This window comes from Sphaeramia orbicularis, chromosome 19 (assembly GCF_902148855.1).
Source record: "Sphaeramia orbicularis chromosome 19, fSphaOr1.1, whole genome shotgun sequence".
Taxonomy (NCBI): Eukaryota; Metazoa; Chordata; class Actinopteri; order Kurtiformes; family Apogonidae; genus Sphaeramia; species Sphaeramia orbicularis.
Genome location: NC_043975.1, coordinates 24,896,009 through 24,967,810, shown reverse-complemented (window position 1 = coordinate 24,967,810; position 71,802 = coordinate 24,896,009). Strand labels below are relative to the sequence as shown.

The window sequence follows — 71,802 nt, the reverse complement described above, 5'->3', positions numbered from 1 at the left end:
ACCCCTCAGTGTGCTCCGTGAGTCACTCTTTCACTCTGCAGGTGCACCTGCGTATTAATATATGAATCACCATTCACATTTTAAAGAATTACTTACCAAACCATTTTTATCTCAATACTTATACAATATAGAGTAACATCTTTTCCCAAAAGTCTACTCTCCCCAGCATAAAAACTCCCCCAACTTAATAATTTTTAATGGTTTGATGTAATAGTAGTGACAGCAACATTGGAAGAAGCACACTGTCATTACTTTTACATCAAGTAAAGTACACTGCTGCCCATAAAGTTTGAACAAAATATTTTTTATCTGGTCTCATTAAATGATAGCGACAAAGTGATTTATTCTTGATAGATAAAGTTAACTGGAACTGTATAATCATTAGGCCTGTAACGGTACACCAAATTTTCGGTTCAGTACGTTATCGGTTTTCAAAGCCATGGTTTGTTTTTTTTAGTTCAGTATGGAAAGAAAAAAAACCTCTCAAAATGTCTTTAATGCATTTATTATGAATTTTTGAACATTTTTCCCCCAATGTTTGGAGGCAATAGAATATAGAAAAACAGAAATAATATAATTCTGCTGCTATAAATCAAATAGAAAATAAAATAAATAAAATATTACTAAATTTATTTTAAATGTTAGTATTGCATTTTTCCGTGAAAAGTAGTTTTGGACAAACAAAAATCTAATCACAGTTCTGAGTTCACATTCTACATAAAAATAACCAAAAAAATTCCACGTGAAGTGCAACATTAACAAGAGGGCAAACTGGTATTCTGTTTAAACAAACTGAAGAGAAACACTGACAACAAAATTAACCACATTATTTATTTTAAGACAGGTGACAGTTTAGGCCACCTTTGTATTTGTGTGTGTGTGCAGGGTGCGGTCTGTCAAAAACACAGAGGGTTTTTTTTTTTTCTTTTTAATCGGAGCGGGGGGGGCAGTTATATACCCGGGGTTCTGTCTATAACTAACGAATCTAACGCTGGCGTGAAACAAAAGTGAAACTAAATACTTTCAACATCCATCTCCTAGGTTCTATTCCTCTATTATACAGCATGCGTATATAGTAATATCCTGTCATATTAACGTCTCTTTCCTCGTTGTTGTCTTTCACCTGAACCTGTAGTGATCCCAAACGGGACTGTAATGATGGTGGAGGGTCTTCAATCTCTTCCTTCCAGGTTCACATCATATTTGTTGTTTTTTTGTTGTTTTTTTTACCTTACATCAGCTGCTATTTCATATTTCGGGTCACTGTGCGCTCCTTCAATATGTCTGTGTGAAACTTGTGGGGATTTTAAGTTCTGCATCGAACGACGGCTTTCGTTCCTTTTTCTTTTTCTCAACGTACCGTGCTGTTTCGGTACAGCTGTGTACCGAACCGAACAGGTGCGTACCGAAACGGTTCAGTATGTGTACCGTTACAGGCCTAGTAATCATTGTACCTGGTTAATGATGATTATTGATGTGTATAAACAGGAATAAAAAGAGGAACATGTCTGAAAAAAAAAATTATTCCAACTTTATGAGCAACAGTGTATACAGCCTTCAAATTCCTACTGTTCTGCAGTTAAAATAGTTCATTACATACAACCCCAGTCAGAAATGGAAATGTTTTTGGCTGTTATTCAGTATATTTTAGCTTTGATTTTATATTTTTTGTGAGAGGAGGCAAACACAAACAATGACACTGTGGAACCATTTAGACCTACAGGGCTTTTATTATTTCTAATTAATGTTTTCATTTCAGACCACTACTCATCCCTATTTTTCATTTGGGAAGCTTGGCTCAACTTTTCATTTTACATTAAATCATCAGAGTTTGTAAGAGTTGACTCATCACTTGCTTGAACTGAACAAAGACATGACTGTCTTAGCTTTTAGCGGCAACTTCCCTTAATAGATTTTCACCACAGAAACTTAGGAATGAAGATCAGCCTGCTGGTTGCATTTGTGTGACTTTCTTTTAATTCTGCCCTACTTGTATCATACATAAATAGCACTGCATGATCAATGATGCATTCACTGTCATAATATCAATTTAATAAATAACAAAAATGTATGTATTCACATTCAGCATTCAAATATTCAAATGGAGGCTTGCATAGATGAGCCACTCATACAAATTATATATGACAGTAAAACAATATAGTAATATACTTAAAATAAAATTACTATAATGACAAGAAGGCACAGTACTACAAGGATTAATGTGCAATAAGCGTGGAGAGTAGGTTTTAGTTTTCAACATGTATTGTAACAGCTACATCTGAAGCACGTCTTGGACTCAGTCATGTACAACTGCCTTTCATGTTCCGTTTACAGCTGTAAGTGAATCTGTAAAAACCTCCTGCACGCGCTTCACAATAAATTTACTGACGCTCTTGTGACCTTCAGATTTCACCTACATTATGAAAGATTAAGCAAGAGTTTTTTCTGCAGTTTTTGTTGGAAGGTCATGACACCTGTTTTTTTTAAATATATATTATTGTAATTTTTTTCTAACAGGTGGGATGCTGTTTATATGTACACAACCAAGGTGTAATCACCGTGTCGTCCATTTGCTTTAGGCCTGCTGCTAGGCGGCGTCTCGCTTTGTTTGTTCTGCCACAATAAACCTCCTGAGTATCCTGACAACAGACAGTTATTACCACTACATTTTCCCATTACAATCTGTGGTCAACCATTAATAGACAAATGGGAGGGACTGCAGACACACTGACGCACAAACAGGTTGGAATAAATACAACCATAAATAAGAAAATGCTGACACAATATGTCAACAGCAAAAAAAAAAAAAAAAAAGCAGTGATATTACAATTAACCTAGATTGTACTACATTTTAGACAGTATGCATGCAACTTATCTTGTGTTTTGTCTGGTCAAGGTCATTTAATTTGCAAATACAGGGAACAGGGGGGATTCAGGGCTAATAATGAACTAAATAATCAAACACAATGTGATGTGCAAGAGTGATTATTATTTGGTACAAAAGCTGCAAAAAGTAAACCCTAGTCTTTTAGGAGCAAAAATGGGCTAATGATCCACTGTTGATCAATAAATGTATGAGAAAATGATGGAGAGGATGATTGGTGCATAAGTGAAATACAATAAATAATAAATAATGAATAAAGGAATTTGAATGTGTAAAGGGTAAGGGTGCAAGTCTGAGCTTAAAATAGTGATCTGTCTGTTCCTTCAGATAACATCACATCAAGAACTGTCATTTATCTAAAGCTGATATAACCACATAGACTCAGGGTTATACACTACATTAAAGAGTTACAGCTATAAACTTTATTGTACCAAAAAAGAAGCCCTATATAAACTGTGCCCAGTAGCATCATGGACTTCTCTGGGCTCGCAGGCATCTGGGTTGGACTATCACTCTGTGGGAACATGGACTATACTCAGATGGAGCAGTATTCCATGTGCTTCAGATCAAAGACAAAAAAAGCACCTTCTAGACTAGTGGTTCTCAACCTTTTTTCAGTGATGTACCCCCTGTGAAATATTTTTTCAGCCAAGTACCCCCTAACCAGCGCATAGCATTTTTGGTTGAAAAAAATGACTTAAAACAGAGTTCTGTGCCATCAGTGTCTGATTTATTAAACTTTGGAACTCCATTTGTAGTGGTCTCTCTTGAACTATTTGGAAATAAAAAGATATAACTAAAAAAAGAAAGAAAGAATTAACTTAATTATAATAAAGATTTGTGTACACAAAAATAATTATCAACATAAAGTATTCTCCTTTGGGATCATAGTGAAGATCTGTTCTCAAAAACATAACATAACATAATAATCTTCAAGATACAGCCGGAATTTTGCCAGCTCTGGTTTGGCCTTGTTTGCCATTTGTCCCTCCGTGTTTTCAAAAGAATTACGCTTCAACCATGACTCCATTGTTTGAGTTTTCAAGTGACTGACAGGTGATGCTAGGTGGCATATGACAGTTTGGGTGGAACCATTCTGGTATGGGGGAGACTCTGGGTTTTTAGGATGATGAAACTGAATAGCCTCCTGAATATAAAATTCATTTTATGAACTTATATATCTTCCTGAAATATTGAATTAATTTAATAATTATTTTTAAAGGACTTTTTTACATGGATGCTACTTTTTAAATGTATTTTAAAATCTCACGTACCCCCTGGAGTGCCTTCACGTACCCCCATTTGAGAACCACTGTTCTAGACTGTTACCAGCAACAAGTCCAGAAACCAGGGTCCATTAAGGTCTGGGGTTTATGTCAGTGCAAATGGCAAAGGTCATGTGCACTTCTAATATACACCATCATTGCTGAAATGCATATTTTGGAACAATACATGCTGCCTTTAAGACAAGAGCTATTCTAAGGACAAACATGTATATTTCAACAAAAGGCCTGAGGAGGAGGAGGGTGCAGGCATTAGACCGGTCTGATGAAGTCCCCACATGTCCTCAGTGGACAATTTGTGTAGCATCTCAAAGCAAAACTTGTTTGCAACAAAAATTAGACATTTTTTTTCACCTGTTGGTGTCTTAGCCACTAAACATCTGAGTTTTGATAAGATATGACAACAATACAAAGTAATACAAACACATGGCCTCCTTAGCAGTGGTCACAACAGGAAAAAATGCAGCTTCAAAGGTCAAAGTTTTTAACCTCTTCTACATCCATCGGGTCAACAGTTAGTCATTAAGAGTTAGAGTTAGAGCCACATTTTTAATCGATGTAGGTTAGATTGTGATTTAGCTACATGGTTAACACAGAAGTTTAAAAAGGTTCCCTTCAAAATGAAGTGAAAGGGCAAGATTTTTTCATAAAAATCAAGGAATTACAAACCTAATGATCAGACCAGACATTAAAAAAACAAAAGATTAAAGAAAAAAAAAGTCATCATAAAGATTTAACCTGGATATTCTTGTGCAAAATTTGCTATGACTAGTCACACTTAAAGCTTAATGTACATTGTGAATAATAATTAACACCCCCTGCAGTGCTGCAAATAGTGACTGTGTATAGAATAAAGATATTTAAAGGTCATTAAAGTTAGAAGACTTGTGAGCAAAAATGTGAGCAGTGCAGCTGAGACACTGATAAGCAGACAGGCAGGCTGTTTAAAGACTGGTTGTGGCATGTTAGTAATATTTAGTTATAAATGATAAAAAAAGAAAAAAAAAGTCTTAACATGTTCAGTCAGACTACCTGCAGAACTAGCCTGATTCTTCCACTACTGTGACCTCAGTTACTCAGTACTTTTAGATTACCTATACAACATTAGATATAGTTTAATATCATATAATACATCCTTCTACTTTGAGATATTACTTGCTGTTTCAGGCTGCTACATGTGCATATATGATGACACTTTGTATTTTATGGAGCCTTATCAGTAAAGGCTCTTTGGAAAAGTTAACAGTATTTGCTTTTAACTCTTGAGATCCGGGAGAGTAAAAGTTTTTGCTTCTATATATTAAATAATTGTCTTAATTGGAGACAGCATAATGCAACAGTTTTTTCAGACACATTTTTTTAATGAAATGTCATCAAATATGTAAATCATGTGCAGAAAAAGTCATTTAAAAAGCAGATACTCTTTTATATTTCACTCTTATCTGTTCTGCACTTTGCTTTCTGTATTTTTGCAGCTGTAAACATTGCATTTTCCCTACAATAGGATAATAATAATGTTATATTTTAATCCATTTTAATCTTAATTTGCAGTGGACATAGTTTTTTGCTTTTTAACTGTGAAACTCTTGCCCCCTACAGAGAACAAACATGCATTCCTGGGTGTTATACAGTTACATTTTAATACAAAGTCAACTTGTATTGTATTAAACCTAAGCACCATTTGCAAACCAAACTAAACCTGCACTTCTAATGTAATGTCATGTAAAATAGTTCGCTTGATATTTGATTAGTTTCCTGCAAAGGGGAAATAAAAGTTTTGGCAAACAGGAACTACACTCCATGAGGAAAATCCACACAGCCCCCCGTGTTAGTATTCCACAGTATCAACAAAAACAAACAGTAAATTCATGTGTTTAAGAGCAGAGGAGTTGTTTGGGGTTATAGTCCGCTTACCTGCTCTTCGTGGTCACCTGTGGCGGAAGAAGCCATGTTGGAGATTCACAGGTAAGGCTTAGTGCTGCGTTCACGGGTTAAGAAGCTGCCGGACAAAATCACTGCAGGATAGGAAATCTGGAAACTCATACGAGGGGGTGACATGGGCTTCCACAGCTTCACCCGCTGACCAAGTCACTGTTTTCCGCCTTAGAAATGTCCCAAACCTCCGGAATAGTGGAGAGTGTACCGATGGAAACTCCAGGTGAAGTGGAAGTATCCCGCAGCAGAGTGGAGCCCACGCAAAGCAAGAGTGAAACCAAGTGGGAAAGTCAACACAAGGTGGCAGCTTTGCAACTCTGCAGTGTGCATGTGTGAGACTGCAACTGCACATCCTCTACTTTTCATTTCATTTATTTATTCATTCCAATCTAAATGACTGGAAAGGAGCAGGATGAAGAAAACTTTTAATACCTGGTCCTTTCTTAACCCTTTCATCCATGAATTATGAGAACCTTATTCAAGATTTTTTTTTTTTTTTTCCTGAGTGTTTTTATTCCTCTTTAGACATGAAAAAAAAACATGCCTGAAGAAAATTTACTGATGAACTTATTTTTCATGGAGTTGGAAAAATATCCACTAAGATGAACACCGTGTCTTTAATTTTTGAAGCAAAGAAACATGTATTTACTGATATATTGTGTGAAAACTATTAAATAAAAACATTTTTAATGCAGCTAATCTGATGTTTTCTCGTATTTTAACATACTCTAGTACTAGTCATTACTCACTTCATGGAGATAATATGCAAAAAAAAACCTTTTGTTTAAAAAAAAACAACAACTGGTAATTACCATCTATTAATAATAACAAGCAATTGATTTACACTCAATCATGTTATTGCAGATCAGGTTTATCAAAAACAGCAAAGTTATAGTAATGGTATGAATTGCAGTGTATGAGATGATGTGTAAGTCAGTCCCTCCAGGATTTCGCAGGATTTTTTTTTTTTTTTTTTTTATTGCAGCCTAAAATGCTTGATTTTGCAGCAGCTTTTCCAAAAAATTGCTGTGAAAGTTGTGCTGATTTGAGGCTTCTTTTATTAAAGTCACAGAAACATGAGCATTTGCACCAAAAGCACCAGGAAACAATGATTTTAAACAAAACAGGCTTTTTTTTCATTCATTCATTTATTTGTTTTGAGCAGCCAATGAGAGTGGAGCGTCACACAACACCAGCCAATGAGAGCGTGTCCATGGTTTATATACTGTCTACGGTAACCTAGCAACGGTAGAATTCCAATGCAATGTTTTGTGTCCATAGTTTTCACATAAAAAAAAAAATAAAAAAATCTGTTAAAAATAAACTGTTAATGATGCATATTGTGTTATAACACTGGTCAACAACAAATTTATTGTTTAAGTTTTTTGAGTTGATTTAGGAGAATTTTGGTGTGCTGAATCCAAAAATTACATTAATTTTGCTCAGTCAGGTCAACTTTCTGAACCAAGCTACATAATGGCTTTTTAACATTTTTGCTTACATTTATGGGCATTTTCACATCATATGATACAAAACTCTTTCATATTTCTTGCAATAAACGAGTTCTGAAGATTTTACTTTTGCCAATTTACGATTGTTTTTTTTGTTTTGTTTTGTTTTTAATATTACAGGTGAATGAAATGGCTTCGACTAGAAGATCTTGCAAAAATAAGCCTGACGTATTCTGCTACATCTGTGGTGAATACACTATTGTACCTAACAGGAATCAAGTCACAAGTTTCATAAAGTGTGCTTACCAATCTTATTTTGGTATTAATTATTATATTTTGTGAGAAGATCAAATTTTTCAAAATCAAATTAGCAAAAAAAAACCTGACCTGATTGAGAAAAACAGATGTCATTTTTTTTTTTTTATTTAGCGGTGCAAAATGGTCCTAATTCAGTTGAAAAAACCTTGACAACTTGCAAAAAACATTTTTTTGTAACCCAGTGTAATACACCGCTCTTTAGCTGAAATGTTTCCTAAATGTTAATTTTTGTTTAAGGACAATAATTAATGTATTGATAATATGTGGAAATGAATAGACTCTATTCATGTCCATACTGGAGCCCAGCAGATCAAATGATTAATGAAAGAAACACTGAAATAATCCGACAGAGACAAATATCCAGATAACTGACAAACTTACTACATATATTAGATTTTATACCCAGTTGTGCCTGTAAAATGGTCAGGAATTGACTATTACACTATTATTTTGAATGTTTTGGATTCATTTTACAGCTGAAGTGAAGTACTTTAGATACTATTAGGTTTAATAGTTACTTTCCTCCATTAGACCACAACAACATATTTCAGAAAGAGCTCACTAAACTGTCACTACATTTTATTGTTTAATCACCACTGACCATGTATGCTGCATTCAGATATGTAATGCACTGATTAAAACAAAAAACACAGATTTGATTCATTCAAGAGAAACAAAATCTATTAAATCTATGTCTTTTCATCCACAACATTCAAATGGAAAATATCATTTGAACTCTAAAGAAGAACTAGACCCCTTTTTCTGTGGGAACTGAAAGTCCAAGTTAATCCACAAATGCAGGATTTCTTTACATGTGACCGATAAAAGTTAACATGACAGGTTCAGTTCTTCTTTTATATCAAGAGGCTTCACTGTGTTATGTGTATAAAATGCATGTAAGTGTAGCTCCACCTGTAGAAGGGAATAAAACTTTTCAATACAACAGAGACCAAGGGATACAACAGAGCCATGGGTAGCCTGGACATAGTGTTCAGTCATAACATATTCTATGTTTATAGCACATGTTACAGTCTGATGTTCAGAGATGTGAGTCTGGAGAAATCTACTGGTTTAACACGTCACAAGGCCTTTCATCATATACACAACATGTGCTACTCATCTTAAGTATTCTTAAGTGTCTTCTTAATCTAATTCTGTCATCATAACATCATCATCACCATTTATGCATTTATACACAATATATAAACTATATAATTTGTACTATAACATTTGTACCATAATTTAATAGATGGATGTTATTTTTTTAGTAAAGTGTGTGGCAAATATCAAGTCCACTATGTATGTAAATGTATAGTACACACACACTAGATAGATAGATAGATAGATAGATAGATAGATAGATAGATAGATAGATAGATAGATAGATAGATAGATAGATAGATAGATAGATAGATAGATAGATAGATAGATAGATAGATAGATAGATAGATAGATAGATAGATAGATAGATAGATAGATAGATCTAAGTAATAATAAATAAATTGAGTTTATAGACAGGTAACATTATATATCCCGTTACTGTGTATTTTTGTTGATGATTGTATTTTTTTGGGTCATTTGTTCATGTTCATCATTTTTGTAGCAGATCAGAGGAGAGAGACCCCAGGAAGAGGACCAGTCCAGATGTAGACCAGCTGCAGATCAGGACCTGATGACATGAACCATGTATTCAGTTGGATTTTGATTTATTTATTTATTTATTTTTAATATTGTCAAAGCTCAAGTACAATGTGATTTGATCTTCAACTTTCTTGCTGACCCAGGACAGACCAGATCTAAGCTGTGGAACCTCTGCAGTCAGACAGGTGATACATTTAATAGATTCATTTGGAGATTCCTGTTCATTTTATTGAGTATCTGTTATTTTTGTTGATCATTTTCTCTATGTTTTGTCTCATTTGTTCATAAAACTCTAACCCTAAATGCACAGAGCTGCTGTCATGTGACTGGTCAGTTAAATATTTGCATTAAAGTCAGTTTCTACAGGTGTACCTATAAAGGGGCCAGTGTGCTTCTCTATATGGAGTCAGATTTTTATTTTATTTGAGATAAAACTGCTTCTTTGGGTGTTAACAGATTTAGGAGGAAATAGTGTGTCATAATCATATCACCCAAATTTGCATAGTTATATATATTTTTTTGTGAACACAGAATATGTACATTTAAAAGGCACATTTATTAAAAGACAAAATTCTGTACAAGTTGAAATGCCCTTTCACCTCCTTAAAGCATACAGCAAATTAGTGCACCTTATTTGCCTTGCTGAAAATATTTGTAATTATTGCAATTTTATTATTTCTTCTGGCACTGGTTTGTATTTACCAGCTGTGTGGGAGTTACCAGTACCTGCTATAAACATATTACAACACTTGAGGGCAGTATTGATTCACTTAAAGGTCTTGATCTATTTGGATTTTGTCTATTCCTATCCATTTAGTAGATTCACTTAGTAAAAAACAAGTTTCTAATAACTAGTAAGCAATTAGCATGAACTCTGCTCCAACTTAACACTTTTGAGATCATAGATTCATGAGGTTACATTAACTGTTGTGATTCACTTTACCTTTAAGGCTTTACAGATATCTGGCTGCATCTCAGCGAGACTTCTAGAGCTGTGTGTGAAGAGGAGCTGATGTGTTTAAATGGGCATAGTGGTCTGTCTTCACAGCAAGAAGGTTCTGGTTTAGATTCCCAGGCAGACCATGGAATTACTGTCATTTGCTCTTGTTCACCAGGTGCAGGTTTACTTCAGTTTCCCTTACAATCACAAACATATACAGTTGCGGAAATAATTATCAGGCCATCAAAAACCATGGTTATGTAATCAAGTACTAACTCCTGCGAGTATCATGTGACTAATACACACAGAAAAGAAAACATGAAATGCCTAAAAGCACTGTTTTTGGCAGTACAATGCCATAGCAGTTGATGTAAGAACTGAAGTGATTTTGGATATCAAGAAAACCATGGAAAATGATTAGATGTCAGCTCTTAAATTGAACTCCTATGAGCTATTTTGTTATTATATTTGTCCAAACAAATGTACCAGGCATTAAAATGAACAAGAAACTGAAGAAAACAAGAAGTGGTCTAATAATTTTTTCCATGTCTGTATGCTAGATTAACTCTGCAGTGTCCTTGATCAAGGTGCTGGTTTAGATCGGTAGCCGATCCCCAGAGCCTTCTTCTGCAGTCTAAAGTGGATTAGACGGGTTAAATGCAGAGGCTGAACTTCCCAGCAGCAACATTAGAAGGAACTGTTCCTTACTGTAAATCTTTGAGACTAGGGTTGAATTCCCAGCCTTCACCCAAATGTTCAAGAGTGATTCACTCAAGTTGAATCCAAAAAGTGTGTCCAGCCAACCCCCAGACTGAATTTAATATCAGGTTAACAGGGAGATGAGTTTAGCAGAACCTTATTGTCTTTGGTGACTCATTCTAGCAGGATCGTTGCTTTGAGAACTAAGACATATGGCAAATGTAAAGCTTGTCTTTACGTGCATATAGGAAAGGCCCCAATAACTGATGTACTCCATACTTTAATGAGCATAGTTTAATTTATTGGATGTTGGCATATAATTTATCAATCTGTGGCTGAAATAAAGCCTTTAGTTCAGCCCTCTTTGCCTTGAGTGTTGGAGTCAGGAGTCCATTCTCAATGGTGAACTGCTCTGGGTGAAGGTACACATCTTTCACCTGTATCATATGAGAAAAGTATAGTTAGTTAGATCATATTCCTAATTTCAAATGCAGGTTGTGTCATGTTTTGGAAGGGAGAAGCAGCAAGATCAGAGAAATGAGTGTCAGACTCTGAATGTGTTTAGCATGAACAAGCTACTGCTACATGTAAGCACTAGAGGCTTAATAGAGGTCATGTTTAGTGAAATGTACACACTACTAAAAGTATGTTTGAAGGTTGATGACCTGCAAATGTTATGTTTAGATATACTGCAAGTCTGTCAATTAGAATTTTATTATAATCATTAAAATTATACAGAAAATGTTGAAATCCATGCCCAGATACCTGCTCAAAGGTTTTAAGCCCTGCTTCTTTTCCCAGTTTGATCATGTCTGAAAGAATGGCCTTCTTGATTTCCTGCAAAACACAATGTTATAGTTAAACACTCAAAAAGAAAACAAAAAAAAGACAAACATTTGATTTGCTGACATTCCTTATGATTTACAGCAGGCATGCAATGCCATTTATGGTTTTTGTGTTTTAAAAGTAAATATTTACTCAAGGTTTCTTAACTTGTGCAGATCATTTTTGGGGCATGTTTAATGTTTTATAGTGAAACACAAATTGTACCGTCTTTTTGCAGAGATTGTCAATAGAATCTTGTAATCCCAAATTCTTGGCAAAGCTCGGCAGGACTTCTGGGTCAGGGACTACAATGCCGACCAGGCAGGACTGCAGAAACAGAGCTCATTATTGTCAGAGGGATTCACTGAATATTCTACGTCCAGTGTGTACATATGCAGAGGTTGCTTCACTTACCTGCAGACTGTCTCCATGCACAAAGACTTGGGCCACTGGTGCACTACGTACATAGACATTTTCAATTTTCTCTGGTGCAATGTACTCCCCTTGGGCCAGCTTGAAGATGTTCTTCTTACGGTCGATGATCTTAAGAACTCCACTCTATCGCAACAGTTCATAACTTAAGATTTTGTTTATATGAGGGAAATGTTAAAGTAAGCAGTTTGTGGATTTGGTTCTTACTGGCAGCCATTTCCCAATGTCTCCAGTGTGGAGCCATCCGTCTTCATCCAAGGCCTCTGCAGTCTTCTCCGGGTCTTTCAAATACCCCTTGAAAACATTTCTACCCTTGATGCAGACCTGAGAAGAAACCAGAAACATGATTCAAGGTGAGAACAGTCAATCAAAACATCAAGTTTCAGCATTCCACATTTAAAAGTTTCAGCAGGCTGCATGTTTTTGTGCCAGTGGGGAAAAATACTGTTATGGCCTTTCAATATATTTTAAGTCAAGTGATTTGGAAGGAAATAAGACCTTAAAAACATCTTGACTTTTTTCTGTTGTCTGCCTAGTTTGTTTAAGTAGGAATTCAGAAGTTATTAGTTAAGCTCTGACATTTGTATACTCCTTCACAAAATGTACTTAAAACTTTTTCCACCCAACAAGTTTCTGTAGCTGCTTTTCCAATTCAGGAACTGTACCCAGGATATTGAAAGACCTTGGCACATTTCCACTGAGTTGGGAAAACAAAAAAACAGGTTTGAATGCATGTAATAGTGTTTGATTTTTAGCAATTTTCTTGAAAAACTGTAATCATGCATCATAATCTTTACTATACTTAGCTGAAACTAATAACCATCAGAGTCAGATAAAATATCACCCAGATCCCTTATATATTTTACAGGAATTATTTACATCAAGTAAAGTAACCAGAACTTACTTCCCCTTCACCATTTGATGCAAAGTAATTCATTTCTTCAACATCCACTAATTTCACAATGTTACAAGGCAGGGGCGCTCCCACATGTCCTGGAAAAGTAGTGAGACAGTATTTAAGAGAATGTGTCTAGTGATAACATTTAATCTTTATAGTACATATTGTTTGAAATAAGTTCTTTTGTTTTATTAGTAGCTAATGACACATTTCCTTATCAAGCTCCCTCTGAACTACATACCAGAGGTGGCATCTCCAGGTGTGGTGAAGGTGCAACCGGCTGTGCACTCTGTTTGGCCGTATGCCTCATAAATCTAAGGAAAAAAAACAAAACAAAAAAAAAAAAAAACACACACACAAAAAAAAGTTGAACCAGAGCCAATTAAGGAGTGCAACCAGGTCAACGTGACAAGCAATCGATACAACCCAACACCATTTTTGCAATCTTTACTCCCCAAACAAAAACATGACATGGTTACTGTGCCATTTTGCAGCCTACACCAAAGGTCATTAAAGTTCTACCACAGGGAGAAATCCCCTCCCACTGTCTCTTAAAGAGGAAAAGTAAGTTAGTAGTCTATTATATTTAGTGAGCATAACTTAGTTCCATTCCATCCCCACTTAGATCAAAACTTGTGGCTATGTGTTGCAAAGATATTGTACAGATATAGGACACAAGATACTTGTTATTACCTGACATCCCAGGGAGGCGCGAAGGAAGTTGAGAACAGAGGGGGAGATTGGAGCTGCTCCCGTCACCATGACCCGCACACGACCCCCGAGAGACTCCTACGGTCGACATAAAGCACTTCCATCAGTGAAGTTTATCCATGATATGTTAATGATGTAGCAAAAATGTTACAAAAATAACCCTTGTGGAGCTCTTCAACTACCCTGAAGCCAAAAATGTGCATGTACACAGGAAAAACAACTGCTATAAAATCATCTTAATATCTTTCCTATATACATCTCTTAACCCTCTTCAGCTCTGCTCAAAACTTTTAACCCTTTAAATGGTAATTTGAATATGTGATGCCATTTGTTTTAATAAAAAAAGTGAGATATTTTAATACACTGTGGAGGGATATGGCACTGATTAGAATCATAATCTTGGACATAAAGAAATGATAACATTGGTTTCATATAGGCTTTAATGTAAAATAACTGCTGAACCTCTACCTTTGTGCAGTCAGGTAAAGGAGGAAATTTGTCTCATTTGGATCTTCAGAAGCTCCATAGTGAGTGTGTATAATTCATAAAACGAGGTTAGTGTCATCATTTGCATTTGTTGAATTCATAATGTAACCTTTTGGGCACATGTGAATGATCAATTAATAAATACATGTACCTTGAAAAACAAGTACAATATTAGAATGAAAGGTTTTAAGACGCTTATGTGGGGAAAAAAAAAAAATTGGAAGCTGAAAATGCTGATCTTCTTGAGGTTCTGTCAGTTCACAGTAAAAGCATCTTTTTTTAATTTACTAAAATGATCAATTCTCAAAAATGTGGACTTAAAGAGCCAGATAAGACTTTGGGTTCACACCTGATGCAAAATTATAGAAAAACTTAATATACAAGAGAGGGGTCCATAATACTTCTCTGGACCTTTGAGAGTTAGTTTTGGAGCTCAGTTTAGAAGGCAACAACATCTTATATGAACCAACATAAATGACAATACAACAGTAAATAGAGCTGCAACCGATTAATCGACTCAAAGTGATCCAAAAAAAAAAATCATTCAACCACAATTCTTCACAATTTCCTTCATTTCTCTGCTGTTAAACATTGGTTCCACTGTTGTGTTTCACATGGACGCTTATTGTGATGCACAAAGAAGCTTCGATTCAGGAAAACTGCAATAGAATATTTCCCTTCAATCAATTCGAGTCGATTAATCGAATCGGGAATTTTTGCATTCACTTCAAGCTCCTAATCGATCAATCGGTTGCAGCTCTAAGTAAATATGTTCAAGAGCCAACTGAATTTCCATTGTAGTCCAGGATTCATGAAAAAAAAAAAAAAACATTTTATTTCATACAAACTGTTGTGGTGTGTTGGTGTATCATGTGACCACTTTGCAAGAATATCAACATTTGTTGCTCTAAGCTGCTTATGGTGTGAAAGTGCGGAACCGCAAGTTACTCATGATTTATTTGAGGCCGTAGACTGTAAACAGTCCAATTTCACCACAGTAGGAAAGTTGCTGAAGGACAGAATATGCAGCACAGGAGGTATGGAGAGGTGAGGGAGAGAAAGGCAAAGTGTGATTCATAAATGTGGTATTTTATGGCTGTTTCATAGTGCTTATGGTTGTAAAATGAATAAACACATCAGTACCTTAGTGCAACCTGCAACACATACCGATCACAGGTCAGCTCACACACTGTTTTTAATCTGTTGACTATTTCTCAGCTAATTTTACAGCCTTAGTTAAAACATATATTTCCAACTTGTACACAGAAAATGAGCTGTGTATGTCCGTTTGAAAGTAATACTAAATAAATGAAGCTATTCATGTCTGTTTTTGCCATTGATCCTAGTTTAACCATAATCCTAGAGCACCAGCAGACCATGGAGATGCTTATATAATCCCAGTCAGTTCTACATAGTCAGTTGAAATAGAACTTGTACCTGGACTTTGTGAAAGATGAGCTTGTCCCATATGCTGTTTTTCCTGATGATGCCCTCCCTCACTTCAGCGTATTTCCTGTCCACAGCGAAGTTCAGCAGCCATTTCTTGAAAGGCGTCTTTGCTCCACTTTGGACCTAAGAGGAAAAATATATTGTTGAATGTCAAAATAGTGTGGTTAATATTTAATTATGTACTTATTTAATATCAACATGGTCAAGCAAAATTTTTCTGCGCTCGAAAAGGAGTGGGAAGAAGTATAACTTATTGATTCCCACCCCTTTTCACAAATTAATAATTAAATTGGCTTTGTTTTGTTAACACACCTTTTCTTCTGTATATTTTTACAACACCACAATATATCCATACAAACCATTCACATGCACTTTTTTGGTCACCTCACACACAATCAGATTTGCATAATCAACTGTTTTTTAATATAAACTATAACATCTATATGCTCTTTAATTATTTACAACAAATACAATGATCAATAAATGTGATAATATATTCTTATGATAATTACAATAATGTCTTATTTTATGCGTACTTCTATTTTATAACAAGATGTTCACTTATTCAGAGTATTATTCATTAGTATTAGAGTATGTTAAAATATGAGAAAACATCAGATTAGCTGCATTAAAAATGTTTTTATTTTATAGTTTTCACACAGTATATCACTCTCTAATGATGGGTTTTAAATATATGTTTCTTCGCTTCAAAAATTAAACACATGGTTTTTGTAACTCCATAAAAAATAGGTTCATTAAAAAATTTTTCAATCACATTGGTTTTTTTTCCATGCCTAAAGAGGAACAAAAACAATCTGGAAAAAAATCTTGACAAAGGTTCTCATAATTCATGCATAAAAGGGTTAAACCAAAAATGGAATAGAGGGGGGTTTATGATTACTAACTTTGTCGTAGACTCTGTTTAGAAGCCGAGGCACTACAGGGAAAATGGTGGGCTGCAGGGTTTTCATGTCATCTGGCAGCAGTCTGATGTCACCCTGGAAGAATCCCACCTTACCCCCAGCACCATACAACACCGTCTGCAAGAAACCCCCAAGCAAAGCCAATGTCGCCATATAAATTTCAACAGATTCTCACATCTTTGTAAATACATGGACTGTAATAATCAGTTGAACTGGACCGTACCTGCACAACTCTTTCAAACATGTGCGCTAAAGGCAGGAACGAAATGCTGACGTCCTCTGGCGTTGGAATCACTGATGACTATGGAATGATGAAGATATCAGCAAATAGTATTCCAAAAATTAAGAGAAGTCACATGCTTTGAAATGGAAAATTTGCGTTTGCACAGACCTCGAAGCTTCTGATAACGCCAGCTGCATCAGAGACCACATTCTCATGGGTTAACATCGCTCCTTTTGGGTTTCCTGAGAAATCATTTATCCCATTAAGAAACATGCCTCCCCAGAAAGTTTCATTCTGGTTTAGAAATCATGAAATCTTTGCTTATCTATCCACTCTTACCACTTAATGAATAATCTATGCCATAAATCTTATTGTATGAGGCGATTACACACAAGTACTTTATTAGTTTCACTGCAAATTGACTTAATATCTATAAATTACCTGTTGTGCCACTGGTGAAACACACAATACTCAGGTCATCTGGTTTGGGTGGCTGTTGATCAGCAGAACCATGTTGACATGCAGCTTAATACATCTCATAACAACTTAAACTGATTACATGAATATAGTAGAAACAAACTTACAACTGGCTTTTGAAGATTATTTTTTCCCACAGCCTGGAGAGAAACAAAAACAAAACATGTTTTAATAATGTGGTTGCTTCTACTGATGGTTTTAGTTCTAAATACAGATTCCAATGATTTGTTCGATAATGAAACCAAATACACAAGCGGTGAGTCATTAGAAACTACCTCCACATCCTGCAAGGACACAACATCCACCCCAATCTTTTTTCCCCGCTCCACCAGCTCAGGATCAAAAGTGTCCATAATGATGATGGTTTTGAGAACTGGAGTCTGGCCTTTCTCCCGATTCTGCACCAGTGTTTCTGCTTTGTTTTGATTATCACAAAGCACTGTGGAAATCTCAGCTGGAAACAAATGCAGAGTAAACGTTAATGCTGCTGTTGGCATTATGAGCAGAGAAACTGCAGCGGGTCAAGTTAAAATGTACTTAGACTATATACTCTGCATCAGTAAAGCATTATTGAATTGTGTGTCAAGACAAGCACAAAAGGAAGAGTGAAACAGAATGCATGACATATGAGGAGCAGATGCCTGTGGGGATCAGTGAAGTTGAGGACCAAGGTCTGCTCTGTAATTAAAAGCGTTAAACTGCAGAGCGCTTCCTGTTACCTCGGTCGATAATGAACACAAGAGCCTCAGGTCCAAGGGTGTCATACAAGGGAACTGCTACCATGGAGTAGGTGTAACAGGCCAGCTCACCAATAATCCACTGTGAACAACCAATTAGGCATTAAACTACAAAGCTGTGGTTTGTAGGTCACACTGAAAATGGGCTCCTTTGGAAAAACTTCCAAACAGGAGGCCACACTTGACACATTTAAGACCATGTGGGTGTACTTACTTCTGGTCTATTCTGAGCAAATATACCGATGAAAGTGTCTGAGTTAGGCTTCAAACCCCTGTGAAGAAGCCCCGACCCCAAGTGCTCTGCCCTGTCCGACACCTTCACAGAGTAAATAAAAGTACATACATCAGCTGGGTAGCTCAAAAGTCTATTTTTACCATTTTAAATGAGTTCTGCTGCATTTTACCTGCTTGTACCTCAACCACTGGTACGGCCTTCCAGGTTTTCTGTAGCCCAAACATGGTCCATTGCCTGCAAATGAAACGTATAACCATGTTTGGCAGATTCACAGTGAAGCTCCAGTTCTACATTCAGATACAAGATGATTGAGTTTGACAAGAAAGGATATTGGAATTAAGCATTGCGGCAAAGTATGTAAAACCAAGCTCTAGTTCATGAACGAGGAAGAGAGCACTGGGCAAGCGAGCAATAGACTGAATAATGGAAAAAAAAACGTGAAATGGAGTAAAATATTATCAATTCTGTCACAGTGGTTATGTTCTTTAAATGGATAAGCACACTGACACCTTTGCAAAACTCTACAGGAATGCTTTAGAGCACAGATGTCAAACATGCGGCCCGGGGGCCAAATCCGGCCCACCAAAAGGTTCAGTCTGGCCCCTGGGATGAATTTGTGAAATGCAAAAAAAAAAACATAACACTGAAGATATTAACAGTCAAGGATGTTAAAATTATTTTAGGTCATTTCAACCTAAAAATGGCCAGACCAGTAAAATACTATCATAATAACCTATAAATTATGAAAACTGCTAATTTTTCTCTTTGTTTTAGTGTAAAAAATTTACATTACAAAAAAAAAAAAAAAAAAGTGAATATCTGAAATCTCTTCAGAGAAGTATGTGGAATTTTAATAATATTCTCCCTGTTAACTGTTTTGTGTATTTTTAGATCCACTGTGATCTCCAAGTTATGATTCACATGTATAAATGATAAACTAAAGTGTAATATTGTTAACATTGCACTTATTTTTCTTAATATTTACAGTTTGTTCATATTTGTTAATGTTATGTTGGAGTACAATTCGTAGATGTAAATTTTCATTATGGAATTTTACTTTTGTCACTCAAAAGTTATTATCCTATTATTTATATTATTTTACTGGTCCGGCCCACTTAATATTGTATTAAGCTGAATGTGGCCCCTGAACTAAAATGAGTTTGACACCCCTGCTTTAGAGGCACAAGCTTCCATTTGTGGTCACTTTGCCCAGAATTTTGTTTCTCAGGTTTTGCAGAAAGGAGAGAGCTGTGGAACTGGAAGGCTCCTCTTCATTCCCCATTTTTCCATCTCTATAATCATGACTCAGGAATTGATCTTGTGCATTTTTAGGGAATTGAGGCATATTTCAAAATGGTCATTAAAGGACTAGAGGCAAGATCGAGGAAATGCATTTATTCTCAGTCTTTGCTTTGTAGATTCAGTGACTGGACCCATGATGTGCAAATAGTAACATGACCTGCATCTGGATTATACAGCCCATGACAGGATCTGGGCTTTAATTGAAGTTTAACTTATTCTGAAGTTGTACAGTTAAAATGATCATATTTGCTTGTGTTAATTAAAAGGGAAAAAAAGTAATGCTACATCTCTTACTGACACATTATGGCATGTTGAGAATTGAATTAAAAGTTAACAAAAAAAATTCTACGTTTACATGAACACTCCTGACAGAGGACAAAGGATAGGGGGAAACATCGACAAAATAACAGATAAAAGATGCATCTGTTCCTCATGTCACAGCTGAGGATGTGACTTTGTAAAGTCCTGTTGCCTTGGCTGCTCGCCTTAACACCTCCCCTCACATTTCTGGTGGGAGGGACTAAGACAAGGCAAAGAACTACATCCAAGATATGAGAAAGGAAGGGGGGTTGACTTGTGTGTTTGTGTTGTACATCTACACATGTTGCAGGATGCAGTCATTGGCCGTAGATAGAAACTCACTGCCTGAAGTTCACAGGCCCAGAAATGTCCCAAGCACAGTAAAACAAAAATGAAAGCAAAGTACAGGAAGAGATCAGGGTTTCTGCAGGTAAATGTACCACGATTTGAGAAAGGGTCAGGAGTGATGACTGAGAAGGATTATTATCAATATAGTGTTTTCAAGAAAATGTTACATACTTTGCCTTTAAATAACAAAACGAGTGGGATTTTTCATTCACCTGAAACTTTGAGTCCCCTTTGAAAAACTTCATAGAGGGTTTTGGCATCATCATGGTAATACGCCATCAAGTTGTTGTTATCTTCTAGCAGTGCAGTTTTGCGTGCTCCATCCTAAACATGTCAAAAGAGGCGACAATCTGAGAACAGCAGTCTGATGAATAGTGGTTTGCGGTTATATTGTTTTTAGAGCGCACCAACCCTCTGTGAAAGCGCTCATCAGCAATTTCTGTCTGCCATATGATAGAGATAAATCACTCCGAAGACCAACTCAGCGCATTGTTAAACTGAAAGCACAGTCATGAACATTTGTAAAGCATTAAAAGCTCCCCTTACTTTTATACCCAGAGTTTGACAGTTGAGGTCGACGCAGGTCCGGAGGGGACTGGGCCGTGTGTTGAGGTAAAATAGGGTAGCAGCTGCCACCGCAAACAAGGAGATGATGGCAGGGGTTGGGAGGGGGGAGAACAGCAGCTGGAAAAGGAACTCCATGGTGCAAAGCCTGCTGGGAGAAAAGACAGTGCTATCAAAGTTTTAGTCAATCACCATCCTGCAAATCTCTGTCCCTTACTGCCTTGAGTAGCAACTTACTGACTTACTGGGATCAAACCCAATAAACCTTTTTTTGATCAAGGTCATTTTTATTAAGATTTTGAGAAGTGACCACCCCCTGTTCTGTTTTCTATAGTCAAAGATTGAACAACATATACAGAATTAACTAAGTTGGAATCTGAGTTTTTTTTTTTCTTTCTTTCTAAGTGAGTATATGAGCCCCATCTGGCTGGTGAAGTGCATCTCCTGGACTCAAAAAAAAATCACTGGATTGACATTTATTTATTTATTTTTTCTACCAATGTTGATATGCTGGGAATTTTCATGATCATTCCAAATAAAGATACAATTTAAACAAAAAAAGATTTTTAAAAGTATAAATACAATTACATTTACTATACAAGTATTTTTCCTTTTTTACCCTCCCAGAAATATTACAAATTCCAGAGGAAAAATGAAAACAAAAATGCACAAATACATATACACATATACTTGTACACTACACTGTACAAATTAATCTAATCTGCATTTATAGTTTCAACAAACCCAATAAACTTATTATGAATTTTAAATTCAGTTTCATTTATAGAACCCAATATCACAACAGTCGCCTCGCAGAGCTTCACAGAAATGGATGAATTGATTAAAAAAAACACGACAGTAAGCAAACAGTCAGTAACCATTGCAGGCATCTTCACTTGATGAACTATGCTTAGAGCAGAAAAGTAAGTATTAGTATTGATATTCATTTAGTTGAATATACAGTCAGTGAGTAGAAAAACTGTTCAGAGTTCAAGTGTTTGACCTTTGAAATGCGCTAATCAGCTGTGAACCATTAAAAAACTGGTAGTCTTTGCATCGGTCTAACTTTGCAGGCTACTTGGGGCAGCAGAAACAAGTTGTGAACATCGATGTATACAATCTGTATCGTAGTCTATATCATAACACTGGAAGGTCTCAGAGTGTCTGTGTGTGTGTGTGTGTGTGTGTGTGTGTGTGTGTGTATCTGCACAGTTCTGAGAAATTCAGATGTTTCCAACAGGCCAATTTGGTTCCTACAGTTGAGGGATAGTCCCATCTCCACATTAAACACCTTGGCAAGTTGATAGGATTAATATTCTGGGAGATAATAGTAATTTTGGAATACAATAGCCTTACAATCACATTGCTATGCCCATGATGGTTGACGGGAAGCACAGTACTACATTGCATTATAGGAATTGAAGTTAAAAACAGGAACGATGCATTTCGGGTCAAAACACAGTATTGTCCCATCAGAGAGCAAGCTTTAATTGATTGCCATTCCAACATTTATTTCAATATAAAGTGGTTCCTTGTTTTGGATAATCCCTTATGGTCCAACTAAAGCAAAAATGAATTTAAAAGTAAAAATTTGGGTCATTTAGCAACACTAATCTGTCTAATTGTCTCTAAAATGTCCCATCAGAGAGATTTCGAATACCGTGTGTTGACCCTTTACTAACTTCAGTCCCTAGATATCGGTATTAATATGACCTTTGGTTCCCTATGGGTCAATGTGCTAGTTGTAAATAAATGTATATAAATTAACATTTATATGGTAAACCACCTGATCTAGTGCAGTGCTATTCATTTCTAGGTGTATTTTTCCAGCGCTTACTCTCTTGTAGTTCTATGTCAGATCACTTTGAAAATCTCAATGACATTTTTGACCTCTCAGCAGCTAAGTGACGCAATATCTATTAGCTTGCTCTGTCACTTTGCTATTACCTCATTGATGGCAAGAAAGCTGAACAAGATGATTTGATGTTGAATTTGAGCGAAACAATGTAATCATTATAATACAATGTTTCCAGTCATTTGATTCATATACTGGAAAAAATTCACAACAGTGCTGACCTGAAAACCTGTTGCATTTCTAAAATCCAAGTGTGAGTTAATTCGTAACCAGTAGTTTTTCCTACACATCAGATTTTACTCTTTTTAAAATGATGTATGATGCAGCTTCTTACTCACATTAAACATGACTATTTATAATCAGTCAACAGAAACACAATGAATAAATGCATTTAAAAACAGCACACACTCTTGTTTCTCCTACCTGCCGTTGACCAAATGTCACTGTGGTCCTCTCAGGTGTTCTTCTCCTCTCCACTCCCACTCACAGACAGGTGTACACCAGAGAGCCTTCTCTGCTCTGGAGAGTGAAAATATAGAGTAAGAGAACTCATAAAAAAAAACATCCTGACAGAGTTAAACCTTTGAACCTTGGCCACTATCACTTCCACTGATAAAAAAAAAAAAAAAAAAGCACAGAATTCACAACTGTTTTGATCTTTTGCCATATTAGAGAGAATATCATCCAAGTGATCAAGAATTATAGGAATACATTTAACAATCTTATACATTACTTGAACATTTGATTTTAAAAACAGTATTTTACTTTTATCATTGACAGTTCAAGACAACGTCAAAAGTGGACCAAGATGCTACATATGATGAAAGGTCAGTGTTTTATCTCATCTCAATTATGTTCAAAGTCCTGAATGTGCAACTAAGCACCAGCACTGAAAATGAAGACATCCAATCACATTTTTGTACAGCAGGTAGATCACCTATAATGAATAAAGATATTTCTAGATATATATATTGCAGGCCTAAATTTAGATTTGTTGATTTGTATAACTAAAGATGCACCTTGTTTATTTGATTCAATTTTCTCATTTAAAAAGTATGCTAATGGCCCTGAGTGAACTACTTTATCTCAAATTCGTAGGTCTAAAAAAGTGTTATCAGATGAAGCAGGATGTGTTCAGCCTGTGTTAAGATAATCCCCAAGGATAAAATAAGATTGCACTTGTCATTTATTCTCACTGATAAAAGAGGATCTGATTTAACTGAAGGATAACTTGATGTTCCTGGAGTTTTGAAGCTAACACACAGTTTGTAATTTTAGGTTTTCTGAAATGCAATGGTAAAGTTGCGTGTATGATTCAGTTGTGTCGGACAGTGACACGATGAGCTGAAGGTAAAGGTTCATTAGGAAAAGCTTTGAAGGGTTACCTGGTGGGATTAGCAGAGGTTGTTAGGGACTGGGCCGAGCAGGGATCCCTAGGGAGAAAAGCCGCTGAAACCAGCAACACCACTAATGTACAATCTGCCCACCTGTGGTCATTAGCACCTTAAACTGCACACAGGTGTGAGAGGTTGGTTCACACACAGCAGGGCTCGACCTGCCTCGTGTGGTTTTTGCACCCCTGCAACAATAGGTTATCTCTCAAGGGATAAACACCACAGTTTTCATCTTTATGTATTGAATTCTGCAAAATCAATATTCATTTTCCACTATTCATTGATACATTCTGTGTCTGTCTTTGTGTGTTTTCTTTCCCTGTTACAGAAAAATAGTGTTGAACTTTGACACTAGATTTATGATGTGCAGTAACAGCTGATAGGGGGAGTTGGTTGTAGTGACTTTGGATGGGAGTGTAGATAGAAACAGCATTTTCATCCCTATATTACCCTGGTTTATATTGCAGTTATGTATATTGTGTGAGGATTGAACAGGGGAGTACATTTATAATCCATGTAGGTGTTTTATGGTTTGTGGATGGGGTGGGGTTGTCATGATGTTGATCTGTTTGACCAGATAATCCTTATTGTATTTAATGCGCTGGATCTTTGTTTTAAATTTACTGTTGATTTACTCTACATTTAGTTTTTGTTTTGTTTTTTTCATAGTCCTTGAGAAATAAATATATAAATTAACCTGCCTATTAAATCAATCTAATCAGGAACTTTTCTTGCCAAATCAGCCACAATATACACTACAAACAAAAAGTTAAGGATATTTTTAATTTTTGGGCTATTTTTTTCAGTTGGGATTCTTGCACAGTGCTTTTTACTTTTTTTTGTGTGAGTTGAAACACATTTTTTAATGACCAGACATAGTTTTATTTACAAATGGCAAAATTTACCAAAAAATACAAAAAAAAAAAAAAAAGAAAAGAAAAGAAATATGCTTAACTCTTTGTTTGTAGTGTAGATCAAAAAACAAAATCAGAACACTAGTGTTGTTTCTATATTAGAGATTATTTCAGCAAATAGGCCATTTTAAATACCCAAAATCGAACAAAATGTCTTACAAGTATATGCATCATGTACTGGGAAAAAAATAATACGGAAAAAAAGAAAGAACATTTACATGATGTGCCAAATGCACATTTTAGGAAATCCAAACCCATACCAATACAGATAATAATACTAATTAAAGAAAAGAGATTACTCAAAAGTCCAATAGAAAAATAATTTACACACGGAGCTAGTGATACTTACATAAATTAAATAGTAAAACAAACTTTTTTTTTGTAGCTATGTTGTTATTTTCCCACATGCTCTGCTCTTCTATGCTATGATGGCAAAAAAAAAGACAAAATAAAAATCCTCCTTTGCATTTATACAGCAATATTCTATATTTAAGGCAATATATTGAATAAAACATCTCAGATATTATGTGAGATGCACATCAAATTTCATTATAGACTAAAACATGACTTATGTTAAGTTGTATATGATGACATTACTTCAAACCTGCAGGACACACTCATGAGAGGAAAAAATCTGCACCTTGTAGAATGATATTCAGTAAATAATGCCTCTTTGCCCCTCCCACTTACCTCCGTATTTTTTTTTAATTTTCTCCTCCCTTACCAACTGTCTGGTATCACTGGGGATTCTGGGTATTTAAGCCAGGTTATGAGCGCAAACCTCTTGCATCAAACACCCACAGGAATAGAGCGATGCTGAGTGTGTTACCTGCTTCTAGTATGAGCCCGATATTGGTGTTTCACTTCACACTTGTGCTCACTGCTACTGCTCTTATAAATAATGGCACCAATGGCTCTCATGCTTACAAGCTGCTGATTGGCTTCCAGGCTCCGTGGAACATGTCGTACCCCTTCAGCGCTCTACGGCTGGGTTCTGCAATACAGATAGCCGTGGAAAAGGTAAACAAAAATCCTTCCTTTTTGGGGAACTACACTCTGGATTTTGTCTTCACAGATACAGACTGCAATCCCAAAGCTTCCCTGGGAGGGTTCATACAGCAGGTGTGGAAAGAAAATGTCTCTGCACTTTTCGGTCCAGCTTGTCCTGAGGAAGCTGAGGTAGGCATCCTTTGTAAATATCAGATGTAATGTAATGGATGTAACTACAGAAATTGCATACACATCATCAAAATTTTGAGCTTTTAAATGTCAGAATCAAAATAAAACTCAGTATTTTTGGCACACTTTTTTTTGGTACTTTTTAACACCCTCCCTCTTCATGGAACTTTAACCCACTTAGAGTTAGGGCAGGGGTCTGCAACCCACAGCTCCAACAGCTACCTGTGGCTTTGTCAGGAAGGTATAGACATATGGAAATTAACCCTTTCATGCATACTGGTCACTACAGTGGACAGCTACTCTACAGCTGTTCTCTTGTATATTCACAGGTTTTATTGTTTTAGTTCCATATCAGTGGACACATATGCATCATCCCATACACTGCAATTCATACCATTACTGTAACTTTGCTTTTCTTGATAAACCAGATCTGCCATAATATGTTTTAGTGTAAATCAATTGCTAATTGTTATTAGACAGTAATTAGCAGTTTTCTTAATCAAAAAGTTTTTGGTTTTTTTTTGCATATTATCTCCATGACATGAGTAATAAGTGTGTTAAAATGTGAGACAACATCAAATTAGCTGCATGAAAAATGTTTTAATTTCATAGTTTTCACACAGTATATCACTTTCTGAGGATGGGTTTTAAATATGTTTCTTTGCTTCAAAAATTAATGCATGGTGTCCAGCTGATTGGACATTTTTGTAACTCCATGAAAAATAGGTTCATAAAAAAAATTTCAATCCAATAGTTTTTTTTTTCATGCCTTAAGATAAATAAAAACACTCAGGAAAAAATCCCGACAAAGATTCTCATAATTCATGCATGAAAAATCTAATACAATTAATCAATACTATAATTTTCAGGACATTTTACCCTGGCTTGTTGGTCTAGGGGTATATGATTCTCACTTGGGGTGTGGGAGGTCTTGGGTTCAAATCTCAGATGAGCCTGTTATCACTACTGGGGTGGGCAGCCATGGTCTAGAAGGTAGGAGAAGCAGCTTATGGCCATAAGCTTGTTGATTCAAATCCCCAGACCAGCAGAGAAATTGTTGGCTGATGTGTCCTTGAGCAAGGCTTTTTACCCCCTACCCCCCATTTAGATTAGATTAGATTTAATTTATTGGTCCCCGTGGGGAAATTCGTCTTCATTGACTGAAAACATTACAGGACAAAAAAATAAATAAAAAATTTCTCCCTGAGGTCCTAACACGACTGCCCACTGCTCCTAGTCTGCAGTGTGTGGTGTGTTCCTGCATGTTCAGCTAGTTATGGGTTAAAAGCAGAGGGTCAGTTTCAGTGTGTTGCATGTAAAATATACATAGACAAATAAAGATTCTTCTTCTTGAAAATTTTACTAGTTCTACTCCTAAGGCTCTTCTCATATTGTCTAACTTAAAAAAAAGCCCCATCTATACACAGAAGACGTTTTTTTAGAGCTGGAATAACTGAGAGAAACTTTAAACCTCTACTAGCCTCTACTTTAAACACTTGAGACTGTTTTAACTAGTAACACTGTGTGTATGTGTGTGTAATTGTTGCCCTGTCTGATTGAATAATGCTATAAATATTTGTGTAAATGTGTGTATACATTCATAAATACACCAAACATTTCATTATTGTAATGGAAATGCAAAGTTAAAGAACCAAATAATCATAAATAGGCTACCATATTAGAGTAGCCACCTTCAGGTAAAACATAGAAGAGTCAAATATTTTTTCCTGGCTCCAGACAGATTTTTTTTTTTTTTTTTTTAATTCAGGTGAAAAATGTCTCTTGTGATTGTAAATTCTATCTCTTTATGATCTCTGTAGGATTCTGGTCTCTGTAGGTCTCTGCATTTTACCCATTCTAATCCACATGCTCATACATTACCTAGCATAAGCATTAGCACATAGCACACACACATTGAGAGCATACACAGGGGACCAACTCCAGATCTTCATCAGTACCGCGGTCAAAGGCCCCGACAGGAGAATAAACCAATAAGTACCCGTTAAGCATCATCTAACCCTGAACTTTAAAAGGGTTATCAGTAACTTGATGGCTTCAAAAGAGTTTTACCATCTAAATTATCTATAAATATCACAATAAATATCCATTTTTTGCATAAGTTACAACAATTTTTACTTCCTTACAGGTCACTGGTCTCATTGCATCAACATGGAACATCCCTATGTTTGCTTTTGTCGGGCAATCCTCCAAAATGGACAACAATTATATATATGATTCCTATGTCAAAATTGTTCCCCCTCTTAAAAGAAGTGCAGAGGTCCTGGTGAAAACTTTGGAGTTTTTCAGATGGAGGCACGTTGCCATGATTGGAGGTGGATTAGAGTCAAATACTTGGGACAAAGTTGACGCTCTGTGGAAAACAATTGAGGAACCACTGAGAAGCAGATTTAAATTGACTGCAGCTGTCAAGTTTGACACCAGTGATCCTCGACTTGTTTACCGAAACATAAAATACATAGCAACGGTGGCCAGAGGTAAGAAAAGTGTGTTTATGCGCAGCTTTTGGAAACTGCTTTGTCTGGCACGAATAAAGCACACAACCCAGACGTTACCTCTTATGTGTTAATTCTTTTGTCATCTCTTTGAAATGTATTTTGCTGATCTCCAGTCATTGTGGTGCTGACAAACAGTGATGACTCAATGGGTCTGCTGATGGAGGCCGAGCGACAGGGTCTGATGAACGGAGAATTCGTCTTCTTCTTGGTGCAGCATTTTGAGGTCAGTTACAGCGTGGTGAGTAATAAACATCTACAGTTGCATATATGTTCATGCCCTGTCCACACTAACACAGATATTTCCTAAACAGATATTTTCTTTCCCCATTAACCCATAGAGACCCAAACAGCCACCAGTGACACAAACCATCTACAGATATAAAATGTTTCAGACTTGTTCATCCACTAATCCTATCAATCCATACAAATAATTGATGTAAAATACAGTTTGTCGTCTTTTCATGATCAATAGATATGACCCATTTGGACTTTCAGAGGCTCCATAGTTACCATGGAAACACCATCATCTTCTACAACATTGATTCACCTGTAAATCCACGGAGCTGGATCAATGACAGTGCAATTCAGTGCAGTCAGTTAGTAATATTTTTGCTGAAAAAGTAACTTTTTCTTCAGTTTTCTCTGTTTTGATATAATACACTTTGAATTTACTCTGAGTTTTCATGAACATCTACATGATCTGTGGATTAAATACAGGAAAATACATGAGTTACACCAAAAAAAAAAAAAAAAAGCAAAATACAGAGGATAATATACTGACAGTCAATAGAAACTTTGAGGTAGAAATGTATGCATATTTCTACTTGTAGGGGGGTTGTAATTATACATTGTGGGTTTATTGATGACTTAGTGTTCGGGTAGTTGAGATAATGATGAGTTGTCATGGTGTCACAGTTCATTGCACATGGGTTGGTCTCTTTGCAAAAGTGGACCAAATACACATTGAGCAATACTCAGTGGGTATCTGCACAATTTGAGGATTGGTTTTGAAGGCGTATATAAAGGCCTAAAAAAGGCCACCATTGTTAGTCCAGTGAACGGCATCATGCCACGTCTATCACATGAACAACATCTCTGGGCACTGGGTATGGTGGAGGCCGGTTTGAGCTACAGTGATATAGCCAGGTCTATGTATGGGCTGTTCCCAACCCACAATCAGAAACCTGGTTGAACACCACAACACCACAGGCTCTGTTGATGATAGACCGCATCCAGGGTGAGAGAGAGAGTGACAACTCCCAACCAGAACCGCTACTGTTGTGACTTTGTGTTTGGCAGGTGCCATTTTCTTTTGCTAAGTTTTGTGTTTTGAAATTATTCTTGAAACTTTAGATTTTTGTTTCTGTATGCCAATATCCTAAACGAATGATTCATATGAAAAAATTCCAGTTTAGGGTTTCAAAATAAAAATTGTGTCGAAAAATATGGTCTCCAAGTTTTCATTGACTGTGAGTGTATTAAAAAAAAGGCGATAAATCAGTTAAGAAAGGTTGAAATAGCGAAAAATTCATTTGTGAACTGCCACAAAAGTAGCAATGGGTCTTTATGGGTTAAAAAAAAAATTCTGTCCATATGACTTTCATCTTACAAAGTATCTCCGTCCACATGACAACGTAAAAACAAGTGCAAATCAGTACAAATGCTTGGACGAACCATTGTTTATGTTGGACTCTGTTGGACACCGTAGATAACATTGGACTTAATGTGTCAGAAGATGAACAGGAACTACAATTAAAGTTGTAAAGTTATTTGAGTTATTGGTTCTGGTTGTTGAAATGAATTCTTTACATTTTGCCTGAATGCTGGTCTGGTTTGTGTGCTGTCTGTGCTGGCCTCGATCATACACAGATTTACACAACTGGATTTGATGTTTCATGTGCAGTTTCATTACACAAAGCAATAACAGACATGCAGAAAATGGAGTGTCGTGTCATCAGTTTCCAATCTCTCAAGTTTCCCTGTCCATACGAATACATCCAAACTGGAGTTATTAAAAATCTCAGTCTTTGCGACCTAAAATGCCCTTTGCATGTGGAGAAAAAGCCCAAATGTTGAGAAAAAATTGCATTACGCCAAATATCCTCATTAGTGAAGACAGGGCATCAGTTTTTGTTGTACATTTAGAGCCTCAAAAAAGTTTGAAGGTAAAGAAACATAAAAGGAGGGTGATAATTTTGATTTAACCATGTTTTATAATGCATGTCATGATTTATGGTTTTCTTTTTCTCATGTGCATCCACTTAATTTTTCTTCCTGAGCAGGATAACTTGTGGAAATATGCCCTTAACAGCAGGATTAACCAGGCTGCTATAAGAGCCTTTGACATGGCCTTTATAATCGGCCAGAAATCCTACGACGGCTACGATTATTACGATTTCTTTGAACAAGTTTTTGAAAGACTCAAAGGCCGCCCATTTAGAAGCAACCTGACATCAGAAAGAGAGGTAAGAATGCAAAGAACACACACTGAATTCCAATTTGGAGGAAGCCTTACACATTACTTTGTTTTTTCAGGTTAGCCCTTATGCTGCCTACCTCCATGATGCGGTGCTTCTTTACGCTATGGGATTAAAAGAAGTCCTCAAAGATGGCAAAGATCCTCATGATGGACAGCAGCTTCTACGGAGACTGAAAAACAAGAACAGCATTCGATTTTATGGTAGTGGTTTTCATGACTCTGCTTTACTGATACCTTATTCTTAGTGGTTCCATGTATACAGCAAAGTTACAGTTAAAATGCTTTAATGATTTAACATGTTTTAAAGCAGGGGTGTCAAACTCATTTTAGTTCAGGGGCCACATTTAGCCAAATATGATCTGAAGTGGGCCAGACCAGTAAAATAATAAAAAAAATGTATAAACAGTGCCAACTCCAAACTTTCCTCAATGTTTCAGGGTGAAAAAAGTAAAATTAGTTTATGAAAATGTTTACATCTACAAACTATACTTTAAAACAATGTGAATAACAGAAACAAATTGAAATTTCTTGAGAAAAATAAGTGCAATTTTATCAATATTATGCTTAAGTTTATCATTTATACAAGTGCGTTACAATTTACAGATTACAGTGGCTCTACAAATACACAAAAACTTTAATAACAGACAGAATATTGGTGCAGTTATACTTCTTGTTTGAGGTTGTTCATATTTGTACAGGTTATTCTTTTTTTTTTGAGGAATGGTAGTTTGTTTTAGTATAAATACAGTAAAATTACATGAAAATGTTTACATTTACAGAGAGAAAAATTTGGAGTTGTCATTATTTATAAGTTAGTGTAATCGTATTTTACTGGTCTGACCTACTTTAGATTGAATTGGTCTGAATGTGGAACCTGAGCTAAAATGACTGTTAATATCTTCAGTGTAATTTTTGTATTTCACAAATTCATCCCACGGGCCGGAATGGACCCTTCGGTGGGCAGGATTTGGACCCTAGGCCACATGTTTGACACCCTTGTTTTAAAGTCATAAACCTTTTCAGGCTTCTTCACATGCAAGTTTTGAAAAGCACTTCTAGTCTTATTTTTATTTTGAGGAATTGATCTGTTTAGATTTTAGAAAGCAGTAACAGGAGATACGTCTAGGAGGTGAAGACACTTATTGGCATCATCAGGCAGTTGGATTCAGTCATGGTTTATCATTTCAGGTGCTTCTGGTTTAGTCCACTTTGATGACGATGGGGAGAGAAACCAAGACTATTCCATATATGACCTGCAGCATATGGGTGACACCACCAAGTTTGTTCCAATTCTCCACTTTGAAAGTCACACCAAAAGTGTCAGGTAATAATCAGCCATGCAATTAAAACAAAAATTCAAATACATGTTTTTCCATCAAATAAATGAACTCAAACATTATTATTTCAGGCCAACATCTATGTTTTCCTCTGTGATCTGGCCTAAAGGAAAACCACCTTCTGACAAGCCAGAATGTGGTTTCAACAATGAACTTTGTGAATGGCTAATCAATGGTAATGTCATACTTTACTTTATAAATACATAAATATTTTTTTTCGTAATACTACTGTTGTATAAAATGTGGTTGTATCTTATATTCAATCTATTTTCTGTCTTGACTGGACATAGACATCGCCCTGCTGGGTCTTTTGGTAACCCTCCCTGTCATCGGGGTACTTGCGGTCTTGTGCATCGGAATCCTCTTTCTGCAGAAGCTACGACTCCAAACCAAACTTGATGACTCCTGCTGGTGGTTGATCAGCTACAGTGATATCATGATTATCAGAGAGCCTGCGGTATGACCAAAAAACACACGCACTTGGATGTATCTGCCAACCCATACATTGTTCACATGCTGATTTGGTATGTTTCTTCACCTCCAGGGATTGCAGGGGTTATCTTTAAGTACCACAGCCAGTCAGACTGGGAGTGGGGGCTCCCAGTCCAACTTCTCCAACAATAGCTATAGCCTGAGGGACAAGGCAGGCAAAGAACATATCTACACCACAATAGGTCTCTATCAGGTACTAAGAATTATGAGTTTTATTTAACAGTTTTTGCATCAACAATCATTACAATATAGGTGACAGCATGTCAACATCCACACTGTTCATATAAGAAATACCGTAACATATAGACTAGCGCATTGACCCGTGGGGATCCACGGGTTCAAGATGAGGTAGTTTTATGCTGTTGTGTATTTGTGTATGCTGTACCGCATTTGTCCAGCAGTCACTGCCAAAGTGTTCTGGCCATAGCAATGTGATTGCTGTAAGGCTACTGTATTCCAAAATTACTAGTATCTCCCAAAATATTGGTCCTATCAACTTGCCTTTTTCGCTACTGTCTTCCTTGACCAAAAATACATGAGTATGCCAAACAGCAGCAGTCAGCTCTTTCCAGATTTTGTGTGAATCCCCGGACACACACATATGCATGCACACACACACACAGAGGCCACTTGCCTTTTATAATGTGGGTCACAGCAATTCTAGGTAATAAATCTTTTTACATGAAGCAAAAGGAAACCAAGAGAAAGCAACAGCCACTTTTTCCACTCTACCAAATACATTATCTATTTTGTCATTTTGCCATATAAAATCATTTCTCAATCTTAACATCTGTTGAATATTTGTAAAAATTTCAAGCAAGTATCCACTGTAAGTGGTTGCTTTTTTGGTACCATGGTATCTATCATGATGACCCACATTCAGTTTTGTTTGCAGTAGTCACTGAAACGGGCTCACACTCAAAACCATGCATAAGCCAATTTTTATTTATGTATTTCTTTAAAAATGCTCTCATTAATTAAAATCCCTGCGATCATCTTTCTTACTTAAACATTTGTGACAAAATACATGGCTAATTTTTTGTTTTCTTCTAATTTGTTTAGGGAAATCAAGTGGCCATCAAGTACATTAAGAATCACAGTGGCACGAACTTACAGAAACCGTCCATTGTTGCAGAGTTCAGCTTGGTAAAGATCATTTTTATTGTTTCTAACCATGAAATCCTTTACATGTTTGCTGTTGCAGTGTCTACTTAATGGATAATGTACAGCATTGTGAAATAAACCCTGGCAGGATGGTGCAGGACCATGACGTGAAGTGGGCAGATGGACATTATTCCATTTATTACATGGCTACTTCCTAATGAAATAAAAGTAGATTTTACAGTTGGAACTGCAAATACCATAGCAACAGCTGTTTCAGTTATTTCTAACAATGGTCTGCTACAGGAATACCAGACTGTAGGATGCTACCCAAGAATGGAGTTTTTAACAAAACCCTGTAATAATAAAGTCATGTAACGATTAAACCAGTGAAGAAAGTGTGACAATATGGAAAATGAATTATTTGATTTCACAGTTCTGCTTCAGCATGTATACTGTGTCCTTACAAGTATTACAGCCAACAGACATTTTCTATATCTGTGTAGAAATATACTATGTGCCTAATCATCGCACTCTCTTCAAAACAGATGAAAGAAATGAAACATGAAAACTTGGTGCAGTTTTTTGGGGTATGCATTGAACCACCTAACATATGTTTAGTCATACAGTACTGTAAAAAAGGAAGCCTGAAGGTGTGTATTTCAGCCTTTATCACACATTATAAAACATCAGGTCATTCATAGGCAGTTACCAGCTTTGTTGTTTAACTTTTTTTTTTTTTCCTGCAGGATGTTCTGAAGGCTTCAGATAATGAGCTGGATACGATGTTTAAGCTTTCTTTTGCTTATGACATTGTCAATGTGAGTGTGTTTTTATGCATATTTGCTTCAGTTAGTGTGTAGAGAATGTCTTTAACAAATGGGTACCCAAAAGGAAGACATTAAATTTAATTTTTTTGAGACATACATATGTTGTACTACAGATCTGTTGTCAATATATATCCATTTGTGTTTCAGGGAATGGAGTTCATTCACAAGAGTAACATGAAATTTCACGGCAACCTGAAGCCAAGTACATGTCTGGTGGATAGCAGACTCCAGATTAAACTCTCTGGCTTTGGACTGTGGGAGTTCAAATATGGAAGTAAAAATAAGACTGTTTCGCTGGAAAATCCAAACTATGAAGGTCAGTGGAATGATTCAGCTGGTAATATAGCAGCATGTGGAACTGGTATCTGTGTTTCTGTCATGTTATATGTATTCATGATTACAAAACACAGAGATTCTCAGTCACTGTGTTGTATGGATAACTTTGTTACAGAGATGTACTGGACAGCACCTGAGCTTCTGAGACAAGCTGGTCGTTCATTTAATGGAACGCCCAAGGGTGATGTGTTCAGCTTTGCCATGATCATGTGGGAACTAATGTACAATTCAAGGGCTGGTCCTTACGCTGACTTCAACCTGGAGCCAAAAGGTTGGCATGAAAAGACTGTTTTTTAGAAAGAGCAGTTACTTCAAATGAATTAAAAAAGAAAATCTAGCAGCTTTTAACTACAAAAATAATTACAAGGCTAACAACAAATATCTAATACACAGGAGTCAAACATGCGGCCCGGGGGCCAAATCTGGCCCGCCAAAGGGTCCAATCCGGCCTGTGGGACGAATTTGTGAAATACAAAAATTATATTGACGATATTAACAATCAATGGTGTCAAAATCATTTTAATTCAGGTTCCACATACAGACACATACAGTCCAATTAGATTTCAAGTGGGTCAGATCAGTAAAATATTATCATAATAACCTATAAATAATGACAACCCCAAATTTTCTCTTTGTTTTTTTCGTGTAAAAAAGTAAAATGACATGAAAATGTTTACATTACCAAACTATACTTGTACAAAAAACGTGAATAACCTGAACAAATATGAACAAACGAAAATGTCTTTAGAAAAGTAAATGCAATTTTACCAATATTCTGCCTGTTACTAAATGTTTTGTGCGATTGTAATGCACATGTGTTAATGATAAACTGATAAAACGAGGCAGAATATTGTTAAAATGTTAAAATTGCATTTGTTTTTCTTACAACAGTTCAAGTTGTTCATATTATTCAGATTTTTAAGGAAACTTTGGAGATGCAAACCTGATCATAATATAATTTTACTTTTTTCACTGTTGTTATTTTACTGGTCCGGCCCACTGGAGATCAAATTGGGCTGAATGTGGCCCCTGAAAGGAAATGAGTTTGACACCCCTGATCTAATAAGTCTGACAGATTTTTCTCAGAATCACACCCTCATCAAAAATACATTTGAGACTCACAGAAAACTGATCCAAAAAAAAAAAAAAAAATAATAATAATAATAATACATTTTATTTATAGGCACCTTTCTTGGCACTCAAGGACACCGTACGGTAAAACAGTAAAACAGGATAGTATAAAACAAGCAATAAAGCAGAGTAAAAAATAAAAAGCAGGTTAAAAAATTGGACAATGCAATTGTGTTCACAAAGAGAAAGAGGTCCTAAACAGATGCGTTTTGAGTCTGGATTTGAAGAGAGGGAGTGAAGGGGTGTTTCTGAGATCCGGTGGCATGGAGTTCCAGAGTACAATGTAGAAATGGAGCACAAATACAACTGCACTAAACTCAAACACTGCCAATACTCTAAGAATTCTGTTTCCTGCAGAGATTATCATGCAGTTGCGAACACCTTTCCAAGGAGAGCCTCTTCGACCAGCATTATCCGAACAACTATGTGATGAAAATGTCAACTCGCTGATGAGAGTCTGCTGGAGTGAAAACCCCGACCACAGACCACCGTTTGGGTCTATACGGAGACAGCTGAGGGAGACGTGCCCAGACAGGTTAGAATTTGAGATTTGTTATTTGCCCCAGACAAAATAAGATGAAGGTGAAGGTGTTCTCCTTGTCTCCACTTGAACAATACAGAAAATACTCTGGATCTGTACCCAAAAGCTTTTCAAGATAGCAGAGGCATCTAATAAATTTCTTTACTGTAGTCATGCAAATTTTCTGGACAATATGGTGGAAAAGTTGGAGAAATATGCAAATCATTTGGAGGAGGTGGTGGAAGAGAGGACCAATCAGCTCACAGCAGAGAAGGCCCGTGCAGACAAGCTACTCTCAAGTATGTTACCAAGGTAACGGATGCGACAGCATTAATATAATCATTTTAGTTTTGTGGTATTTTATGTATTAACCTTTATTTAACCAGGAAAAGACTCTTTGAGACAAAAAATCTTGTTTGTGATAGTGTCCTGGCCAAAACAGCAGATATAAAACACTGATGGATTAGTGATAGAGTACAATACTTAATTCATGTTCAATCTGAGGCCAAATTATACGAATGTACAACTAGTTCAATGGACTCAAGAGCTAGTTAAATAACATACAGTGGGCCTTATTTTGTCTTCTCTGTTGTTTCATTGGTTGTAGGTACATAGCAGATCAACTCATGTCAGGGAAGTCAGTGGAACCACGTAGCTACGACATGGTGACTATCTTCTTTTCCGACATTGTTGGCTTCACCTCCATGTGCTCTGTAAGCTCTGCGATGGAGGTGGTAACGTTCCTTAATGACCTCTACAGCCTCTTTGATGATATTATCAAGATGTATGACGTCTATAAAGTATGTACCACACACCTGTGTGACACTTTTTACCTTGCTTGCGAAAAAATGCTATTTTTTTAGATTAAAAAAAAAAATCAATTAATTGCTCATTCTGCTGTTGAGGGAAAATATTTCACCTTTTGAGATCCGTCTGCTTATATTTCAACAGGTAGAGACTATAGGTGATGCATACATGGTGGCGAGCGGTTTACCTATCAGTAATGACAATCAGCACGCACTGGAGATATGCACCATGGCTCTGCACTTCCTGAGTGCTATTAAGGTCTTCAAAATCCGTCATATGCCGATGGAGTGTTTGGCAATTCGGATTGGGATTCACTCAGGTAATAAACCCATTCACTGTTCTGTGGAGATCATTAAAGTATAGATGAGAATGTTTTATTTGTTTCTGATATAAACTCTGTAGGTCCAGTGGTTGCTGGAGTGGTAGGCACCACCATGCCTCGCTACTGCCTCTTTGGTGACACAGTGAACATGGCCTCCCGCATGGAAAGTAACAGCTTACGTGAGTGATGGGACCTAATTATAGATGTGCAGATTTGTTTTGTACTTGAAAACATAAGTATTTTGCCTTCATTGTTGGATCTACGTGATAAGACACAACACATACAATACTGTGCAAAATCCAAGCCAACATTCGTTTTGGTTCAGTAACGTTCTAATGTCCACACATATGCATTTCTCTGTCTCCATAATATAATACAATCCGGATATATGGGAAATATAGTAAAAACAAAAGTTTCAAGAAAAAACTGCTTCTACAAACCAAAGCATAGTATTTAGTGTGACCTCCCTTTGCACTTAACTGACTAAATCAACAGTCACTTTAAACCCATTCAATTCAGTTTTTTGTCTCTTTTAAAGTTGTGCACATATTCCCTGTATTTTCTTGTTGTATTTGAACTGGAAAAAAACAAAAAATTCCCAGGCAGTCTCGAAAGATATTAAAATGACTCTAACAACTATAATCCAGTGTGTTTTAGCATCAAGCCTTCATCAGGAAGTTAAAACAGCCAAACAAAAGTTTTGACTATAATACTACTAGACTATAACATGATATTTTTCAGACAAAGTGCCTCGGAAATCTCACACCAGTCAGTCATAACATTATGAAATGCCTTGGAATCCTGTGGTTTCCTGAGTACATATATGTTCCAATCCAAAGAGCACCTCACACAAAACACCATTTTTGAGTCCCAGAAACACTGCTTTAACAACAGTTTTTGTCAAAAAGCTTATTATTTTAACTGCTCTTTTCTGTAAATTCTGTCCAGTTCTTATGAATGAGATAGCATTAAGAACCTCACCTATGGGCCATTCTCCTTTTTCTGTCGTAAAACATACACTTGTGTATCACCATTATTACCCGGTGCGCAGACAAATGCCCACAAGACAAATGCCCAGAAGACAAATGCCCACAACCTTAATGAAAAAAGAGACAAATGCCCACAATTTGTAGTATGGCATTATTCCAATGGGGGAACTATATGAAGCATGCAAATATTGCAGATATTTTAAGTACATATGTACTGCAGATATCTACGTATGTAATCAGTATTCAGTTGTTAAGCAACAGTAGTCTAAATAGTTGTGTCATTGTAACATTATTGATACAGGATCTGAATAAAGCCTTTATTAGATAATAAGCCCTGCAATGAACTGGCGAAATGTCCAAGGTGTACCCCACCTTTGCCCATAAGTAGCTGGGATAGGCTCCAAGTGACCCCCATGACCCTAGTGAGGATAAAGTGGGTTCAGAAAATGAATGAATGAATGAATGAATGAATAGATAATAAATCAAAGAGAAAATTGTTTGTAGGATTTTGTTTTACAGACATTTTTTTAAGAAACCTCCAAGAATTACGTAAATACTGAGATCAGTCACCCATCACATTTGAAAAACTTGTTTAGTGTTTTATTAGTATTGATTAATTAAAATTAAAGTAACAATGTATACATACTACAGTTTTTCTGTCTACAAAGACTCAGCTTTGAGAAGTTGAAGTAGCTTATTTACAAATAAGTAGATTAATTTACCTACTTACAGTCATGCACTATTTAGTGTTAAAATTCCTTTGTAGTTGATTGATGTTTCTTAATTAGGTAATTAACTTTGCAGAGTGATAGTCATACAGCATGTACTGTATATCACACTTTGTGTACTGTTTGGGCTTGTAGTCAGTGTTTGTATTCAATGAAGGCTCACTGCCTTTTACCTGCATCACATAAAGGGTTGTGTTATCCACACCTTGATTTCTATAATCACTGCTGTATGCGGGGTACACCCTGGACATTTCGCCAGTTCATTGCAGGGCTTATTATCTAATAAAGGCTTAATTCAGATCCTGTATCAATAATGTTACAGTGACATAACTATTTGGACTATTGTTGCTTAACAACTGAATACTGATTACATATGTAGATATCTGCAGTACATATGTACTTAAAATATCTGCAATATTTGCATGCTTCATATAGTTCCCCCATTGGAATAATGCCATTCTACAAATTGTGGGCATTTATTGTTTTCATTAAGGTTGTGGGCATTTGTCTTGTGGACATTTGTCTTGTGGACATTTGTCTTGTATACATTTGTCTTGTGGACATTTGTCTTGTGGACATTTGTCTTGTATACATTTGTCTTGTGGACATTTGTCTTGTGGACATTTGTCTTGTATACATTTGTCTTGTGGACATTTGTCTTGTGGGCATTTGTTTTGTGGTCATTTGTCATGGAATCTTATTACCCCGCCCTCCAAAGGGGAGGCAAGGGGTATTGTTTTTGGTTCAGTTTGTTTGTTTTTTGTTTGTTTGTTTGTTTGTTAACACTCTAGCAGCAAAACTATTGGTTGAACTCATACCAAATTGGGTTATAGATTGTCAGTGACCCAGAATAGATGTTATTACATTTTGGGAAAAGTAGGTCAAAGTTCAAATATTTTTATGAATTTTTAAAATCTTTTTTTTCCCCATTTACTTACCATGGACAAAATTTCAAATGTCTGTAGCAGCAAAACTATTGGTTGAATTCATACCAAATTGGGTTTATAGGTTGCCAGTAACCCAGAATAGATGTGGTGACATTCTGGGAAAAGTAGGTCAAAGTTGAAATTTTTTATGAATTTATTATTATTATTTTCTCCCATTTACTTATAATGGACAAAATTTCAAATGTCTATAAAACAGACATTTTGTTTCTATTTACTTTAAATTTGGTACATACATAGGGGCAACTGATGTACTGACTGATGTCATCATTCATAGACATGATGACATCAGCTGGATCGATGCCAAAATAAGCTACAATACATGCGAGGGGAGGAGTCTGTTGTGCCTGGCACCAAATATCATTATAAATATTATACAAGACTAATTATGTGACTTTATGTTAATGCAAATGATACATAGCAGTTCAAACAGTGAACATTTATCTGACCTTTGTGAATGCTTCCTTCAGGGTAGATACTGTATATGTCTTCTCTGTATAATTCATTCATTCTATTTTATTCAGCCTTGAAGATTCACATATCTCAGTCCACTGCTGACATTCTAGTCCAGGCTGGATCTTTTTCGATGGAGGAAAGAGGAGAAATTGAAATGAAGGTGACTTGACATATTAACCCATAAAGACCCAGTGCTGCTTTTGTGGCAGTTTCCAAATAAATTTTTCTCAGTTTTTATCCTTTCTTAAGGGATTTATCATCATTTCCTCGAATATTATGTTCTATATTTTGCATTTTTAAGTGAAAACCAGGTATTTTCCTATATTTAATGTACTGATTGTGTAGATTTAAGTTGAGGGTTTTTATGTCCAAAACAGAGCAAACTGAAGAAAAAGATATATTTTTGTGCAAAATACGTATATTATTAACTGTATATAAAATTATCGTCTCCAACCACTGTCATTTATCAAACTACATGTGTTTTATTGGTGGATCAATGTTTTAGAAGATGGTGGTGTTTCCATGGTAACTACAGAGCCTCTGAACGTCCAAATGGGTCATATCTGATGACCATGAAAAGATGACGAACTGCCTTTTACCTCAATTATTTACATGTATTGATAGGATTAGTGGATCAACAGGTATTAAACATTTTATATCATCGAATGATTTTGGTCGATATATGCTAAAACTAGTAAAATAAGAAATAAGAAACTGGTCGCTGGTGGATGTTTGGGTCTTTATGGGTTAAGATGCTTTTGTCCAGCAGTTTTTGACACATGTAACCACTGCATGATTTCTCTCCCTGACAGGGTAAAGGGTGTCATAAGACCTACTGGCTACAGAGCAAACATGGATTTAATCCTCTTGTAATTGCTCACAGCTCTCCACCAGCTGACAGTCTCAAATCACAGACAGAGGTACAGTCAGAGATCACACTCCCTGTTGGGTGGCTGCTTTATTACCATATTGCTCTTAATGAGCTGAACTACTATGGTGTTTGGTGTGATAACCTGTATTTTTAACTCAGCTGTAATGTTTCTGCCCCAGAAACCAGGAATGGCCAAAGCTGCTGAGAAAAAAACACAGAAAATCCTGATTAAAGCTCAGGCAACAGAAGCGTTGATTCCTGCAGTGAGCATCTAACAACCAATGGAGGTTCTGATCATACTCAACATCGACTTTTTTCTGGCAAAAATTAGAAATAACTGGAAATAACATGTTGGTGTATCATACAAAAGGTGTTGTGAAGTAGACAAATCAGGCCAGACTTCTGTCTTTGGATGCTGGTTAAGAGGGCTAAAAATCTTTACAGAGTTGCAAAAACATTGATTAATTTATGTTTTTACTGTGATATGACTATGATATACTTCTGTTATGAAATAGAACCTGTAATGATTAAATAAACTGAGCTGTAAAAGAGTCCAAAGGTCAGTTTTGGAAATAAACCAATAAAAACCCCATCCTAGCACAGCTGAGAACTTATGGAAGAGACAGCTATTACATAAAACTACGGTTGAGAGTGTTTTTGCAAAAATTTTGTTATTGACTGATACTGCTAAGCAAAAAATACATAAATAAATCTGATTATCACAAACCTTTTGCAAACCCCCCCCCCCCCCCCAAAAAAAAAAACAACCAATCAATTCATCATTGCTTGTAATACTGTCAATGTTACATAAAAATAATAATAGTAGTAATAAGTAGTAATAGTAGTTTCAACAATGCATAATGCAAATATAATTTTGAATAATAACTGAAAATACAGTACATTAAAACTGTTAGTGTTTTATAATTAGAATGATTCTTGCTAATGAGTTTTTAAATGAAATAAAATGAAAATGTAATTAGAATTCTACATATATTTAATAATCTGCTATTTTGTTAATATAACTATAAATAATTATTACATTAAAGCTGCATGAGCCCAAATGATTGAAAAAAAGGAAATCCCATAGTTGAAAATATTAAAAATATATAATACTTTTAGTCAAAATCAGAAAGTGAAGCTACTTTACAAAGCATCTGAGTGAAGTACACTGAATCTTAACAGAAACTAGCAATAGCAGTGTCAATCATATATTAAACGCTCCTACGTGTCTGAAAAAACTTATAAATTGACAAAAACTCCCAACATGATATAAAGTATGTACAGGCTGAAAATAACATCCTCATTTGGGGATAGAATTCCTGTTTCCCCTCAGACCACTTGAATTAAAATCTGCTGAAATGTAATTATGGAATTTTTGGACATTATCAGAAACTATCAAGCCCTGCAGCTTTGATATACAAAATATTCATCATTTCATTGTCAATAGTTGATTCATTTATCTATTTTTTACACATCCAACTTTTTTGTGCATCATTTCAATTAAGGTAGACAAAGAACAATTGCAAACTGTATTTATTTTAGTTTTTATTGGAGAAAGATGTGAAGAAATGTATGTAATGTTAATAATATTATTACCTATAAACAAATCCATCCACAAAGCCTCATTATGAGCTAAATACAACGTGAGATAATATTTCATAATTGTAATATTTCTATGTGTGGGGGAGAAATGCATTCACACACTCCCTGAGTCCGGGGTGAAGCTCCCCTCTGTGTGTGTGTGTGTGTATGTGTGTGTGTGTGTGTGTATATTATATAAAGAATGATGTATGAATGCGACCGAATAAACATGTAATATTTTGTTACATTCTCGCTCCATTTATTAAACCACAACATGTGTTTATCAGGACCACCAGCAGGATGAATAGTGATGTGCCTGTAGTGGAAAGTGCAAAAAAAAAAAAAGATTAAGTGAATCAAATTCCAAAGAAAGTTGAAGACATTTTCAGCAGACACAAATTTAACTGCATCATATATGTTTACCTAATATGTGTCCATTATTGGAGGACCCATAACCTGTAATGGTATTAAAGAAAAAACACATAAATTTATAATTCAATTGAGATATTTTTATTTAACTTCATGTAACTTATCAGTATTCTGAAAAGGGGAGTTTCATGCGACATTACGTAACTGCTTTTCATTTACAAATAAAATGTAAAAGTCCATTTTGTCATAGATGCTTCAAATGTACAGGTAGCTTAAGGAACTGTACCTTTAAGGTGAAACTCGGTTGTAAGGACTCCTCCATTTGGATCTGTCTGAGCTGTCAGACTTCTGACAGAGCAGGGGCTCTAAAGGACAAAAGGACACAAGTGTCTTCAGGGACACTATAAAAATGCCAATTACGGTGAAACTGATACGACAGAATCACTGATAAAGAAAAATGCATGCAGTATTTAAAGCATCACAGGGAATGAGATGAAAATCAAATAAATACTTCACTGGTGTTCGTACTCACTGGCAGACATATGAGCCGCTCTCCATCACATATCTGAACCTCACAGTGAAGCCAGACTGTAGAAACTTTCTCCAGTCGTTGGAAGCGGAACGAGTTAAACTTGAACATGGATCGGCTGTCTTTGGCGTTCTCAAATATAGTCACAGTATTGTCAGATGAGCAGCTACAAAAAGAGAAGTTATTTCTTAGACATTAGGTTTAATAATCCACACACACAGACAAATAATAGTAACATCATTATAAGTTACAATTAAAAAATCTGCAGAACATGAAGCCCTGCCTGTTAATGATGAGACTCCACCGCTTCTTGTCCGTTGAATAAGGAGTAGGAGTAGCCCAGCAGTTGTTTATGACAACTTTGAATCTGTGTAATAAATGATAAAATAGATCAGAAACCTGTAGGTCACCTGTAGGCCTTTAGAACTGTGAATATAATTCAGAAATATAAAAGCATTATAAGCATAAATGTAACAAACAAACAAAAAAATTGAAATCAGTACACCTGTTACTAAGTCCTTTTGCCTCAATTCCGATGAAGACTTCAGATCCAATTTCAGATGTATCGATCACATACGGGGCATCCTTTGCATAAAGGAATTTAGAATTCTGCAAAATATATGCATTTCATTTAGGTTTTGTTGTCTTTTATCAGCTGATTGTGACTTTTTTTTATCCCAGGACAGCCACACACAAAAAAATAACTCGTAATGCTTTTAAGTGCCCACAGACTCATACTGTACACACACAGTGTATTATAAGATGCATCTAACAATAGCATAATGTTGCATTTAAGATGGTTACAGGCATCCACTGGAGAGAGTGTATCTATGAGCAGGTACTCACCGTGAACACATTCATAGACAACTGTGACCTAAAAGTGCCTAAACTCCCGTTGTTGACATAAACTGTAGCCACTCTGGAAAAAGCAGAGGGTTTAGTAAAAACGCTGCAAGTCATTGGGTTAGAATGCACATGTCCTCCATACAGTAACTGTGGTCGCCTCGTGTCCTGGATTGATGCTTACCTTTGGCTAAACACTGCGTTATTTACCAGGTAGGCTGCTCGGTATATGCAGCTGAAGGTGTAGTTGACCGGCTGGTTTCTGACGGTGAGTGAAGTATCGTTGGACACAATGGAGTTATAGAAGACGTACTTTGGGTCTTTGCCGGGCATGTACTGTAAGAAGATGTGGTACCCAGATTAAAAGAACAGGGAGTTTTGGTCGTAGGGGCCAAAGTTTTAGTCTTGTCATTCAATCTTCTTCTAACTATTGGCAGAAAAATATATGGATTTTGTGTTAACTGCCTTTTAAGGTTTTAAAGGATTTTTTAATTTATTAGAATAAGTTCAGTTGCATAAATAAAGAAACTGTTTATTCTTTATTCTTTACCTCTGTCCTTGTGAGTTAAAAATCCAGCTGACTGTCTGTGCCAAAATGTATTAACAGCCTAATATGAGGTTTCATGATTTACTTAATGAAAACCAGTGAATACCCTGCAGTTTGAGCTGCAGGGGATGGGAAATAACAGAAAGGGAGATTTTTTTTTTCTTTTTTTCTAAAAAAAAAAGTCTTTAACTTTACAAATTTCACCAGTTGCTTTAGCCTGAAAGGAATTCCAGTGGCATTCATAGACTCAGATCTGATTTGGTGTCATATGTAAGAGCTAACACATAGACAGATCACAGCAGACATGCTGCTCCTGGTGTCTCACCTCAGACTGGGTGCCACAGTACGAGTGGTTTTTGGGTGTTAGGTCTGGGATGATGAAGCGGTAGTAGCCAGAGCTGTGGATCCCATTGTAACAAACCCCACCTAAAGACAGCTGTTCAATCTCCCAACCATAAGGACACTCGGGGACATTGGCAATAATGGCATTGGGAAAACACGACACCATAACGTAATCTAAAAGATGAGCAAAGCATTGACACAGGCATTAGAAGTAGTCTACAGTAAAAGCTTAAAAAAGGGGGTTATGTTTTATTTTTATTTTACCTGCTTTTTGAGGTGGGCAAGTCCATGCAACAGGCAACAGCATTAACAGTGCACTGACAAAAGCCATAATGTGATGCTGCAGACAGATGTAAAAATGTGAGACTTATTCCAACTGTATAAATGACTGTAAATAAACTGAAAAATAAAAAAAACAAAACAAAAAAAAAAACACTCACCTGTTGTAGAAAACACGCAGGGCTAATTTGATGTCAGAGGGTCTTCATGACTCTGCGACAGGTTTCAGAAACTCTACAACTCACATCTTGAAAACTTGTTGAGACCTTTTATACTTTCACAGGTAAGACCAATTGACTTTCCCCCATTCTTCTTTCTCTACTTTCCCCTTTTGGCAGGATTAGTTTGAGAGCTCCATTGTGGAGCAGCTCACAAAAGCTTTCTGTGCTGGTGGGACATTGACTTTCAAATGACCGCTATCTCATGGGATTAGCACTCAGCATGCTTGATTCACCTTTACCGGAGATGTGCATTCATGAAATGTGTTGAGAGAAAACAGAAAGAAACGTGGGGGTTATTGTGTTTACTAATAATAATCATTCTAATCAAGGTTGTAGTAAAGGACAGAAAGTTACATGACTTAGAAGGTCAAAATCTAAATCATACTCACACTTAAACTATCTTGACAAAACTACAAAAATACTGTCATAGTCAAACACTCTTCTTATCGTCTCACAGTTCATGTCAAATATTATGAGTAGCTGATGTCTGATTCAATATTTTCTATTTTTCTGACAAGTTTTAGTTCTTTCAGCTGACCAGAGAAAAGTAAGAGGTGATCTGCTTTGGTCTTCAAAAACACCATCTGTCAATGTATCTAAAAAGTGCTGAAGTAAAGTTGTCATGGACTAGTTTTTCTTGTCATTCAACTTTGAAGAAAGAAAAGGAGTAAGAGAAAAAGACAGCCTTGTTTGCTCTCTTTGTTCCCTTGTCCGTTCTTTAAGAACATGACACCATTTAAGAAGCTAAATAGTGCAAACAGACATGTATAGATACCTTCAAAATGTGATGGTAGCGTTGATAAAAGTAGGCATACACTGGTACATAGTGTTCCTAAGTGGAGATGATAGGCCTCTGTTTTTCAGCTTTCAGCTATATAAAGTTTCACACAGTCTTGTGCTATTAGATAGCGCTTTTGTTTCTTGATTCTGTGTGGGTGAAATGTGTGCTTTCATACGAGTTTAAAGCATGTTGTCTAACACTAACTTCAGTAATAATGTTGATATAACTTTCTTTCCCTTTACTTGAGTCAGCGGGGGCTCTGAATTTGCTCTGTCCTGAAGACAGGTGATGATGCAGGTTTCAGTAGTTTCACAGACAGTTTCACAGCAACCTTGTTTATAGTCATTAAATCTGCAATGTGGCAACTATCAAATAAGTCTGAAATCTGTCTTGTTTGTAACAGGTAGCTCCTTTTACAGATTCAAATAGCTCCTGGCAAAGTCTTGATGATAAAAGACAGCTGTAAGACGATACCTAAGAAGTTAGACACTAATGTCCTTCACCCAGCAATTTAAGGGGCAGACTGCAGACGATTAGCATGTGAATAGAGCAACGAGGGAATTTGTAAGGAGTAGTCCACAGAAGATATCGATCTAAGGATGGGTCAAGGGACAGCTAGACTTACAGCTTCTAGTGGCGGTGACAATTAAGAGCTGCAAGATTCCACCATGTTATATAACTGCTGCCTGCAATCCCAGAAATGTGCACAGTGTGTTCAGAGGGTGACAGGGTTCATTTGCATATAAATTAATAGTCTACGTGAAGCCTTAAAACAGTACTGAACTTGACAAGCTACACTTTTTTTTGTAATACTGACAAATGTTTTGTTAGTTTTCACAGAAAGGAGGCTGTAGTCAGTTCAGTTTCAGTGCAGATACAAAGGATTGTGATCATATTTCATCTTTCTGAACTTTCTCTTGTTTCTCTGTTTTTAAAGCTTTGTGAATGATTCAAGGAGGTTTATGGAGAAGTGACAGCAGTTAATCTAAAAAAGATAGTAGCACAATGGCCTTTAGAAACATTTTCTTTTAATTCTTTAAATGGAAGAAGAATAGACATTTCAAGACCAAAAAAAACTAAATGCATTGGGATGTTAGTGTAAGACACACCATGACCTATATGAGGCCAGCTAGAAACAGTAGTGCTTGTGTTAAAATAAAAAAAGAGAAAATACATACATTTCTTTATACAGTTATAAACATATTTACACATAAATAAGTTTAATATTGATGCTTGCATCAGGGTTTTGGCACTTGGCATGTCCAACTCGTGTGGTCCAGCTGGTAAATGAAATCCCTCCTGAAACACAAATGAGGTCAACTTACATCCTGTAGTTTATCTTTAAAAAACAAACAAACAAACAAAAAAAACAATTGTACAGTGCATGGTATTTTAATGGTTTAAAATGGAAAATCTGTGAATGCTAATGCAATTATATAGAGATTGTCTTAGAGTCTGTGTTCTGCAGGGAGCTGGTAGTTTGGTTATGTTTCACAATGTTACCACTGTAGAGGAGCACAATAGGAACACTGAGGTGCTCATGAATGAACATAAGTATTTATGCAGAAAAAAATTATATAGACTGTCATCATGGATGGATTAGTTTGCCAATACCCACAAAGGATCAGCTTCAAGCAGAACACAGACCCCAGCATGAAAGCCTCCTAATGGGAAAGCATGCAAAAATCTTACACACAGAACTTTTAAAGCAAATTAAGAATATATAGCAGTTAACTGAATCTACACTGGGATGACAAGACATTTTGGATTCCGCACCTATCGATGACTTCAGTGAGTCATTTTGATAAATTTTTTGCAAATTTCAGAAGCTGAGCAGATACAGAAGCAGCTGTGTTTTCGGTGTTATACGTACTCTCTCCAGTAAGGTGCACTATTTTCACGGCACAGCAGTCCTTCATCACATGGGCAAATCTGGTTGATGCTGAATGCCAGGCCGCCATCGGGAACGTAGCAGCTTTCCCCGCGAATCAGCCGTCTCTTGCACACAAGTTCACCGTGGTGTCGGGCACAGCACATGGATGTCCCACAGTCCCTGTCCACTTTACACCTGGCACCTAAATGATCAGAACATGATGCCTCAGGTTACATTGTTAATATACAAACAGATAAAGACTCTAAATGACCCCCCTTGCATGTAGAGTTTTCACATTAAACATTTCATGCCACATTAATTTTAAGTCGTTAAACCTTACCCTCTTGTCCATTGGGGATGCTGCGATGGCACTTCCCAAACATACAGCTGAGTCCACGGACACACTGAGTGTCTCTCCGACAGTACTGACCCTCTCCTCTCAGAGGTACGCACAGACCAAAGTGACGATCACAGGAGAAACCCCGACCACAGGCCCTGTCATGGTCGCATACAGCCTGTACAAACATAAACATCTACGTTTTAACACTCTTGAAATAAGAGTAGACCCCGTTGAAGAGGTGATATTTTAACAGTACAGGATGCAGTTTTATAAATCTTACCGTGATGGGTTTGGCTACAGGAACAGTGTCCATAAGTGCCTTTGCGCCTTCTTTGGGAGGGCTGTGAGGCATGTTGAGCATCCAAGCCCATATGCGAGCTTCAGTGTAGGTGAAGCAGAGAAGCAGGCAGATAAACCACAGGTTTCCCAACATTTCCAGGACACAAAAAAAATAATAATAAAAAAAAAAAATCTAGTTGTGTAGCAAGAAGGACTGAAAACTTAGCCCGACTGGTCAAAAAAATAGAGGTACCTCAAGACGGATTTATTAAAAAAAATGAAAGATGAATTGGATGTCCTATCAGGGTGGAAAATCCAAAGATAAAGGTCGGATTTGGTGGAGAGAGGCAGTGCTAAGCAGAGTAGGGAATGACTGGTTCTCCTTCTACTATGACTTTTTATAGGTCAACAAGGCTTGACTCCCCCCCACCATCACAACTACCAGGCTGTTTGTCTAAGCAACAGGGTAGGAGGAGACAATTAGTTGTTAATGGATTAACTAAATTGCCCAGGTCACCCCCCACAGCCAGAAAATAGTGGCAAAATGACCAGTCACGGAGCTGGAAAGTGGGGAGATGGGGCCGGGAGGGGAGGGACGGACGTGATGGGCTGACAACGGCTTCACACAATGGAGTCAGGACAAGCACCTCTGTGTGGTTATCTCCCCCAGACAAACAACACAGAGGACAAAAGCAGACAAATGTATGACATGTTTCGCTGCTCTCTGAGTGACAGCTTAGACACCGTGGGTCCTGACCCCTAAACTCTAGGCAAACAGTCATAGCCACAACCTCGATTACCCCCCGTCCCCTACCCTACTCCACTTCAGGCATCATGCTGAGAGCAATTTGCAGAAGAGCACCCCACAGACGACCCCATGATCTCATTAAATGTAATTACCATCAGCATTTAGTTTTCTGGGGGAGAAGGGGAGCAAGTTGGGAAAACAAGTTGCTCTGGAGAAACAAACAGCTTTGTGTGTACCCATTTTTCAGTGAGCAGCCCCTACATCATACTACTGCAGGCCCATAATACGGAACCAGTTAACTTACAGTCCACTGACTTTGAATGCAGCAGTGAGTTTTAAATACCTTGTACCAAGCTCATTTAACTATGTATTATGTAAGAATTGTTCATGCTGGAGTCTGTTTTGCATCATTTGTTGACATTAGCACGCCCCATTTATAAGCCAACAGCTATCTCAATTCCTAACACCCATGGTTACACCACTCTTGTATGAAAAGAATTCATGTTGGTTTTGTTTGTTTATGCTTATGCTTTCTCCTGTTTCCTTCTGTTTCTCTCCTCTGCTGCACTAGCAGACTTTAGCTTAAAAATTGAGTTAGCACAAAAAAAAAACTCCAACACTGTCTTCACATACAGGGTGGGGAAGCAAAATTTACAATATTTTGAGGCAGGGATTGAAAGACAGTGTATGACCAATTAGTTTATTGAAAGTCATGAGAATTTATTTGCCACAAGAAAATTTACATAATAGTAAATGTTTTTATTCTGTGTGTCCTCCTTCCTTCTCAATAACTGCCTTCACACGCTTCCTGAAACTTGCGCAAGTGTTCTGCAAATATTCGGGTGACAACTTCTCCCATTCTTCTTTAATAGTATCTTCCAGACTTTCTCGTAATAGTTTTGCTCATAGTCATTCTCTTCTTTCCATTATAAACAGTCTTTATGGACACTCCAACTATTTTTGAATTCTCCTTTGGTGTGACGAGTGCATTCAGCAAATCACACACTCTTTGACGTTTACTTTCCTGATTACTCATATGGGCAAAAGTTTCTGAAAAGGTATGGATAATAGTGTTAGGTATGATTATGACATCAATATATGTTTGGTTTCAAAACAATTGACGTAGTGCCTGCTGAGAAAAAACAACTAAATGTTCATTGTAAATTTTGCTTCCCCACCCTGTTAGCACACAAACTTATACAAATAGACAGAGACAGGGAGATAGTTTTACTCAATGTATTTGAAAACACCATCTATTAGCTAGTACTAAACCTCTTGTTTCCTCAATGAAGTCTCTGGGCAAAGCAAATGTCATATCCCTGTAGTTATCAGTCCAGTTCTTCTCTACGGTATGCACATGTCATATGTCTGGATTTCTTTTTCTGCAGTTCTGCCTTGACATGGAGGCAGTAGCTGTGATTTATAGCTACCCTACAGAAATACTCACAGCAGTTTTTATGATTCAGCTTTTACAGATGAAAGCTGGATAAAGCTTCTGTCAACCTGACAGAAAAAAAAAAAAAATCCCAGTAGGCGTAAGAATCAAAAACAGCTGCATGTGAAAATGAATGCACATGTTTTTATTGACTTTCTGTCTTGAATAATAGTTCCTACCTCAGTCTTTCTAGGTGGTCATCGTCTAAAGACAGAAGATTCTCCATAAAGAATCAAGTAATTATAATAATCACAATGCAGCATTTGGTCTATAGTCATGTTCACTATGTCTGTTAACTGATGGAAAAGAACAACTGTCTAAGTCTGTCTGAAAAGCTTAACCCAACATTAGCATTCACTATTTCATTAGCATTCATTTTTTTCACTCTAGCAGAGATGCCTGGGTAATTGTCTGTAATTTACATCTCCTTAGTGGCAGACAGCACAGATCACATTCATAGATATCACAGGTCTGCATTTATTTCAGGCTTAAGTATTTAAGTCCTTATCAAAACAAGCTAACACAGACTAATGATGTAATGATAGTCAATTAGTGGGTACAATGGCAGCAACTGGATCAATTAGCAATATATAAATAAACATCATGTCACTGCAACTATCATGATTATACGACCATCTGAGTCCTTACTCTGACTCGTGTATCGAAGTAATAAAACGTGGTACACAAATAAAACAAAATTACTGATTCTTAAAAGTGGTGATAACGCCTTTAGTGTTCTTGTTTGGGGGAACCTGAGTTTATGTTTCTGTTGAAGTTTATAACTGTTGTTTGCATCAATGCAAGGATGTGTTTGTAGGCCTTAACTAAAACATTTATTAATCACTAATGAACCACTGACTTTTACTTGATACAGTTGCATTTGCAGTTGTGTAAAAATTAACCATTTTAATGTTTATCTAAATAGTGTTTTATGAAATAAAACAAAAAGTTGGTCATAATTATATATTAATTTATCTGTAAAACAATAATAGACAGCTCATAACTGTGATTAGACTACAGTATCATTTAAGATTTGCCAATTTAAAAGTCTGATATAAAAAGTCTTGTTTTTGCAAAGTTGGTTTTCTGTTTTTTAGGTGGTTTTGGTTTAATTCTGACTTCAGCTCTGCTTCACAACTTCAGCTTCACATTCTCACCATCACTTTCCAAGATACCCAAGTCTTACAATGCCATTGGCAGATAACTGTCTCCAAACAGTCCTTAACATGTTGTCCTGTTGTTAATGATTCTACTAATGACTTGTAATGAATGTGCTCACTGTCACAATCAACATTGCTGTGGGTCTTGCAATTAAGGAATAACAAACACAATGGGCAGGGTGATGTTTTCCATTGTAATGGACCTTGACCCCCCAGAGGGAGTTTTGGCAGGGGGGATGAGGAGTCTGCCTTCCCACTGCAAAATAAAATCATCAGTGCAGGAGTTGATTGACAATTGTTCCATTTTGCGTAATGGAGGACAATGAAGGGAATCTATTGTTTCATCTTTCTTCCACAAATGTTATAAACATCTGGAACTATGGTTTGGGACTGGTCAATTACAATTTATGTAATTTTAACAAAAGCTGCAGGAAAAATTACTCTTCTATGTTGTTAGTGTCACAAACCCAATGCCTCGTGCAGTCTGTTGATACACCTGGTAATGCTAGCACATGTGTTCTAACATTTACTTCAAGCCTTAAACTCTAAATGAAAGTCACATTTTCAAATCAAGTGTTAGAAATGCCTCAAAGCCATTTTTCAGTGCTATTTAGACATTCCTTACCTTCCAACGACATAGCTGAGGTTTCAAAAAATCCTCATCAAGTGAAGCGAGGGGTGTAATGAAGCCAGTAATAGTTACCAAAACAAAACCTAGAACACATTATTACTTACACCTTTAAAACACTGAATTTCTTATTTGATACCTATACAGTTACATGTATTTTTTTTTTGTTTTTTTTTTTTAACTATTTATTGCTTTGTAAGTATGGAATGGGCTTTTAGTCTCAATATGAACAAATCTGCTGACATCAGTGCTTAATATTCACCTTTGAATGTAAATCTGGAAAAAAAAAAAAAAAAGTGTTGTATAACTTAAACTGGTAATGGTCCAGGTTACTAAAGCAGCAGTCTGGATTTTTTTTATTGTTAAATAATAAATATTAAACATCCTCCAAAACACTTGTCTTGGCTTCTTCAGTGTATCTTTAGCTATTTCATGTTAAGGTGGTGTGGCAAATGTTGGGTAAACTTATCAGATTATGATAGTGACACATATCCACAGACCCCCAGAACAAATGAACAAACAGTTGATGTGTTTTTATAACCAAGAAAAAAAAAGCCAAATAAGAAGAAAAACAACCTTTGACAAAGGTCTGTAATCCAGTTGTTTTCAGCGTGAACTGCGAGCCCAACATCAAAGTGGAAACCACAGCACATTATGGGCTGTCAGTTTCCAGTGATGGTTAATAAGCCTGTGAAAATGATTCATAACTCACTCCACATCTGTTCTTTATGGTGAACTAGCCATGGTGGTAGTAATCAGCGATAACAAAAATTTGCTCATTGTATTGTATCCATCACCTCATTAAGCTCTAAATAAAATAAAGATCTGTCTTCAGTGTTAAACTTGAACATTTGAATTGTGTTTGTGGTAAGGTTTAAATAATGTTCTTGACAACCTGTTCCCAATTGGAAAGAGACAGAAAAGTATGACTCCCACGATAATGGGAAACAGTCCCGTGGCTCCCTTGAGCCAGGTTTTTTTTTTTTTTTCTAAAAAAAAATAAAAAGAAGTGCTAGAGAAAAGAAGGGCAACAGGATTATCTGGAGTAAGGGTCACTAATGAACAGTGGTCATAAATCCACTCATTTTGCAAATATTAGCTCACAACAACAAATCATTGGAAATTGGGTTGCATTTTATCCAGGGAAAACCGCCTGTCAAATATTTAGAACAAGAAACATAGTGTTTTGGAGGCAGTGATGGGGGAATCCTTCTTTTTTTCACTCCAGTTGAAAATATACAACATGTGTCTCTGACTCAAGTTATTTACTGATGCAGATGAAAAAATTTTAAAAAAAATTGGTTTCGTCCCCAAGCAGTGAAAATGTCTCTTTACCTCTCTATCATTCTTATTCTTATTCTTATTCTTATTCTTATTCTTATTCTTATTCTTATTCTTATTCTTATTCTTATTTACTTTTCACTATAGCTCAGAGCAAACATGTCTCCTTCACCAGGACAAAAAGACAGTGATTCTTTTGAGAACTTGGTCCACTTCATCATAAAACACTCAGCATACACTGTCTCTGCTGAGTTTATTGTCTATATTGATTCCCTGAGAGCAGTATTCAGGTACATTTTCTTCCTCGGGTTCTACAGCCACAAATGACATTCAAATTTCTTTTATTTATCTTTCTACAAATGTATTTACATATCTTCAAGTGGAGTCCAGTTTTCGTTGCACTGATTTTTCTGCACAAAAATATCCAGGCACTGTGTCTCAAGAGAACTCCATACATGTGTGTCCAATAGCATTTATCTTATTTTATCGATTGTCTTTTTTGTTTCTGGCATCAGAGTCTACTTGTGATTGGGCTTGTCAGGGTGGATGCTAATGGCAGGTCTGCAAAAGTCCACTGTTCTATAGAAGAAGATCCTATGAGGTAAGATGGACCAACCATCATGTGACATCGAACTTGAAAAGGTGGATTTTGAATACAACTGTATCCTGGAATGAAACATGATGCTCATTAAAGCCACTGAAGTTAGGTTGTATGAGGTCCATTGTCAATCTATGGTGTATTTGCAGCTGATCATGATCAACAGCTTGGAGAAACAGATGGCAGCACTAATTCTGAGATTGTTTTAATATCCCTTGAGCATCTATAGGTTAGATTTAGTGTACAGTATATTGAGGACTGAAAACGCCTTTCAAGCCACCAGACTCCAATGTGAAAATAGCTGTTTTTACTTTGGAGAACACAGAGGTTTCTGGTTTGCTGCTGCCTCAGTTGTTTAGTTTGTTAGTTTGGATCCAAATTTACATGTTAAAACACCAAAGCCTGATGATAACGCGAACAGAATAAGGAATTGAGGCAGTGTTATACCAGCAACTCCTGTGTTCTGCAATGTGAAATTATATCAGAAGGGTCCAGTGGCTTTGTAGACAGTGTTGCTTTACAGCAAATATAGCATCTAAATAGAGCATACACTGCAAGTGACACTAATTTATGTATGTGTGTTTGTATGTATGTATGTATGTTTATGTACGTACGTATGTATGTATGTACGTATGTATGAATGTATGCATGTGTTTATGTATGTATGCATGTACGAATGTGTGTATATATGTGTGTGTGTATGTATGTATGTGTGTATCTATGTATGTGTGTGTGTGTGTATGTATGCATGTACAAATGTATGTATATATGTGTGTATGTATGTATGTGTGTATGTATGTATGTATGTATGTATGTATGTGTTTATGTACATATGTATGTATGTATGTATGTATGTATGTATGTATCTGTGTGTGTATGTATGTGTGTGTGAGTGTATGTATGTGTGTACTTATGTATGTATGTATGTATGTACATATGTATGTACATATGTATGTATGTATGTACGTATGTATGTGTGTATGTACATATGTATGTGTATGTATGTATGTATGTATGTAGTGATTCTTTGCTTCATTTTCATGCTGGTATTCCCGTCTGCTTCTCCACACTGGGGGTGGGCCAGTTGCCATCTACTCTTTCTATTACACCAACTATGGATACTGCAAGTACTTCATACAACATCACAACAAATGACTGGAGGGTATGTAAATACTAGTGGTTTTATGCTCAGTCAGAAATGGGTCAATGTTATAATTTTTGTGGTGAAGTTCGGCTAATAAAACCACTTCCATTTCCTGTTTTAAAAGGCTGTTTATCATTTTGCTCTTTAGATGACTATATATTAGGACAGTCCCTCATGCAGCTCAGAAAAATCCAGACTAATACTTTAAACCCTATGAAAACTGGTCACTGGACACTATACATAAATTAGTAATGCTGTTTTTCTCGGGGCTTGTTGCAAATCTACTGGTATGGTCCTTAAACTCTGAGGGTTGTTTTGGTTCAACATGCTTCCACATGGGGGAGACATGCACCTCCAGCCTCTTCTGGTCTGCAGAAATACAGAAATATTTCTTCCAGGAGGAGTGAACAGAAAGAAGTAAAGAGGAGAGAACAGACAGAAGTGAAGAGCAGAAAATAATGATACTGAAGTGAGGGGACAGCAAAGCAGACCAGTGCTCTTCATTTTGGCTGTTTGTCAACTCTTCTTCTACCATGGATATATAATCCCAGAACTTGCAAGAGGGCAAAGCAAGGACGCAAAACAAAAAAAACAAAAACACACAAAAAAAAAAAAAAAAAAACGCAGGAGAGAAACAGAGGAAGGAGAAAAGCAGTAAACCTTGGCTGAGGTGAGGAAACGGCAGTGAGGAGAAGCAAAGGCAAGAGGAGCGTTGAGAGGTGGGGGGGAGTGGAGGAGTAAGGAGCCCCGCTCTTCCAGCAAAGAGGGGAAACAGGGGGAAAGAAGACAAAAAGAGTGATAAAGAGTTGGGAAAGAAAGGGGAATAGTCTGCTGGACATGGGGCTTTGTGCTGTTCTCCTCATCTACCTCTCCCAGGCTGAGCTGGGAAGAGTCTGGGCACAGGAACAAGGAGGTAAGCCCTTTTTTAGACACACAGGTATACTACACATTATCAGAAATCAATACTTTTTTGAGATAACACTTGAATTCTTCAGATGAGGTGCACAACACAGTTCCCAATGATCTAAAGGCTGGGATGATTAAAATAAATATCTGATCAGTTTTTTTTACATCTAACTCTGGCAGCAGGCAGTCATAATTTTATCAATATTATCTGCACTTGTTTCATCTGCAGTTGTTTATGACTGCATGAGTGTGACCTTTCTGTTTAAAACTAAGAGATTCCGAAACATTTCTCACAGGAAGCACATGTAAGACCGTTTAGATCTGGATTTTTGACGGATGCCATTCCAAAACGACCACATTTCAGATTTGACACACCAAATGTTTGGGGTTCATCTACTTGCAAATATAAATAGTACAAGCTGAAGTCCACTTGCTTTGCACATAAATATTTGAAGCTATCTAACAAATTCTTTGACTTGTGCTTTTATTTGAGATATTTTGTAAAAGTTGCTAAAGTCAATGAAAGTTAGGTCCTTGTATCATCTTATCCTGTCATCTCAACCTGACACAAATTGTCTGCTGCATATCGATCACTTGCACAAAGATGCTGTATACTTCCTTACCTCTGTGTGTCTGTATGTGTGCATGCGCATGTATGTATTTTAGTTCTCCTTGGAGATACATTATTTTTAGCCAGCCCCGTTCTTCCGCTGCTGCTCCTCCTCCAACAATCAGCGATGCTCCAGTTTTTCTGGCCTCTCCTGTGGTCCCAGTTCCTCTGATCAGGGGCCTAGCTCTGCAGAGGACAGCCCAACACTCTGTGATGTGTGTGAGACCAGAGACACAACCACACTAAGTAAAGATAAATTGAAATCCAGCAGCAAGTTCAGTACAAGTTGTCAGCCTCACCTTTAGGTCATCAGCTTGGACTTGCCTGCAGGCTGCATCTAAATTCATTTTTAATAGTAGCAGGATATCAGAGTATCTGCACCAACACTACTAAATTGGGCTGGAAGTCTGAACAGATTCTCCTATCATTGTCTAGTTCAAAGGTATGCAAATCTGGTTTCCAGTCAGTGGCATAATTTCTCTTTTAGGAGGAAATGTGACAAATATTAACTACCACTGCAGGAACTGTGGCAAACTGTGGTGAACACGTCATGTTGTGGTTAAAACTTAAATATCTTCTGAAGCCTACCTGAATCACATCATACACTCACAGTCAATGAAAACTTTGAGACCATATTTTTCGACATAATTTTTATTTTGAAACCCTAAACTGGAATTTTTTCATATGAATCATTTGTTTAGGATATTGGCATACAGACACAAAAATCTAAAGTTTCAAGAATAATTTCATAACAAAAAACTTAACAAAAGAAAATGGCACCTGCCAAACACAAAGTCACAACAGTCAATACCGTGTATGGCCTCCGTTTGCTTCGATGCAGGCGGTCTATCGTCAACAGAGCCTGTGGTGTTGTGGCGTTCAACCAGGTTTCTGATTGTGGGTTGGGAACAGCCCATACATAGGCCTGGCTATATCACTGTAGCTCAAACCGGCCTCCACCATACTCAGTGCCCAGAGACGTTCACGTGATAGACGGGGCAAGATGCCGTTCAATGGACTAACAATGGTGGCCTTTTTTAGGCCTTTATATAGGCCTTCAAAACCAATCCTCAAATTGTGCAGATACCCACTGAGTATTGCTCAATGTGTATTTGGTCCACTTTTGCAAATAGACCAACCAATGTGCAATGAACCGTGACACCATGACAACTCATCATTATCTGAACTACCCGAACACTAAGTCATCAGTAAACCCACTATGAATAATTACAACCCCCCTACAAGTAGAAATATGCATACATTTCTACCTCAAAGTTTCTATTGACTGTCAGTATATATGTTTTCATTAGCATAGGTGGTCTATTTATCACAATATCGTAACACCATGGCTTTGGTTGTTTTAACTGAGAGACCCCTAGTGGCAGAATCAACATGCATCACATTTAATCATTATTTTTTCCCCTCCGACCCCCTTAGTAAATCCTGAGATTACTGAGGAGTTGGGAGTTTACAAAGGAGCAGCCCCTTGTCAAGCTGTCAACCTCAGTAACCTTTGCTGCATATTATAGCTCTTGCTCTCTCTGTCCTTATTTCCTGTTTACTGTTAGCTATCAAATAAAGAGTGAATTCTGAATATCATTCAGAGATCAATATACTGGTCTACCCAAGAGTATTAACTTACTAGACCCTGTTAACTAGACAACATGACCACTTAAAAAGTTTTTATGTGATACACAGCATGGAATTAAATGAAGGTGTCTGTGTTTGTGTTTGCAGCTGGTAATTCAAGATCCAATTCCTCATGTGAAAATTCTGTTAAGTTGTAAGTGTTGCCAGCTGTGATAGCTGACCGAGGAGAACAGACAAGCTAATTTAGCTAAGTTAGCTGTTTTGAAGCTAAGTTCCTGCACACCAGTACAGGTGTTTTCAGTTACTCGGGCTGAGCAGACCAGAACTACGCTGGAAATTACATGAGGTCACAAGACTTCAAGTGCCAGTAAGAAGGATAATGGTGTAATTTGTCCTTAACTAGCAGGTGGATAAGCTGACATACAAATACATGGGGTAACAGTTGAACAGCACCCACACTCTCACCAGAGGATGTATAATCAGATGGTGGAATCACCTGTGTAGGTGTGCACAGGGAGTGTAGAGGCTTCAAGGAGTAAAACAGCCCACACTGATGGATAATAGATTCAATGTGATGCAGATATTATCACATTTTCAAACTGGATGTTATACAAGACATGTTTGACCTGTAAATCTTTACACAAGTTGCAGACATGACCTAGATGAGCTTAAATATATTCAAGTGGGTCTATTTGCAGAAATTTAATACACATTCATCATTATGTCTTCATTAGTGTTTAATTTAATCAAAAATAAGAATGGTTTCACTTTTGTCTCTTCAGATTGATTTCTTTTCTACAAAGACATTGGCTCCAGTGAGGGGTTTTTATGATTTTAGTGTCTGCCATAGGTTCCCCTCCCACATGGAGGGTTAGATGAAGGGTATTTGATTCCAGTCTTCAATCTCATTGTTAGGTCTCACTAAATCCTACACAGTTCACCTTAAAAATTCCGTAACATCAACATGCCCCATATTGTTCTTCTAAACAACACCATGTGTGTATATGTGGTCTGTCTGTGGAATCTCATTACGTAAAGTGGGATGGATATTGGATTAAATATCCTGGCCAGACTCATGACTGCAACAGAATGCTGAAGTTTATGATAATCACTAGTTACATCAGCTTGATAAGGTAATGACATCTAATGCTTTGCTTCTGTCTCTGGTCTTGAAGTCTCCGAAGACATCAATCGATTCAGTCTTGAGCTCAGTCAAAACCACTAAAACCTGTAGATGAACTAGACATGATGTGTAGACTAAAAATGGAAAATCAGTTAAACATGTTAACAAAAACCAAATGACACCATTACAGCACATCCTAAATCAAACCTTTTCTCTGAGCTTGATCCATTTTCATACATACTCGCTTTTTTTTTCCGTTCATTCCTTATCAGTCCAGCTGCCAGTGTTTGTGATTGTGTTATGGTTACTGTTGATCTTCGGAGTGAAAGGTGCCAAATGGCTTCCTCCCACGCCGTAACCTCCAGGCTGGTTTTAAAACAGATCCCCTTTTAATATCCAACTACTATAAAACCTTTGTGCTAAACTGCTATGACACACATAGCAGTGACCTCGGTTGGTCATTACTGTTCCTCTAACGGTGCTTTCGCCAGAAGACTGCAGGTGCTTTGCTAAGTCGTCTTCTAACACTGCTTGATTCTTAAGTGTAGAAGCAAAAACACTGGGCTGTTACAGACTTGTATCGTAAGACCTCCTCATCAGTCTCCTCTGCTTCGTCTTTGGACTGTACACAATGTTAACTCTCTTAGCAGAAGTGTTGGTCTGTCTCTGGAGCAAAGATGTTGGCTGTTGATCTTTTCCTGCTGTCTTTTCCTTTTATCAGCATTTCTCTGCACCTTCAGGGTATCAGACTCAGTTGTACAGTTAGCCAAAGTGCTGTTCATTTAGCTTGGAATACAATATTTTCTAAAGAATTTGCTTTTTGCCTTTCTGGAATTTATCCAGCAAAACCTGAACAGACTGAAAGTCCATCAAGCTTAATTTTCCGTCCAGACAATCTTATATTTCTATATTGTCTAGACTTCATAGCTGGCCTTCAATAGTAAAAAGGTGTGATATTACATTCTTAAAGAGCAGCCATAAAGTGGTTGTCAAGAAGATGAAAGATGTTATGGAAAGAAAGCAGGCCTTTTGATACTATGAACTCTGCTCAATGAAAGAAGGCCCACGCAGCTACTGTATGTTTTTTTTTCTGGAAAAAGAGAGCAAGAGATCAGGGGAAAGGGAATAAGTGTGTGGGATACAACAATGGGATGAATGAACACAATCTGTATACCATAGCTCACTGTAAATGGATAAAAATGCTCTGTCCTAGTTCTGCTTCATCCTATGTGACTCCCAACACCCACTAGATTTGCAATGTGGTTGCTGCAATGCAGGCATATCTCAGGAATCAAATATGCTGGGGACAAATGCCATGTAGGTGTGATCATTTTAGGACAACAGATATATTTGTTTCATGAACAAAATAACCGGGATTAACGGTTTAACTCTGGCTTTTTTTGGCCAGAGCTCCTGGCACTGCTAGATATGATGGACTGCACAGTGTGAAAAGAGCTCTATGTGGATATAAAAATATAAATTACCATTAAATAGTTGCCAGTTCCATAGACATATTCTAAATTTAGAGAACTGTCAGAATAATTCCCATGCATTTTATCGTGATGGAGGGGGCGTCAGTGTGAGTATCGTTAGAAACCTGCTATTCATAGGCAAATTTGACACGTCCATTGCTTCCATAATTGGATTTTTGGGCCCTGTGTCAAAGTCAACAGGATGTTTGCACCAGTGTCCTCATTCTCTGTGCACATTCCCTATGCACATGTGTCTGACAGACCCGGATCTACTTGAGCTTCACTTTAAATCTGAAGCACAACCTGCTCTTTGAGCTCTTCAAGGGACATTGATCCAGGCCTTCTTGCAATTGACTGAACAAAGTCAAACAGTATAAATGGGTCAGGAAATTAAAATTTTTAGAGGATAAAAGTGGAAAGCCATTTAAGATGCAGAAAAACAGGCTGGTATGGTTTGTCCACACCCAGACTTGACACATACAGTACACTGTTGTAACCAGTGCTTGGCCCCTGATCTTCCACGTCAGTGTTCACCCTCTTCCTCCTCAGAGTTCTGCCTCGTCTCCACCCTGCTGCCTCTTTGGCTGTTTTATGGTGATGAGAACTGCCAATATGACCCAATTAAAAGTCCCTTATTCTGAAACAGTGGAAGTAGTTTGCACTAGATCATAATCAAACAAGATTCCTCATTAGACCCATCTCCCCTGTGGGAGTGATAAGCACTGTACATTATTTTGTTCCATTTTGACTGAAGGCAATAGAGAATAAATGACCTTATAATTACCTTTAAACAGGTAAGCAGGTACAATTTGCAACATAGGCTGTATCCCCTTAATGCCTGAATTTATTTACATATTTTGAGAAGAATAAATCATTCAGGTTTTTGCTTTCAAGCAGAAATTAAGTGGAGATTGTTAATTTGACTAAAGCATATGAAATAAAAAGAAATTTGGGTATGATGCAAATTTGCAATGACAGGCATGATGGTCAAATGTAATGAAAAAGTAATAAAACAGGTTTTCTTGTTTTATTACCAGGAGATGGAGATGGTTTTATTGATGTTACAAAATTATTTCTAATGTCCAGAATAAGTACGTATCAAATACACTTGAACCTGCAATGGGGAAATACATATGCTATCTTCGCTTATTCCATTATGGAAATGATTTGATGCAAATTTGCGACAGTCAACATTAAGAGATATAAAGATATGTTCATTAAACTAACCTGTTTATATTTAGAGAGCCACACTATATGTCTTAAAACTGATGTCCTCTCTTTCTTGTTTTATGATGATGTAATTATACTGTACATATAACCAAAAAGCCTAGAATGGACAAACCAAACACTGGTTGTAACAAGAAGTCTCCCTATTTTTAGCTACCACCATAAGATCAAATCAAGGAAAGGGTATTAAGTTGCTTGGAACTTCACCACTAGATACCACTAAAGCCTTGACATGCTCCTCCAGATTGTAATAATAATAATAATAATAATAATAATAATAATAATAATAATAATGATAGATTAGATTTATATAGCTCTTTTCTATGAACGCATACTCAAAGCGCATACAGAGGATCCATTATTCATTCACTCTCACATTCCCCCTCTGGTGGTGGTAAACTACATTTGTAGCCACAGCTGCTTTGGGGCAAGCTGACGGAAGTGTGGCTGCCAATCCACGCCTATGGCCCCTCCCACCACCACCAAACATTCATACACATTCATACACCAGTGTGAGTAGCAGCACTGGAGGCCAGGGGTGTGAAGTGTTTTGCCCGAGGACACAACAGCACATAGACAGAGTGGGAGATTGTAACTATGCAGCACAGCAATGCAGAGACACCCCCTCCTGGTTGGCTAATTTATGATCATGTGACGCCTGCAACAAATATGGGGTTCCACCGTATATAGTTCATTTGTTTGTGTTCATTACAAATTTCGCTTTTGTTCTTGTCTGTTACTTTTTGCTCCTGAAAAACCTGTGATTATGCACATTAATAAACCCACATAATTTAACAAAATTGTGCCTTTATTTGATAAGTATAATTAATAATTATTAGATTTTGGTATTCCCCATCGGTTTACCTATTTTCGTTCAGCAGTCACACGGCCCATCTCCTATGTTGCCTCCTTCTCCGTTGCTTACACTGTAATACTTTTAAAAGAACAATGACTTGTTGACTTCTACAAGCTCATGAAGATACTGCTTCATGTCGGCTGCCACTGTTCTAAAACAGGAAATGCCTTCTGAAAGATATCTTAACTATGGATCCATCTCTGTCCAGTGGAGTTTCATCTTCATAACCAGCTGATGCCAGCACTACTGCCACCTTCTGATTTGGAGGGGAACTACAACACTTTCTCAAAATGATGTCGCTACAGTACGCTCGAGTGCGAGAGCACAAAACGCTATCATCAGATACGGTGTACCTATGTGACGCAGAGCTACACTTGACCATAAATCCAGCTTTAGAGGCAGTGGCTTTCCTACAGCCACTGCAACAGCCTGTAGACTGATGTGTCAAAGAGGATTTGGATCTATGAACCCATTGGGTGACATTTAAGCTCCCCTTGACTTCTTTATTGACCTCTCTTCTGTTCCTTCACAGTGGCAGCGTGTATGTGTAACACTAGATCCTAATAACTCTTAGTTTCCCAGCATAACTCCACATAAGCACTGAAGAATGTGTGAATGTTGCATAGTTTACCTTTAATCCTAGATCCAGTGGCTAATAGGAAAAGGCCATGACATCTGATTCTGCAATTAACATCACAACCTCTGCAAGCATCTTGCTGTTAGTGTTTCCATTTTTTTCTCCAGCTTTTTGTTTTTCCAGCATTACCGTTGTATTTCACCTTGGTTGTTTTGATTTTCTTATTTCAAATAAATTCATTGCACTGTCTACGCATCCCCCATTAAAGTCAGCCAAATGGGAACTGGGCAAACCGTTTAGTCTGGCTAAAAAAAAACAAAAAGCTAACTCTCCACCATAAATCACTTCAGACTTGCTTGTGACGTTCTCTCTCTCAGGGGATTCATAAAATACTGTTATTTGATACTCCCATTCAGTGAACTAACTGATTGCAAAAAATCCAGACAGCCCTGCAAGTTCCTCTTCAGTTGGAAAACAGCAGAGACCTTAGCAATGCTGAATAATCAGCAAGTGCCGCTGATGACGCAGCTGACTGAAAATAGTCTGCAGTGAGCAATGAGAGAGTTTACTTTGAAAAAAAATAAGAATTTTCAAGGAAATCTGTGTATTCTTGTATGATCTGCTGAACAGATGATGAGAACACCCACACAAATGAGTGGAGAGTACAGACATGGATGATTTTAAATAGTTGTACAGTCACACAAATGTAGCTTCACATGCATCACAAACATACACTCTGATTACTTGGCAAGTCAACAATGCTGGCGGTATCTTGCAAGGTAGCATCATACCTTTCAATCAGTTAATAACACGCTTTTCACCTACAGGCAACTAAATGCAGCCAAAAAAACACATACAACATAATTAGTTTATAGTACAAGACATGAAACATAAATCATGGAAATATTTCTGTGTGGCAGATGTTTTGTCTTGATGTTGTATTAGGATTTTTTTTCTGTCTCTGTTTGAGTTATTGTTCCAACATCTCTATACGAGGGATATTTTTCTGTGGACATATCTGCTTGTTAATGAGCCAAATTATGGAAACCAATAAACAGCAGATGTGCCCATAGAGCTCCAGTTCCTTAGATTATTTTACATTTATGAGATTCTTTTCATTTTAAGCACATAATGAAATGCGATGGGTTTTTTTCTGCACATTTTAAAATCCAAGAAATGTATGTGGGTCATAAGCTTTTTAAATCCAACCAAATATAAGAAATCACTCATAAATTTAAGAATTTGACACTTCCTCTTGTGTTGAGACTGATGGTATGCTTCCAAATGATGGTCCTGAACAGGTGGAGTGCTAAAATGTGAGGAAAACATGGAAAGAAAAACAACCTTCTTGACTCTACACTGTCTGACACATCTGTTTGTTCATAGAGTCAGTTCTGGCGTGGAGGGTCTCTGTGCAAGGTCCATTCATGTGTTGACACTGTTGGGTCACCATAATGTCTGTCTTGTTCTAGATGCACTGAGTGAGACTTTGTTGCAGACAGATGTGGCTCCATCCAGTGTGCACAGAGTCAGAAAAGACCAGGAGACCCTGCACAAACACAGAGAACCCCGCAACACAGTGGGGGGAGTGGATATCAGTTCCCTGCCCAACAACGTAACCAAAATATTGGTGAGTCCCAATCTATTTATACTTATAAAAATGTCTGCAAAATCCGAAAACATGATGTATTTATGTTTTCAGCTTACGTCAGTGTAACAGTGCACTCATGGGTCAATCGAGGTCATATTCTCTCTGTTTGGCTGAAAAAACTTGTTTAGATTTAGGGAGAACAAAGGGAATATCATGATTATTGGAATTTATCCTGTGTTGTTTTCCATTCATTACCCTCTATGTCTGTGTGTGCATGAATTTGGGTCTTGTGTACCAGAGTCTTCTTTCACTTGAATCAGCCTTGGTAAAATTCAACCCAAATAAAGTATGTTGTATGTTTTTTTCCTTCTTCTGCAATGGAAATTGAAAACAGACGACAGCCTCGTCCTGCCAACTTACAGTGTTTGTTTAAGCGTGGCTGTGTAGTGTGTAAGTACGCGTGCTCATGCATGTGCGTATGTGTTTGTGAATGACTCACTTGGACATGATCACAAGTAGACTTGCAGTACTCTGTGCTTTTGCCTTTTTTTTTTTTTTTTTTTTTTTTTTTTTTTTTTAGGGAGGAGGTGTATGATCCCAATTTGTAAGACCCTCCACTTTTTGCCCACTGGGAATCTCTTCAATAAATCAGTGTGTCATCTGTGAAGGAAAAGTATCTGATTGTTCCCTTCTCCTCACCTAGAAATCCCACACCCCCCTTAGAAAACACACTCGAGTGTCAGGGAGTGGAGATGGGAGAAAAAAGTGGGTCACTTGCTGTATATGGAGCAGCCGGAGAGGCAGTGAGAGTGCTGCATTTAACTGCTCCACTTTTGAAACCCCAGAACCATTGCTCTCTGTCACCTTGAACTGTGGCATACATTAATAATGGCATCAAGACTGGAGATCTGTACGATGATGGGCCTTGTTGTCAATGCACAGTGCCCAATGTGTAAACAGCACCCCCAAGTGGCATCATAGAGACAGAACTAACAGAAGTATAGCCTGATGCCTGGAGCAGGTAGCCTGGGGACTAGACACATCTGCCTAGAACCCCTTTTCCACTGTATCAGCTTTATTGCCTTAACTCAGAATGCATGAGAGCAGGGACCACCAGGCACTATCAGGAACTATTTTTAATCTCACCTTTGCTGAGGTTTCAAGTAAGCCAAAGTGATACTAAACATATATTGGTCAATCCAGAATCATTGTTCCATCAGTACAAATGTGTGTCCTCATGTCACCATGTGGATTACAAAGCCAACCTAGAGGGAAATGTTGGAGAAAATGTTAAAGTTAACAGTTTTTTAAGTCTACACAACTGTATTCTCACCTGAAAAAATCTCAGTAATATAAACTTTTATTTCAGAAATTATAATTTATAGTGGGTGACATGGTGGTGCAGTGGTTAGCAAGAGGGTCTTGATGCTGGTTTTTTAGCTTACCAGCCAATAGGCTGCAAGCTGTTGTCGTCATGTGGCCTCCGGCGGTGGCGTCCGTTGTCATCTGTCATCCATTACAAAAATTTCAGTCGTCTTCTTCTCCGAAACTACAATTCCGATTGTCTTCAAACTTGGTATACAACTTCTTTATGATGATGTCAACAAAAGTTAGTGAAATTATTTGGATCCGGCTCTGATTCTAGATTTGGTGCGACTTTGAATAATTTCCCCATTAGAAGAGATAGGAAGTGCCGGTAAACTACAGGGCCATTGGTCCTATTTTGAATCCCAGCGCCAGCCGGTGGAGTCATTGTGTGTGGAGTTGGTTTTTGTTTTTGTTTTTGTTTTTTTAATTCTTTTTATTGAACATTTTCAAAATTATACAGTCCAGCAAAGTACATAAAGGTTGTATGAAATATATAGCAAATCCAAAATATATGTCCACTGCAATGATCTCAAAAGTCCTTATTAAGTCTATTTCAGGCAGTTGCAGTCTTAGTTCCCAGATACTCCAACACTTTGCCAAACTTTGCTGTAAAGACGTCCTGCTGATCATTAATATAAAATCTTAGTCTTTCCAGAGAAATATAGTCTGATATCAAAGATTTCCATAGATGTACTGAAGGAGGTTCTTCTCCTACCCATTTGGTCATAACAGCCTTTCAGTCGAGTATAAACAGAAAATTAACAGTAATAATGGATTAGGCTGTAATTGGTGCTTAATTATCACACTAACCTCAAGTGTGTGGAGTTTTAATGTTCTCTCCAGATACTCCGACTTCCATTTCTCTGACATAGGGTGGGTCACATGTGGTGTTACAATGACATGCTGTAACCTGTGTGCTTTGATTGACTGTAGGTCTTTCTAGTTCCAGCCAGAGATGTTTTAATTTGAGCCTGTTGGTAACACCTGTTGGAAATTAAAACTGAACTGAGATCACCCAGACTAATTCTCGTTTAAGAATCAGTCCATCAATGCCAGGCTATAGTCCAGGTGTGTCAACCTTCAAGATTTGCTGTAAAACAGGGACAACAACAGGATTTTAAAAAATAATAATAAAATAAAAAAATCGGAAAAAAGCTTTTGTAATGTTTTGTAATGCTATAAGTTGTAATGATTATTATTACTAGCCTGTAAGCACAGTGTGAATAGGTTAATGATGATAATTAGATTCTTAGGTCTAACTACATCTGAGGGATGTCTGACATTACTCTGAGGCCACAACTAAGGTGGACCGTTACTAATGAGGAATGACTTCTAACTGCTCACAGACTTTGTATAATGTCTCTGTTTTGTGGTGGGAGCTGGTAGTATGATAATGTGTTAAGTCCATTGCTAAGCTAATGACTACCTCTATGAAAACAGTGATTTATACACTGAGGACTCACATCTGTGTTCCCATTAAAATCTTTTTCTTCAAGGCCTCAGTATCATACTCTAGCTACTGTTAATTTAGAATTGGAGTTATTTGATGTTGTATCAGCACAACATATGCTCCATGACAAAGGAAATATCACTCAACTCTAAGTGGTATTAATATTATTTTGCAGTATCCAAAAAAAGCTTAGATTTGCTTGGAATAAGCAGACTAGTAGATTTATATTTAGAACATGCATGTCCAACGCACATATTAAAGGCTGGTAAATCATTCCTAATAAAATGATTTCTATTCTAAATGTTTTTGGCATTGCTTCAGTGGAGGAGGAAATAATGGCACATATCCTAATACACACGTTCCCTTCCTCCTCACATTTTCTAAATTTATTAACACTCTGTGGGAAGCACTGTGGGCCAGATGTAGCTTGTGGGCGTGTGGCTGATTATCACTGCTGTAAACATTTAAACCAAAGCCATATCTGTTGCAAGTACAGTTATCCAGTTACTGACAGAAAAAAGCAATTTATTGTTCTCAAAATAATTCGGACTTACAGCATGTTTTATAAAATAACCACAGTACATAAAAAGTTCTAGTTTAAGTCTTTTTTTTTTTTAAACCAATTACATGTTTCTATGCTGCTACATATAGACTCCCTGACCATGAATCATGCTTTTTGAAAGCATTCCTAATGAGTGTCCTCTTTCTCTCAGGAGGACAGCCAAAGGTACTACAGATGGCAGAGTTTTGGTCCAACAGATAGACGGACTGAAGACTTGTGGGTAGATCTGAGTGGCCCCGCCAAGAGCCAAGTCAGAATCCACGGGATACTGTCAAATGCACACCGTCAAGCAGCGGTGAGATAAGCACATATAACAGAACCACACTGCTACCTGTAATGACATTCTAGATTTCTAACAACGTCTCTCCTAATCACCACTTTATTGTTGCTAATCAGAGTGGCATTTAATGGTAATGATATTGCAGATGTTCATAATTTACTTCGTCATAGGCAAAATTAACATTTCATATATCTTCCTGGGATACACTACACTTCCAGAGGGATTACATTCTGTTTAAGTACAATAGAAATACAATTTGCAGATATCCCCAATGTTCATTCTGGGTATAAAAACTGACCTGAAAGATAAGATACGAACTAGTGCGTTGACCCATGGGGATCCACGGGTTCAAGATGTGGTAGTTTTTATGCTGTTGTGTATTCGTGCATGCTGTACCGCATTTGTCCAGCAGTCACCGCCAAAATGTTCTGGCCAGAGCAACATGATTGTAAGGCTATTGTATTCCAAAATGACTAATATCTTCCAAAATATTTGTCTTATCAACTTGCCATTTTTGCTAGTTTGTTCCTTGACCAAAAATACATAAGTATGCCAAATGGCAGCTGTCAGCTCTGTACGGATTTTGTGTGAATCCCTGGACACACAAACATACACACACACTCATATTCGCACACAGAGACCACTTGGTTTTTATAATATAGATGGTTATGGTGACATTATTTTTCAGAATGACATAAATTTTGGAAATTTTCAGTTAAAGTGAATTATAGAAACAGTATATACCTGTAATGCGTGCCCTGGTATGTCGATAATTATTATATATCTTTATTTAGGCAGGACAGTGCACATTAATGAACACATTTATACATTCCATTTCAGTATAAGCATGTAAATATTCTGGAGTTTACATTTATATATTTACAGTTATCCATTGGCAGATGCTTTTTTCCAAAGTGATTCACAGGGGAAAACCAATCAAATCAATCAGT

General features: G+C 37.0%; 5 protein-coding genes across 5 annotated transcripts in view; 2 read left to right on the top strand and 3 right to left on the bottom strand.

The window, feature by feature from the left end:
- Positions 1–11,450: 11,450 nt before the first annotated feature.
- Positions 11,451–23,415, bottom strand: acsl5 (acyl-CoA synthetase long chain family member 5). Its single transcript, XM_030121716.1, has 21 exons — positions 23,340–23,415; positions 21,044–21,209; positions 20,710–20,821; positions 18,717–18,781; positions 18,527–18,628; positions 18,295–18,394; positions 17,851–18,029; positions 17,683–17,715; positions 17,540–17,591; positions 17,267–17,340; positions 17,099–17,176; positions 16,858–16,992; positions 15,941–16,075; positions 14,000–14,095; positions 13,548–13,620; positions 13,313–13,401; positions 12,616–12,732; positions 12,391–12,534; positions 12,202–12,303; positions 11,917–11,988; positions 11,451–11,588 (listed from the first exon to the last, which is right to left on the bottom strand). Exons 2-21 carry the CDS (start codon positions 21,197–21,199, stop codon positions 11,451–11,453), a joined length of 2,052 nt encoding a protein of 683 aa, XP_029977576.1. The 5' UTR covers positions 21,200–21,209; positions 23,340–23,415.
- A 2,522-nt stretch (positions 23,416–25,937) lies between these two features.
- Positions 25,938–42,889, top strand: gucy2g (guanylate cyclase 2g). Its single transcript, XM_030121800.1, has 22 exons — positions 25,938–26,403; positions 28,550–28,898; positions 29,033–29,157; positions 31,202–31,384; positions 31,455–31,599; positions 32,587–32,722; positions 32,807–32,910; positions 33,026–33,192; positions 33,280–33,420; positions 34,290–34,373; positions 34,877–34,981; positions 35,078–35,149; positions 35,306–35,474; positions 35,610–35,765; positions 36,983–37,160; positions 37,317–37,457; positions 37,753–37,945; positions 38,097–38,271; positions 38,355–38,453; positions 41,460–41,551; positions 42,204–42,311; positions 42,442–42,889. Exons 1-22 carry the CDS (start codon positions 26,038–26,040, stop codon positions 42,535–42,537), a joined length of 3,384 nt encoding a protein of 1,127 aa, XP_029977660.1. The 5' UTR covers positions 25,938–26,037; the 3' UTR covers positions 42,538–42,889.
- A 1,148-nt stretch (positions 42,890–44,037) lies between these two features.
- tectb (tectorin beta) lies at positions 44,038–47,054 on the bottom strand. The gene is made up of 11 exons (XM_030122346.1): positions 46,914–47,054; positions 46,738–46,813; positions 46,457–46,647; positions 45,769–45,920; positions 45,588–45,660; positions 45,247–45,350; positions 45,025–45,108; positions 44,745–44,907; positions 44,499–44,577; positions 44,267–44,299; positions 44,038–44,159 (listed from the first exon to the last, which is right to left on the bottom strand). Exons 2-11 carry the CDS (start codon positions 46,802–46,804, stop codon positions 44,086–44,088), a joined length of 1,020 nt encoding a protein of 339 aa, XP_029978206.1. The 5' UTR covers positions 46,805–46,813; positions 46,914–47,054; the 3' UTR covers positions 44,038–44,085.
- Positions 47,055–48,762: 1,708 nt separating this feature from the next.
- LOC115410401 (dickkopf-related protein 3-like) lies at positions 48,763–50,750 on the bottom strand. The gene is made up of 4 exons (XM_030122038.1): positions 50,248–50,750; positions 49,968–50,142; positions 49,628–49,829; positions 48,763–49,053 (listed from the first exon to the last, which is right to left on the bottom strand). Exons 1-4 carry the CDS (start codon positions 50,398–50,400, stop codon positions 48,993–48,995), a joined length of 591 nt encoding a protein of 196 aa, XP_029977898.1. The 5' UTR covers positions 50,401–50,750; the 3' UTR covers positions 48,763–48,992.
- A 6,882-nt stretch (positions 50,751–57,632) lies between these two features.
- Positions 57,633–71,802, top strand: part of LOC115410779 (plexin domain-containing protein 1-like) — a 23,735-nt gene continuing 9,565 nt past the window's right edge. The window contains exons 1-3 of the mRNA XM_030122573.1: positions 57,633–58,153; positions 67,074–67,231; positions 70,724–70,867. Coding sequence (XP_029978433.1) covers positions 58,078–58,153; positions 67,074–67,231; positions 70,724–70,867 — 378 coding nt within the window. The 5' untranslated portion in view covers positions 57,633–58,077. The remainder of the gene's footprint in view (positions 58,154–67,073; positions 67,232–70,723; positions 70,868–71,802) is intronic.

Coding starts and splice junctions, on each gene's coding strand:
- tectb (XM_030122346.1), bottom strand. CDS start 46,804: ATGGCTTTTGTCAGTGCACTGTTAATGCTGTTGCCTGTTGCATGGACT. Junction 45,351..45,587: donor TGTCTATGAATGTGTTCACG/GTGAGTACCTGC, acceptor TATATTTTGCAG/AATTCTAAATTCCTTTATGC. Junction 44,578..44,744: donor AGCGGCTCATATGTCTGCCA/GTGAGTACGAAC, acceptor TTTGTCCTTTAG/AGCCCCTGCTCTGTCAGAAG.
- acsl5 (XM_030121716.1), bottom strand. CDS start 21,199: ATGGAGTTCCTTTTCCAGCTGCTGTTCTCCCCCCTCCCAACCCCTGCC. Junction 14,096..15,940: donor TCATCTTTCACAAAGTCCAG/GTACAAGTTCTA, acceptor TGTCGACCGTAG/GAGTCTCTCGGGGGTCGTGT. Junction 12,304..12,390: donor TGCATGGAGACAGTCTGCAG/GTAAGTGAAGCA, acceptor CTGTTTCTGCAG/TCCTGCCTGGTCGGCATTGT.
- LOC115410401 (XM_030122038.1), bottom strand. CDS start 50,400: ATGTTGGGAAACCTGTGGTTTATCTGCCTGCTTCTCTGCTTCACCTAC. Junction 49,830..49,967: donor CATCCCCAATGGACAAGAGG/GTAAGGTTTAAC, acceptor CTGATCATTTAG/GTGCCAGGTGTAAAGTGGAC. Junction 49,054..49,627: donor AGTGCACCTTACTGGAGAGA/GTACGTATAACA, acceptor TTTGTGTTTCAG/GAGGGATTTCATTTACCAGC.
- gucy2g (XM_030121800.1), top strand. CDS start 26,038: ATGCTGAGTGTGTTACCTGCTTCTAGTATGAGCCCGATATTGGTGTTT. Junction 33,193..33,279: donor TGATTATCAGAGAGCCTGCG/GTATGACCAAAA, acceptor CTTCACCTCCAG/GGATTGCAGGGGTTATCTTT. Junction 33,421..34,289: donor CCACAATAGGTCTCTATCAG/GTACTAAGAATT, acceptor TAATTTGTTTAG/GGAAATCAAGTGGCCATCAA.